General features: G+C 46.2%; 1 protein-coding gene across 1 annotated transcript; it reads left to right on the forward strand.

The window, feature by feature from the left end:
- The first annotated feature begins 3081 nt into the window (after positions 1-3081).
- On the forward strand, positions 3082-60623 carry LOC137545065 (omega-hydroxyceramide transacylase-like). The gene is made up of 5 exons (XM_068266171.1): positions 3082-3492; positions 14750-14982; positions 54045-54110; positions 57258-57467; positions 60462-60623. Exons 1-5 carry the CDS (start codon positions 3294-3296, stop codon positions 60621-60623), a joined length of 870 nt encoding a protein of 289 aa, XP_068122272.1. The 5' UTR covers positions 3082-3293.
- The last annotated feature ends 325 nt before the right edge of the window (positions 60624-60948 follow it).

Genomic DNA, 60948 nt, shown 5'->3' on the forward strand with positions numbered 1-60948 from the left:
GCGCTTTATAAATAAGTTTCATGATAAATCATAATAACAATAATAAAGGGTGTGCAACAGAGTTTCCATCACAGAAGCCAAAGGACTTCTAAAAAGGACTTGTGTAACTGAACTTTGGTGAACTACACCAAGGCAAAAAAAGAAACCTAATTATTTCATTTGTATACTGTAAACTACTTCATTTACTTGCTAAGTGTTTTAGCTGTCTCTTTCTTTTTTTAATAATAGATTCAAAAACATTTAGCCATTCCAGCATGCTCTGCATGAGGGTGGGGGATGTAACCTGCATTTTTATGTATGTCATCCAGAAACACATGGTAGCCAGTGCATTACAAAAGCCCAATCAGTTGCAAAGCAGAGATGTTAATGTTCCCTTTGAGATGTGTGATCTGCGTGTCAGCTCTCTTTTGTGGTTTAAGGTATTCAATGCCAGCAGATTTATATATTGAGTCAGTCAAGCACTCTATACTTAGCCTATTCCTATTGGTGAGCATCTTGGATATTCCTCTGAAATCATGGCAACCTATTTCCTCGCTTAAAGATAACAGGAAGTTCATCTGCAGCCATGCTGACTGCTGGTACTATTCCTTTTCTTTCTTTTTTTTTTTTGCATCCATCAAAAGGATCATTACCCGGTATGTAGCACAATAAGATCAATGATTCCCCCTAGATGCACAGGCAGCCTGCTAAGCATCATAGACGCACAGGATAAGATGTCCCCTATACTGCTCTGCTAGGTGGCTGGATGGTGTATTGGTTAAGGATTCTGCCTCTGACACAGGAGACCAGGGTTTGAATATTGGCTCTGCCTGTTCAGTAAGCCAGCATCTATTCAGTGGGAGACCTTAGGCAAGTCTCCCTAACACTGCTACTGCCTATAGAGCGCGTCCTAGTGGCTGCAGCTCTGGCGCTTTGAGTCCGCCAGGAGAAAAGCGCGATATAAATGTTATTTGTCTTGTCTTTTCTAAGTACATTTAAGGCAATTAAACAACACAAAAATGGCTATATACAGCCTATACTGTAACATTATTGGAAAATGATTTATTACATGATTTTAATACCCTGCTAAGTAACTTACCGTAGAATAAGTGAGTTGCCAGAGGCTGTGAAAGGACAAATATTCTTAAATACAATGTGTTTTCCATCAGAAAGCATATATTTAAGCCTTTGTTTTGACTTGGATGACATTTTCACACACTTATTTAAATCTTTGCTTACAGTTGTACCTGGTTGGTGTACTGGTTAAGGGATCTGCCTGTGTTAAAGGGAACCAGAGAGGAATGGACTGAAAAAAATAGAACAAGATTTTATACATACCTGGGGCTTCTTCCAGCCCCATAAGCCTGCATCGCTCCCACGCCGCCATCCTCCGCTTCCTGGATCGGCGGTACCGGGTCCCGTCACTTCCGGCAGACGCGGACAATTGTCCGCATCACGGGGCTCCCTCCATACTCGTACGCATGAGGCTGCGCAGTAGGCAGCCTCATGCGTATGTGTATGGAGGGAGCCCCGTGTGATGCGGACATTTAGCCGCGTCTGCCGGCCGACTGGCCGACTCGTGGCAATGACGGGACCCGGTACCGGCGGATCCAGGCAGCAGAGGACGGCGGCGTAGGAGCGATCCGTGCGTATGGGGCTGGAGGAAGCCCCAGGTATGTATAAAAGCTTCCCCCCAACCTCTCTGGTTCCCTTTAAGGTGCCCATTAACGGTACAATTTTTCACTAAATGAGATCTTTTGATGCGATTTTTACGATCGAAAATAATCGGAAGGTAATTATCGATTGTTCACATTTACTGAAGGATTCTTTTTTCAAATTTGATCATAAAATCCAACTTTGGGATCTATTTTATCCTATTTAGCAATAACCAAAGAATTGTTTCTTATCGATTCCCTTCATAAACGGCAAATTTTCTATACAGTTCGATCATTAAAATCGCATCGAAAGATCGCATTTGGTGAAAAAATTACTGGGTACCTTAAGGGCTCTGCCTGTGCCAGAGGAAGAGCCCTTAACCAGTAAATTATACTCAGTCAGAGTGCCCATACTGACCCCTGTCCACTGCTAAAAGTAGCTACAACAGCCACAGAGCTTTACCATAGAACAAAGAAAGAAAGAAAGAAGGTGGTCTGGTCTGATAAATCATGATTCCCTCATTGCCCACAATCCCAGGAGGAGAGGAGATGGACTAGTCCAAAACCTGTCAGATTTGACAGGCTTTTACTACCTACTGTAAGTAACAATAACTTGGAAGTAGCAATATATAGTGCATTTTACTCTAGAAAAAAATATTCATTTTATATGCATGTGTACGTATACAATTTAATTTGTTTGCAGTAGTGGACCTTTAATAGTGGAATGTGGGTCCTGGTGTTATGGAACCTCTCTGTGTGCATGTCCCAACTGTCACTTGTGTGGAGGAAGAACTATTTTTGAAGCACATCCCTGAGTCCTCTTTTGCCCGCAATTTCTTTCAGGCTTATATAGGACTGTAAATTTAGATATTATTTAACTACTGCCAGTATTTATGCTTTATGGACAACATTTTTATTTTATTTTACAGTAAAGTGCCTTTTTTAGCATGACAATTACAGCATCTGGTATGAAAACCTAACTCCTTTGTTACAAATTCCTCATGGTCCTCCTATGGAGGGGTCACAGGTAAGTAATATTTTTTTTCTATATATTTTTGCACTAAAATGTGTCCCTCATTCCCATTTCAAGAAACTGAGCAGTGTGTTACAATTAGATATATTTTCTACTTTGGAAACTCCATTCTAGTGTAAATATTGTAGACTGTAATTAGAGAGAAAAACAAATCATTTTGCTTATTTGCAGTTCACATGGTAATAATACCAGTCACAAGACTTGCAGCCGCAGCCTTGATTCCTGTTCTTAAAGTAATTAGCATGCTGGTTATCCACAATAAAGTATTTCATTTGTGGCAGTGGCAGAACTGAAACATGATAAGAAGGGGAGGAACACAGAGCCAGGGAAAACTGTCTGTACAGTACACTGCTCATATGGAGATCTGTAGGGACAACAGGGTAGTAGCTGCAAGTGAAAGCTTATGCAAGCACATGTCAGAATGCCTGCCACAACCAGAATGACTACTACTAGTCACTCAGGTTACATAACTAGCAGAATCAGCTAACTATACCAGTGGTAAGAGACAACAAGGGCTCTTTACAAAGATATGGCTGTCCTATAACTCCTCTGTGGTGTTTTGTAAGGTGATGAAGACACAGCTTTCTAACAGAGTTCTGCAGGCTGCATACTGCTAAGGATCTACCATGGCCGATAACACCGATCCAGAAAAAAGCCCTCCATCGCTGTCCTTCTCCGGCAGTGGCTATCTGGCTCTCTATCAGATTGGAGCAGTGAAAGCTCTTCTGGATGTGGCACCTGATATACTGCACTCTGCTCCTAAGGTGTATGGCGCCTCAGCTGGATCCCTGGTCGCCGCCGCTGTGGTTTTCAACGTGAATCTCGGTATGGAATGTTTAAACGCATTGTTTTATTTGAAAGTTTATTAGCTTTTTAAAAAATTCTAACATTGTAAAAGGTGTTGCAACATATAATTCAGTTTCCCTAGTTTTGGACTTTATAGTTCTGTACTTATCGTATGATATATGAGATATACTGATCTATCTAGTATTACTATTATCTTGATTATGTATTTATACAGTGTTGACATCTTCTGCATCGCTTTACAGAGTATATTACCCTATCTCTTATGCTGACCATACACTACTTAATTATCATTCTATTATTATTTTTTTTCGATGATGTTACGATCTAAACTACAATCAATATTGCAATTGATATTATGATCAATTATATTACAGTCAACATTGCAGATCTATGTTTTGATCCATTTTAGCCTTTTTTAGCCCTCAACATCAATTGTAATATCGGTTGAAAACAAAATCAAGTGATATTTGACTAGCCCAACTGTCCCCCAGAGGAGCACACAATCTAATTCCTACCATAGTCACATTTCTAAATCCCTAGTCCAAGGCTTATTTTAGAGGGAACTAGTTAAATTATCAGGATGCTTTGGGGATTTTCTTGGGATTCAGGAGGAAACTCACAAATACTCAGCAAATACATGCAAACTCCTTGCAGACAGCATTAGATATAAATCAATATTTGTAAATGCAAAATTTCTGTAAGACTTAAAGTGACCCTAGAGAAAAAAAAATCCCTCGAATGTACCGTATATAGTCGCATTTAAACTGAATTTTTGACCCCCAAAAATGTGCTTAAAAGTTCCCCCTTCGGTTTATATGCGAGTCATATACTATTTGGGTGTGCAGACTGACTGCTGCGGGGGCCCCCCGAGTGCATACCTGGGTCATTGCCGGCATCCTAGCAGATCTGATCCAGTGGGAGATGAGTGGGGACATACCGCGCTTTCTTTAGGTGTCAGGCGGCAGTTCAGATTCCGCGGGGATGAGCGGGAACACAGCACGCCTTTAGATGTCCGGCGGGGAAGCATGTCAGACAGGAAGAGCTGGCTTTGGAGCGGCCGTTATTGGGGTGACAGTGGCCCGGAAGAAGCCGCTCTTTAGCGGTGAATAGCGAAGGCGTTGGGTGGCCTGCTCTGCTCCGTGGTCCCCCCCGGTAAGCCCTGACTCCTCGGTGACCTCTCCTTCTATTTTTCCCACCCACACAACCACACTATGTTATCTATATTGCGGTAGAAACATTGCTTCACCGCTCTTCTTTTCAGTACACATTCTCCGCATTTGTGCATCCCTTGCACTCCTTCAGCACAGCGGGTTGTGCGCTTCTGCTACTATCAACACATCACGGTATTTCTCCAGCTACGGGCACCTTTGATCAATACTGTTCACACCACTATGGTCTTTTCTGCCACTTTTTCTTCACAAGCCCGCTGTCTGGGACATTATTGTATGCAGTGTAAATACGTTTTTTTGTCACATTGACATCTATATACAATAGATACACATTGCAAATCGGCTGTATGCAGTATGCAGTACATGTGCTCACTGTAATATTAACAGTGAGCCTATGTACAAGTTCTGCATACAGCCAACTTGAAGATTGTCCTGGAGATTTACCCTGCCTAACAGATCGCCTGCCATCAGCACAGTATAGTGCACTGGTTGTCACAGATTCATACAGTATTTACTATATTTTTATTATTACCATATGTAAGATACCAGTAAATGTGGACATGTAATACAGCCTAAAACTGGAGAGGCCTAGGCAGGAGGGTAAAGATGACAGTGGCACTGAACAGCTAACACCCATTTTGCTCACTAAGATGATTGATTACAGCATTTGATTGCCGAAAGCTGTGATCAAGTGTCTTTTAGCTGTTCGGTGTCAATGTCCTCTTTACCCTCCTGCCTAGGTCTCCAGTTTTAGGCTGTATTGCATGTCCACATTTATCTTGACCATAGTAAAGGGCATGGGGCTGGCCAGTACAGCGGGAACATCTGGCTTTAAGGAGAGGAGCTGGCCACTGCTTTGGTTATTGAAACTCAGGAGCCACTGCATTACCCCGGCTTATATGCGAGTCAATCATTTTTTCCAATTTTTTTTTTTTGGGCAAAAGTTGGGGGTCGGCTTATATGCGAGTCGGCTTATATGCGAGTATATACGGTATTTAATTTGAAGGCCAGTCGTAAGGACAGTTTTAACTATGACATTTCTAACTATACTATGGGCTTGATTCACTAAAGCGTGCTAAGTGTAAGCATGCCAGTGAAAAGCCCCTTAGCACGTGCAAAGTGCATTTGCACGCGCTAAAATGCGCGCAAAAGGTCGCACCGTCCGCGTGCAAAATAGCCTGATAAGCGTACTTTGCATGTGGATGGTACGATCAGTAACAGCTTTGCCCGTGCAAACTACTTAGCACCCTAGTTTGCACGTGCAAAACTTTTAGGCATGCTAACTGTGTTAGCACGCTTTAGTGAATCAAGCCCTATGTGTAGCATAATGATGAGTTGGGTACCCAAATGTTACCCTTTTTTGTGCCAAATGAGCCTTCTTCAGCTAAAACACATATTTTAAAATTTGATCACATAACCTGAAGTAGTCCAACTGAAGGAGTTAACAACAGTTTCTGTGGGTATGGTTGTCTTTGCAGCACTAGTTTACTTTAGACGACCCAGCAGGAAACTTCATAAGGAACAGTTCTCCAATCATAGCACTTGCTACAGAACAAAGCATTTTTATTGGCTGAATAGTGTGGGCGTAGTTTACTACAACCTATCTGAAACCTAACAATTCAGGAAGGTGCAGTCCAACCCATATCGATATTACTGGCTCATTTGCTTTCCATTTGACATATACACAGTGTTCCACAGAATTCTGTACAAATGCATTTGAGCATAGGTAGTTATGTAACATTTTATTCCAGTTTCTTCCCGATTGCTTAAGAGTACCCCGACCCAGACCTTGGCCCCGATATTTTTAAAGTGAACCTCCAGACTAAAAATCGACTCAGCAGCACTGAAAAGGCCTGGTGTTTCTTTAAGGCTGCTTACACACAGGGACGTTACAGGCGCACGTTAGTGCGCCTGTAACGCTCCCCCAACGCACAGCAATGTAACTCAAGTGGGCTGTTCACACAGCCCACGTTGCGTTACAAGTAACGCTGCACGTTGCCCGGAAAGTGCAGCATGCTACGGCGTTAGAGCGGCTATAGCCGCGTTAGACTGTTTACACATGCGCAGTAGGGGGCGGAGAGGAGGCGGGGAGAGCCAGCTACAGTAGCCGCGCACATGGCTACTTAATATTCACTGCACTGGCGGCTGCTGATTGGCCGGCGGGACCACGTGATGCGGAGTGTCTCGCTCCGCGTCACGTGGTCCCGCCGGCCAATCAGCGCCACTCTTGGAGACTTTATCAGAATAGAGCCGCCTAATGCGGCTCACTCTACCGTCGGCTCTTGCAGCACCATACGTTGTGTTAGGTGCACGTTATGCGACCTTAACGTGGCACCTAACGCAACGTCTTGGTATGCAAGTAGCCTAACAGTTTCACTGCATCAGAACTTTGTTTCTCTTATACAAGCCTCATTTTTAGCTGCACAGAAGAAAACTGCCCGGGCATTTTTCCCCTGATGCTGTGCAAAGCATGATGGGATTTCTGATGTTTTTGTTCTCGTTCTGCTGTTTTGGTGCAATTTTTTTTTACATTTTGAATATGACATTTAAAGCTTAGTGCATGCAGCTGGGAGGGGTTATCAGGACACAGGACAGTTGGAACTGTGTCTTATGCTCCCTGTCACCTCCTTTCAACCAAAAAGATGGCTGCCCTCATGACAAAGATGGCAGCCCCCATGAATCACAATTTGCCTGTTCTTTTAAAACAGGGTGGGTAAGAGATTATATTACCTATCTATTCTAATTAACATAACTAAAGTAACTTAATGACAGTAGGTTTGTTTAGGCTGAAGTTCCCCTTTAATATCTGGTGCTGTGTGACTAGCACACAGCACCATCCTCCCACCTCCAGCGCCCCCTGTGGCCCCGTTCTGCCATCGAGTATGGGCAGAGAGGAAGTGGCAGCTCTTCCTTCCCTCTTCCCATCCTTAACTCCACCCCCTCCACTCGCCGATATAGTTCTCCTTATGATCCACTGCACACAGTGCACAGGGGAGCTGTGCTGTGCGCGGACTTGTGGTGATTGAGGTCAAAAGGATATCCAACGTCAATTAACACAAGCCCGCACACAGCACAGCTCTGTGGCCCGCTGTGTGCTTTGGATCATAAGGGGAAATATAGCATTGAGTGGAGGGGGATGAATTATGGACGGGCAGAGGGGAGGAAGAATTACCACTTCCTCCCCACCCATATTTGAAGTTCTACTCAGTCAAGACTACGACTGAGCAGAACGGGGGCTACAGGGGGCGCTGGAGTGGGGAGGATGGTGCTTTGTGCTAGTCGCACAGCACCAGTTACAAAATGATTTTAATAATGTCGGGGTCAGGGGTACTTTAAGAACATGCAATTACTTCTTTAGTTTGAGAGCTAGCTTTTCATTTGTGTCATTTTTTATCTCAAAACCCTCTGGTTGGTCCACATACATACAGACACAGAACATTTATATTGCGCTTTTCTCCTGGCAGACTCAAAGCGCCAGAGCAGAACTAGGGCACGCTCTATAGGCAGTAGCAGTATTAGGGAGACTTGTGTTAGGGGGTTTCCTACTGAATAGGTGCTGGCTTACTGAACAGGCAGAGCCGAGATTCAAACCCTGGTCTCCTGTGTCAGAGGCAGAGCCCTTAACCATTCCACTATTCAGCCACTATATAGCTCTTGCAATCAATTGGGGCATGCAAGTAAGCTGTTTTCACATCCATTTGATGCAGGTTCAAATCATTTTGTGCTGCCATTTGCATCAAAATGTGTATGGAAGTAAAACTAGCAGTTGGAGAAAAAGTTTCCATTTCCCTTTACTTGACTATGGCCTTTTGCTATAAACCTGGCTTTGTAAGTTTCAGTTCCATTTACGTTTCTTGTTATTACATATACCCATCTACCCTGGGGTTACAGCTCTGAGCTGCGGATTTGTGGTCCGAGCCTGACTCGGGATTACCGCTAAGGAGGTCAAGTAAACTACACACACTCAATGAGTGTTGCCCATCTAAATCTAGCTCAATCCTTATGCTGGGTACACACTATGAGATTTTCTGGCCAATTCACTGTCAGATCGATTATTTCCAACATGTCCGATCTGCTTTCCGATCGATTTCCAAGCATTTTCCGAACGATTTCCAATTGTAGTGGACAGAAACCGATCGGAAAATGTTCGGAAATCGATCAGAAAGCAGATCGGACATGTTGGTAATAATCGATCTGACAGTAAATCGGTCAGAAAATCTCATAGTGTGTACCTATCTTTAGGGTGACACTGCTTGCACGAGCAGCTACAGATGCAGCCTGCAGCTACGCCTGAGGCATGCGTTTTTTTTAGAAGGGACAACAGCCCCTTGGAAGATGGAGTGACTTCCAGCTGGTCGAGTGAGGAGAGGAACAATGGGGTCCGTTGTCGCTAAAGATGCTGCTGGATCCTCCTTATCCAACGTCAGTTGGCACCTGTCCACACACTAGAATGAGACAGCCCTGGACCACCTCCTCAGCCGAGTGTAATCTAGCACGTGTACTTAGCTTTATGCTAATTTCTCAATATCTGTGATGTGTAATTCCCGCGCTAGAGCACAGACATCACGCAATGTACACTGTGCATGTTAAAACGCACATGTTATTTTCATGTAATGCACAATTGCTATGTAAGGAGTATGTTTTCACACCCATTATCCAGAAATGCATTGTAGAGAGTACCGTACATTTGGGTGAAGGAGTACCTTAAAGGGACACTGTAGGGAGGTCAGGGGGAAATGAGTTGAAGTTACCCTGGGCTTCTAATGGTCCCCCGCAGACATCCTGTGCCCGTGCAGCCACTCCCCAATGCTCCGGCCCCGCCTCCGGCTCACTCCTGGAATTTCAGACTTTAAAGTCTGAAAACCACTACACATGCATTGCCGTGTCCTCACTCCCGCTGATGGCACCAGTATGGTCTGTGCCTGCGCCGTGCGCTCCTGGTGACATTAGGGGAAGCCAGGACATGGCAACGCAGGCGCAGTGGTTTTCAGACTTTAAAGTCTGAAATTCCAGAAGTGAACCGGAGGCGGGGCCGGAGCATCGGTGTCTGCGGGGGACCATTAGAAGCCCCGGGTAAGTTCAACTCATTTTCCCCCGACCCCCTACAGTATTCCTTTAATATACAGGGATGGTAAAATGCCCATACAATTTTATAAGCAGCCCATACAATTTTATAAGCAGCACAAAAAACATATATGCAAAGTTGCAACAAATTATATCAGGATACATTTATATTAAGCACATAATGTAACACACTGCATTAGACTGAATGAGAAACACTTTTGTCCCTGAATTTCTCAGCAGACGTGTGCTATTTTCTAGTCCTGGGACTTGTATGCTTTAATTTGTGTTTTGTGAATGTTAATAACATCTATGTTTTTCCCAAATTCTTTATCTATGATTAATGTCAGTACACAGAATACTGTAAATTTCTGTTCAGTGTAGATGACATATCCTGCTAAACTTCAAGCAAAATAAACATGTCACTGACCTAAGTAAATGAACGAATGTAAACTTGTATTTATCAGGGTAGAGAAATTTTTGTTTCTGTAGAATCCCTCCAATCGAACCCCTTATTTTCATTTCAATCTTATTTCACTTCTATTTGAAATAGGTCAGAAATGGGTCGGTTTCCCTTTATAGTTTTGTGCTTATTCACAATTAAGCAAAGTATTAACATATTAAGTTAAGACGGTCCCTTTTTATGAACAGTGTGCCTGGGATAAATGTCGGCAGTATCAACAGAATTACCTTAAATTGTAGTATAGTAAAGCAACCACAAGATGTCACTGTCTGTAGAATGATGTGAAGATCTCTACTTCCTAACAGAGTACTGCAGGCTGCATATTGCTAAGGATCTGCCAAGGCAGATAACACCATTCCAGAAAACAGCCCTCTGTTCTTCTTCGGCAGTGGCTATCTGGATAAGGCAGCCTCCTTATCACTCTCACTTTAGGTTCACTTTAAAGAGGAACTCCAGTGAAAACAATGTAATGAACAAAAGGGCTTAATTTTTACAATAATTATGTATAATTGATTTAGTCAGTGTTTGCCAATTGTAAAATCTTTCCTTTCCCTGATTTACATTCTGACATTTATCATATGGTGACATTTTTACTTCTGGCAGGTGATGTCAGTTGAAGTAGCTACTGCTTGCTTTTTTGGCAATTAGGAACAGCTGTTATTTCCCACAATGCAACAAGGCTTCCACAGTGTGATGTCAGCACCATGGTCCTGACATCACACTGTGGGAGGGGTTTCAACACAATATCAACCAGACAGAGCCCCCTGATGATCCGTTTGAGAAAAGAAAAATATTTCTCATGGGAAAGGGGGTATCAGCTACTGATTGGGATGAAGTTCAATCCTTGGTCATGGTTTCTCTTTAACAATTCCTCAAATTGCGTTCCAGGCCTGTGAGAGGTTGATAACAGTTATTGTGTTGTCTGGCACACACTAAAGGATCAAACCCATTGTCTCTAGGGGGACTGGGAGGTGCATCTGCTGGAGAAAGAGGGATGATGCCCTCTGTGCAATGTTCATTCAAAAAGAGCTGGCACATCCAATGTGAATCATTATTAGTTACATTTAAAACATGTAGCCAATGTTTCGGAGCCACGTAGGGCCCCTTTGTCAAGGCACAATTTACTCAAGGGCAAAAATCTGTCTGCCGCTGTAAAAAAAAGCTTCTGTGGGATTAAAGTGGACCTGAACTCTTGCACAGGACAGAAGGAAAACATAGCGAAAAGCACCCTGTATGTATTTAGAGATGAGTTCTGCCTGTTTAATTTCCCCTCATTTGTGTCTAATAGGAAGTTGTAATTTGATCTATCCCCTGGGTCACATGACTACCACAGCAGAGATGGCAGATAAGCTCATTTGAAAGCACAGGCTGTTAACAATATGTCTGCTTCCATTAATGAGGAAGTAGAAATAGTGCAGATTTATTTTAGGATTTGTATCAGCTGTAGCAAAGAAATGTTTTTGTTTAAAGGTTTTTATGTTGTTGTGTATCTTTTAGAGCAGAGAGGATGTTCTGAGTTCAGGTCCTTTTTAATGGGAAAAGACTCTGCTAGACACTCACGCACAGCCATGTGTACTCAGCAGGTGGCAGCAGCATCCTACAGGAGCTTGTTTACAGCGGCATACAGATTTTTGCCCTTGAGCAAATTGTGCCTTGACAAAGGGGCCCTACGTGGCTCCGAAAGTTGGCTGTTTTACATGTAACTAATAAAGATTCACCTTGGATGTGCCATCTCTTTTTGATTGATGTGCTAACAAGCCTGACATGCCTGGCATCTTTTAATGTTTGTGTGTGAACAGACCCTAAGTTACAGTAACCGTGTGTTCACATGTAGGTTTAGTTGTTGCTCCTTACAGGAAAAGGAAGTCATAGGAAAGGTGGAGGACTGGCAGTAAGAGGAGTACATAATGGGCACACAATGTCATGGGGATAAGCCCAAACTCCCATCTATTACACACGTGTGGAATGAGCAGATGAAGGGCATTTCGGAATAGGTGCTGGCAGAAAAGAAACCCTCATACACACACCTTAACTAACCATGGCCCATGTATTGTAGCCATAAATCTACACAAACTTTTCGGTAGTCACATTTTGGACCCTTTGCTACAAATCAGACGGGAGAAATGTTTGCAAGTTTTGCTTTGCATTTAATTAACAGGGCTGGAGCCTTCTACATCTAGAGAGCTCACCCGATCCCCAGTCAGCGTGGAACCATCAGCAGCATTGTCATGTCAGAATTCAGGAAATGATGACAGTTCTCTTCCAGCCACAAACAGAAGCTAAAAGCTGCTTCTATAAAATATGGTCAGGGATTTTGTGGGCTGACACAGGTCTGAAAAATAAAAATGACAAACCCATAGATTGCAAGGTCACCTAACTCACCTAGTATTCAAATAAACAATGTGGCAATGGGCACATCACTGACAAAAGTACAAACCACAGCATTCACTCTTTGACCTTAATAAAAAGCAATTAGGACCACAGAGGCAAATACTTTCTGACCAGCCTAGTTAAATGCCAGCATTCCCACCAATGCTGTGATGACTGTCCTACCACTCCTGCCTCTGACTGCCCTGCACCTTGCATCTGCCAACTCTTTCAGTCAAAAAAAATTTTATGTTGCTGCTGCAACATCCCTTTTTAACTAGTACTGAAAGGTCAGCAGACATCCAACCATCCCTCTGTCTAGCATTGGATCCAGCATGTCCATGTTTTTCTTAGTATACAGTAGATGGGAAGAATACTATAATATCTTGTGATATCTTCTCTCTCTCTAATGGACTGCTGTCTGTGAGAATTCCACACTGGCAGTGGCAGATCAAGGAATGTTCAAGATGCCTTGTTTCAGAGAGTTGCTGTCCAAACATATATTGGTCTGATCCAGGTAGCAATTGATCATCACTCTCCAATCTGAAACTGATCAGGGGTACTCAATCTACAGCATTACACCACTGCATCTTGATCAGATTTCAGTAGAAATCTGATCAAAAAGAGAAAAGAGAAGAGAATGAACCATTGTTCAACACTTTTTGAGCTGATCTTTGAAGATGCAATCCTTATTTTAAATCCTATAGCTCCATACGCACGCTAGATGATACTTGTCCAAGCATGTGTACGGCAGCTCCCGACCCCTCTCAACCACCATTGATCTGTGCTGATGGCCAAGGGCATTGTTCTGCCCATTTAGCCCGCCTGCCATGTGATGTCTCCTCCTCCTCTCCCCGTTGAGCAGAACATAAAGCTCATTTGCAAATGAATGATGCTTCTGCAAGGCCTCAGCCGGTCGAGGGATCGGTTCCCGATTCCTCATTGGGTGACGTTGATTGAACATGTGTACAGGGCTTCATACATTTTACTTGTGCTGCAATGCAATATACTGTAGCTAAACACGAGATGTTCTGTTCTCATCTAGGACTACTTTAGCTGTATTAAAGCGGACCTGAACTCAGAACTTTCTCTCTGCTCTAAAAGATACGCAGCAGCATAATAACCTTTAAAGAAAAAGCATTTCTTTGTTTCAGCTAATACAAATCCTGAAATAAATCTGCACTGTTTCTACTTCCTGATCCATGGAAGCAGACATATTATTGACATCCTGTGCTTTCAATTTAATTGCCTTATCATGACTCATGTCATGTGACACAGAGGAGAGATCAAATTACAACTTATGATTAGACACAAATGAGGGGAAATTATACAGACTAAACTCTCTAAATACATACAGGGTGCATTTCTGTATGTTTTCCTTCTGTCCTGTGCAACAGTTCAGGTCCACTTTAAAGAGAGCCCGAGGTGGGCTCAAAAAAAAAAAAAGTAGGCTACCTGATCCACAGGGCGGAGCAGATTAGGTAGCCGCAAAAACAGCGCACCCCGCCGCTCCCGTGGGCCGCAATGGCCCACTTTCACTTGCGTGACCCCTGGGTCACGATGCTGTACTGAGAGACTGTGTTGTCTCTCATAGCATGCAGGGTGGCGGGGGCGCGGCAGGAGGCGTGGCCAGGGGGAGAGACCTCCCCAATGGCAGCTCAGGAAACTCTGTAGGAACGCCCCTGGTGGGCGTTTTAAACAGGGAGTTCCACTCCCCTCTGTTTACCTCAGAGTTAGCGACAAATCTTGTTGCTAAACTTGGGGGGCTATAGTGCGGCAGTGGGGGGGCAGAGAGCGGCGCTGAGCATTGCACCAGACTTATCAGAGTTTTATGCTCCGTTTCTATTGCCTGAAGAAGCGGGAGATATCAGCGAAATGCGTTGCACTTGCACTTTATGGAGTATTGAAATACATTTTTGTTGTTCTGAATATACACAACAGTCGTGTGTGTCTGCTTGGAGGAGGTAAGTCCACCTCTGCCTCCTCTCATTTTAAACGTTTTAGAATATTTTACCCTTTTGGCGCCTCTGTCTGCTTATACAGAGAGCGGCAGTTGGGGGACACAGAACCATGTCATGAGGCAGAGAACATGGTTCTGTGTCCCATCTGCCCCACAAAGATCCACCTCGGGTTCTCTAAATATGATGCACTGGAAATCTATAATGTTTTCTGTAGAAAAAGATAATTTATTTTGCTTATTTTATTTTTTATCCAGATGAGCTACAACAAATAATTATGGATGCAGCTAATGATGCTAGGAAGACCATTCTTGGGCCATTTTCTCCAAGCTTTAATCTACTGAAATGTTTGAGGAAGGCTTTGCACAGTTTTTTGCCTGACGATGCACATGAACAGGCCAGAGGGAGGCTTAGTGTGGCTCTTACAAGACTTCCAGATGGGCAAACTACACTGGTGTCGGATTTTAACTCCAAAGAAGAAGTGATACAGGTAAAAGTCTGTTGTGGTGCTATAATGAGATCTGTGTGCTTTTTATCTTTAATATTTTCAACATGTAGTTTGATGCTGCATCTTTTCAGTTACTTAGGCTGAAAAAAAGCCAATATACAAAACAAAACAAAAAACAATTCTACACCCTAAGAAACCCCAGCTAAACAATGGGAATACTGGAAAACATGGTCCATTTCATTTCACTTTACAAGAGAAAAATAAAGCCTTTTCCAACTTCATATGGCAATTAGGCCAGACAGGTGAGTTCACTCCACTGCCACAAGTACTTGGCAGGGGAGCACTGTTATCCATGGGGGGACCTGGGGGGGCCCTCACTAGCTATATGATCTTATACAATTGCCTACTGCCTCACACCCACTCCCTTTCGAGCTAGATTTTTCATTCGGTATGATCAGTGGTGGCTGGATAGTGTAATGGTTAAGGGCTCTGCCTCTGACATGGGAGACCAGAGTTCGAATCTTGGCTCTGCCTGTTCAGTAAGCCAGCACCTAGTCAGTAGGAGACCTTAGGCAAGTCTCCCTAACACTGCTACTGCCTATAGAGTGCGTCCTAGTGGCTGCAGGTCTGGCGCTTTGCGTCCGCCAGGAGAAAAGCGCGATATAACAGTTATTTGTCTTGTCTAATATCTACGATCGGGCGGCCATGTAGTGGCTTCAATCTCACTGCTGTCTCTGCTCTTTTGTAAATACCAATGGGGTAGATTCACAAAACTTATCTCATGAATCATCTCTCCTCTCTCAACTATAAAGGTGCCTATACATCTATACATCAGGCGACTTTGACGGCCGATCGACCAACCAATTCGATTATTATTATTATCGAATTGGATTAAAATCGGTGCGGCCAAGTGCAGGCCCGATCGACGATGGTCGTCTGGTGATGTTGGGTCAAAGTTGGTTGCTTGGGTGTGCGGCGGTATGGCGGCCAATTTCGGAAAGAGCAACTCAACCCTCGCTGCTGCTGCCATAATGTATAAATGTGCCCACCCCCCAGTGTGTGCATTATATATTACCTCTCCCGGGTCAGCCTCAACGTGGTGTAGGTAACTTCCGGACGGCCTCCTTACACATCACTTGCGCATAGAGCCTAACGTTGGCGCATAGCATCTGATGTCAGAAGTATGTATTTCCTTTTAAACAATCTGCCTCTAGTACCTTTTGTTAAAGATCCTGGACAAGCATGCAGATCAGATGTTTATGACAAAAATATGACAAGATTAGCTGCATGCTTGTTGCAGGTGTTAGATTCAGACATTACTGAAGCCCGACAGATCAACAGGACTGCCAGGCAACTGGTATTGTTAAAATCAAATAACTATGGCAGCCTCCATATCCCTTTCACTTCAGGTTCCCTTCAGGTTACTGACATAAACTCTACCCTTTCCTGTGCTACATCCCTCCCCTGCCTGTTTAGATGATTGTTGAGAGAGATCTTGAACTGGACTATTTAAAAAAAATATTGTGGGTCATATTACCTTCATATTATCATCTCTTCATATTTCATTGAAGACTTTGGGTTAAGTAAAGGTGAATCTGATAATAATTTACAATCTAGGAAGATGATCCTTGTTCTTCAGGATAAGGAGGAACACTCATAAAGGTTTACAATCGAATGACAGGGCTCGATGCTGTCCTGTGTCACCCCATTACAAGGTGAAGTTCTGAACATTGCTTAGCATAAATACATTAATAGAATGGATTGTAATGAGTAAAAAAAAAACATCAGTTTGGCTATAGGTTTTCATATTGTCTGATGCTGCTATGCAGTTTTAGGGCTTTATCAATAAAATGCTGTCAACTATTATTGTATCATTTATGATAGTAAAAGTAAAGTTTACATGGTTGTTAATCCAAGCTGTTTTTAGCATTTGAAAGAGCAGTATATCTTTATACTTTATATACAATAATACTCTATCACTAAACAGACAGGTATCGGTGTTATTGTGCACACGGTTCAGGTATTTCTGAAAAAGTGCTGTAAAGGGAGGATGCTTTAAAAAAAATGCAGTTGATACCTATAAGGGTCTTCAAGTGGAATGATCATAAAGAAAAAACAACTCAAATCAGTATTTTCAATATGTAGTGTGACCACCCATAGATACTGTAAGATAAGATATACTAAGATACCTTAGTAGGTAAGCACTGTGTCCCTGGATGGCAGAACCATATGATCAGAGGCATAACAATAGGCCCTGCAAGGGATGTAGCTGCAGGGGGGCCCAGAAGCCACAGGGGGCCCATAGGGGGAGAAGTTTCTTTTCCCTGTCCTGACTGAGAGATTGACAGCTAAGGGCACGGACAGAAAAACACTTCCTGCTCTCTGCACAATTGTTCTAATGACTGCATCTGCTCACTCAGCCACTGATAAGGAATCATACAAAGTTTTGTAGACAAAGATTTGTAGACAGTCCCTATTCAGTGTTCAGCAGGGCCTTGTGTACAGCGCCCAGCCCCCAACCTCTCTATCCCTCCCCAAGTGCTGTGATGCTGGAGAAGGTCTACAGAGCCAGTTCTGCTCCATCGAAGATGGACAGAGTGAGTGTAATAAGCTGAGGCTGGGAGCTCATATGTCAGTTTTCAGTATGCGTTTTCTGCACACCATGTATGTCTGTATGTGTGAAAACATGCATGTTTTATCACAGAAGCTAATGTAATTGATAAAGAAAATGCCTGTAGTACTTCACTGCTGTCTCTTTTTTAAAACACACTTGCCATGCGATCTGTCTCTTTTTATCTGCATGAGGAAAACACATTCAAGTGTGCACTAGATAATTGAATAATATTGGTTCTCAGTTTACCTGTGCCGAAAGCGTGATGGGGTGGGGGGTTAGGGGGCCCTGTCCAAAGTTTCACAGGGGGGCCCAGTGATTTCTAGTTACGCCCCTGCATATGATGTCAGAGCTGATGATCAGCTGACAGCAGCAGCTGATCTTTGGCCATGGGAAACGCAGGCGGACTGTGATTTTACCCTGCAGACTGTTTGTTTTTCTCCTGCATCCAAGATCGCATGGCAAGTGTGCTTTAAAAAAAAATTGACTTGCATTGTCTAGCAAATTCAGGTGCGGGGAAAACCTGCACAATAGTATGTTCACTTTCTAAAGAGAGAGAAAAAAACATCTTATAGTACCATGTGACAGAATATGTACAGCAGAGAAAAGGAAGGCAACAGGGAGGACTTTGCTCTTAGGAAGTATGGAAACAGACATGTTCATTTTTACACCTATGGGCAACACTGGTCATAAGAGAAATGTGTCAGAACACGGAGTGCACCACAGCTTGCATGTAAGCGTACCATCACCAAGTGCAATGCAAAGTATCAAATGCAATGGTGTAAAGCACGCCGCCACTGGACTCTGGAGTGATAAATTATGCTTCTCTGCCTGGCAATCCAATGGACGAATCTGAGTTCCACAGACTATGTATATTGGAGGTGTCAGCACCTTTTCATTCAAAAATTGTTTGGTGCACAACAAAATAAAACATAAAGCCAATGTTTTTCTCTTTATGAAGCCACTCAACTCAAGGGTAAAGAAAAAACGGAAAATTGTATACTTACCTTTCGGTAATCTTCCTTTTCTTTCAAGATCCATGGTAGCATTACTCATGGGTTAGTCCCGCCTCTAACCCCTACAGGACATGTCACTATAAATTTCAAGGCCTGTCCATAAGCTGGTGCTTTTTTTGATAGTCCCTCACTAGGCTGTATAGTAACAGGGATCCGGTATGCTGCCATGGATCTTGAAAGGAAAGGAAAATTACTGAAAGGTAAGTATACAATTTTCCGTTTCCCTTTCATCTCCATGGCAGCATTACTCATGGGATATAAGTAGATAAAAATTAATGAGGGAGAGAATAATGCAACAGAAAACATAGCTACTGCTGAAAACAAATTTAATGTGTTCCATTGAGTTTAGACAACAAAGAAAAAGATATAAAATTAAATCACTCAACCTTGAGTAACATATTTAAATCAAGAAAGTGAACTAATTTGCATCTGTATTTACAGCAGATACCATCTCTCTACCAAACTGGAGCGTCGTCAGGGTTCCTGGATCCACTTTATAGTGTGATATGAAAGTGTTAACTGAGGCCCAATTAGCAGCGCGACAAATTACCTCTGGAGATACTTTAGCAAACGCTGCCCACGAGGCCGATATAGATCTCGTAGAATGTGCAGAAATTTCTTCCGGTGGTTCTTTGCCCATACTTTTGTAAGCCAACCTGATAGTCTTTACCAGCCACGTTGCTAGTGTTCTAGTAGTCGCTGGTTCTCCTTTCCTGTAGCCAACAGGTATTATAAATAATCTCTTTGTCTTCCAAATGTCTTTCGTGACTTCTATATATCTTTTTAAAAGTTGCGGAATATCCAGTGCTTCTGCTGCGTCCAAACTTGGATCATGGAACGTTGGGAGATTCCATTCCTGGTTAAAGTGGTAAGAACTAGCTACTTTTGGCACAAATTGGTCAATTGGTCTTAAAGAAACCCTGTCCGGAAAAAAATGCATATGAGGGGGTTCGCAGCTCAATGCTTATAATTCGCAAACTCTTCTTGCTGAAGTCACTGCCATCAAAAATACTACCTTTAGCATTAGATTAACCATTTCTGCCACCTGGACATGATCCTCACGTCCAGGCGGATGCTCTGCTGCAGTGCCGCGCTTCGGCGTGCTCCCGCATGCGATCGCGGGCGCGCCCCCGTGCCTCCATGTTGTCCCCCGGTAGCTCTGGGATCAGTGAACGGGAACATGGTTCCCGATCACCGATCTGTGTCCCCAGCAGAAAAACCGAAGCGCTCTCACTAGAGGCTTCAGTCTTTCTGCAAAAAAAGTTTCCCCGTCCACCTTGTGCTTCCGGTGATCGAGAAGCACGAGGAGAAAAAAATAAACTCAAGGTGGCTGTCACGGACGGTTGCGGGGCCGCAGGCGCGTCCTGGAACCGCCCGTGAAGAAAAAGCGATCGCACTCGATTCCCTGCATCGATTACGCTTCAAATCGATACAATCTGGGTTGAGTGTGTAGGGGCAGCTGAAGTCCTTTTCTTAGCAGAGAGAGCACCATCCTAAAGGCTGGATGGCTCTTTTGATATGCTAATGAGCCTGAGCCTAATCTGCCCCGGAGAGTCCCTGGCTTCAAGCTGTGCTGATGGCCCATCCATCAGGTATAAGGTGACAAGCACCATAGCAGAAGCAATCTAGTTGGGGGGAAGCCAGACCCACTGGCTCCCTCCCAGCAGGGGAGGTGACACCTGGCTTGCTGCTGCCAACTTCAAAGAGCCTTTGCCTGGGAATGACCTGGTATAAATCCCAGGGGTCTCTCATATTCCATAAACTGCTATATGTATCATATTTTCTGTGTTGCCAGGCGGGCAGACCCTCCAAACTAACAGAGCAGGCTTGACCCTATCTGGCGCTGGTTCTGAAGAAATTTCAGACCATCCTGAGGGAAAGACTGCCAGTTAGGCAGTTCGGAAGTGCCCTGCTGATACCACAAGGGTCCCACCCCTCATGTTTGGTATCAGGCTGCTGGGTACATCGAGGCAGACCTGAAAATATTAATAAATCTGCCCTGACCTGTACGGTTCTGTGAGATAGAGCCCATATATGGTTAAGGCATGATTTCTGGCCCCCAGGACAAGGGGAGGACTCATCTCATGTTCTAAGGGGGGGTGTGGGCACGCCCTCACTCCCTCCTACTGAATCAGGGGCATAAGAATGGCAGAGGAGCCAAACTCAGTGTCCTCCACCCTGAAAACACCTTGAACTCATCAGGTGCCAGCTTGAGGATATGCTGGCATCCACCTGGTCTGAACTCTGAACTCTGATTGAAACCCAGAACTCTGTTTTTCCCACAAAAAGGACATCTTTCCAGGAACTAAGTATTTTTCTCCCTTCTTTTATTTTTTATACTGGCTATTACTGTCTTAATAATTGTGATTTTAATAATTGTCTGTATATATTAATTATTTATATTGCGTGAATAAACGACTTTCTCCAAGTCATTCACTGTCCGCTACCCTGCTTATCAGCACACACAGAACTGATCCCGGGTCTCTGAAGATACGCTACTGTTTGTTTGTTGTTGGCTAGACAGAATACCGTGTGTTTAACCGTTTTATTCGCAGGACTAGTCAGTCAGTTAGTGGGCTCCACGGTCCCATGGTAACCGCGGTGGTGGCAGTTTACTCTGAACCAGTGGGTGACGTTGTAATTACCCGTGTCTCACAGGCTCCCTTCTGAGTTGTCTGCGGCTAATTCTTAACGGTTCCTGCGCATTGACTGCGACCAGAGTTCGCACGATCCGTGCGCTGGCACCGTTTAGAAGGCTAAGTGCGGTCAGCCACTAGGGCTCCTGTGACAGTGTTAGGCAGCGGTTGGGACCTGTGTTGTGCTGAAAGTATCTAAGATAGCGCTAGCGCTATCAAGAAACGAACTAATTTGTTGGTGTAGCTGGAAGGCAATATATTTTTTATATATACAGAGAGACTGTGTAGCCAGTACCCCTCCCCAAAAGTTTTTTTTTATTTGGCATGGAAATGTCCGGGAACTACCAGAACATGTGCCTGTCGGACCTGCAAAATCTTTGCCAAGCGAGAGGCATTGACGTCGGCCGCAGGAAACAACAGGACCTGATAGCAGACTTGTCCAGATGGGATACCCAGCAACTGCGGGAGCCGGGAGTGTCCGCTGAGGTGGATACCAGCCCATCTGACAATCGAGGGGAACCAGAGGCTGAAGATCCTAGGTGTACAGAGGTTGTGCATCCTGAGGGCCCTGCATCAACAGTTACGCAGGAGAATGTCAGTGTGGTCCCCAATCTTAGAGGTTCTGAAAGTACTCGCCCGGAACTGGCCAGTACTGGACTGTCCATGGGTGCTGACCCGGTAATGCAGCAGGCATTACAAAAGCTGATGGAGACTGACCTGGAAAAGTACATGCAGTACATGGAAGCACGAGAGGAACGGGAGCGCCAATCTGCAGAACGCAAAGCTGCTGCTGCTGCTGCTGAACGCCACGCGGAGAGGGATGCCGCAGAGGCGCGGGAGAGACGACAGCATGAGCTCAACATGGCAAAGGTTCAACAGGCCAGCCGGAGTTCACCGCCCAGCCTCCCTGCTGAAGGAGCTGCACCACCCGTAAGTGCAAAATTTAAATTTGCTAATATTGAAAAAGACACAGACATTGACTTGTTTTTGCGGTCTTTTGAAAAAGCATGCCGTCAGTATCGTCTGTCCCAAGACCAGTGGGCCAGACATCTGACACCTTTGCTGCGCTACAAAGCGCTTGATGCCTTCGCAGAATTGCCTGCGGAGAAGGATAATGATTATGCTGCTATAAAAGACGCTATCATTACTAAGTACCAGCTGACGCCAGAAGCCTATCGGAAAAAGTTCAGGGCCTGGCAGAAAATGCCTTCTGATTCGTACCGAGATGTGGTCAGCAGCTTGCTCACCACACTACGCCAGTGGACTCTAGGCCTCACCAAAGGGTCTTATGGCGTCCTGGAGGACTTGATAGTCCTCGAACAATTTCTGAACATTTGCCCTGCTGATGTACGACAGTTTGTGTTAGAACGCAGGCCGGCTTCAGCCACTGTCGCTGCAGACCTTGCTGAGACTTTTGCAACTACCCGGGTGGCTGATACCCGCAGAACTGTCCCATCCAGCTGGAGAGGAGGTCAGCCCAATACCTCGGCAGACCCTCCTGCCCCTGTGAGCCGTCCGCCACAGAGGCCACCCAGCGCAGCTGCTGCACCCAGGCCTGCAGCGCCTGGAGAGGTCACCTGTCACTACTGCCGCCAGCCCGGACACATGAAATTCGACTGTCCGGAGCGGAGACAGACACCACCAGCACCTGGATCATCTGCATCACCTGCACCTCACCCACAGCAGAGGCAACCCGCCAGCGAACCACAGCCTGGATCATCAGATTTTGTCCTGTTTGCCCGCGGAAAGGAAATCCGCGACCAAACCGACCAGCAGCAACTTGTTAGAGTGAACGGCAAAGTTGTCACCGGATTTCGAGACACCGGAGCTGACATCACGTTAGTTCACTCACACCTTGTGCCAAAGGAGAGCATCAGCTCCAGCCGATCCCTTGCCCTTACTGGAGTAGAGGGCACCCTTTTTCACATAGCCCACGCAAGAGTGAAGCTGGATTGGGGAGTAGGAGGAATCCAAGAAAGGGTTGTTGGGGTTATGAAGGATCTCCCAGTCCCTGTGTTGCTGGGGACTGATTTGGGCAAGCTTGTGTCCTACTATGAACCTGCCACGACCGCCTTGTCGCTCACGGAAGGGGACAGACTCTCCACCCACCACCAGGTACTTTATACACTTGGGGGAGCACCAGGGGGAGGCGGGTTGAATGTGCCCAGTTCAAGGGTACCAGGTTCAATAGTGCCTGCTTCAAAGGCACCTGAGTTTGATGTACAGACTGTCTGTTGTGATGATGCTGTAACTGTACCTGAGTTTACTGTACAACCTGTCTGTAATGAAAAAATGTCTACACCTGTCAATGTCATTACTGCATGCCATGATGATTTGAGTAATGTCCGTCTGTGCCATTCTGACAGTGTACCTGTGCTAGCAGTACCGCGCAGCTGCACTGCTCAGAACCCGAACTCAGAACAGGTGGAGGGGGTTCCGGCCTCCTCCCCCTCCTCTGACCGCAGGGATGAGACCTTTCAGCCGCTGGCCTCGTGTGACATGAGCCAGTTGGCTGAAACTGACAGCGCCGTATTCTCAGCCGCACTACAACGTGACCCAAGCCTGGAGGTGCTCAGGCAGCAAGCCGCTGAGCCCCTCGCAGACGGGGCCGCTTTCAAGGTGTACTGGGAAGGTGGGAGACTGTACAGTGAGTCTGTACAGCCCCCTACAGGTAGATCCCACGCGAATACCAAATGGCTTGTGGTCCCGAGTGCGTTCAGGGGACATGTGCTGAAATCCGCACATGGTAATCCTCTGACAGGGCACTCGGGTGTCCGCAAGACCCTTGCCGGTATTCGGAACCAGTTTTATTGGCCCCGGATGAACAGGGATGTAGCAAACTACTGCAGGGCATGTGCCGTCTGTCAGGAGCTGGGAAGGTCCAGGGATTCCCGCGGGGTTCCCTTAGGTCCACAGCCACTTAGCAGGGGAACCCTGCGTGGGCTGGCTGTTGACCTAACCAACCCACTGCCCGTTGTCAGCAGTCCCGGCAGACACCACGTCCGACTGCAGTGGCGCAAACGCCCTGTCCAGAACGGTCCATGTCGGGTCAACCCTGAGGGTAGCAGACCGCGACCGGTCCAGGGGAACCGAGCCACAGGCTCCAATAGGTTTTCCCGCCGTACCGGCAACTCGAGGCCCGTCAGCCAGGTTAGCGGCGCCGCCACACATCTTGCTGATGCATGTCTATCTGCCTTCTCCCCAGGGAGGGCTGTCACGGACGGTTGCGGGGCCGCAGGCGCGTCCTGGAACCGCCCGTGAAGAAAAAGCGATCGCACTCGATTCCCTGCATCGATTACGCTTCAAATCGATACAATCTGGGTTGAGTGTGTAGGGGCAGCTGAAGTCCTTTTCTTAGCAGAGAGAGCACCATCCTAAAGGCTGGATGGCTCTTTTGATATGCTAATGAGCCTGAGCCTAATCTGCCCCGGAGAGTCCCTGGCTTCAAGCTGTGCTGATGGCCCATCCATCAGGTATAAGGTGACAAGCACCATGGCAGAAGCAATCTAGTTGGGGGGAAGCCAGACCCACTGGCTCCCTCCCAGCAGGGGAGGTGACACCTGGCTTGTTGCTGCCAACTTCAAAGAGCCTTTGCCTGGGAATGACCTGGTATAAATCCCAGGGGTCTCTCATATTCCATAAACTGCTATATGTATCATATTTTCTGTGTTGCCAGGCGGGCAGACCCTCCAAACTAACAGAGCAGGCTTGACCCTATCTGGCGCTGGTTCTGAAGAAATTTCAGACCATCCTGAGGGAAAGACTGCCAGTTAGGCAGTTCGGAAGTGCCCTGCTGATACCACAAGGGTCCAACCCCTCATGTTTGGTATCAGGCTGCTGGGTACATCGAGGCAGACCTGAAAATATTAATAAATCTGCCCTGACCTGTACGGTTCTGTGAGATAGAGCCCATATATGGTTAAGGCATGATTTCTGGCCCCCAGGACAAGGGGAGGACTCATCTCATGTTCTAAGGGGGGGTGTGGGCCCGCCCTCACTCCCTCCTACTGAATCAGGGGCATAAGAATGGCAGAGGAGCCAAACTCAGTGTCCTCCACCCTGAAAACACCTTGAACTCATCAGGTGCCAGCTTGAGGATATGCTGGCATCCACCTGGTCTGAACTCTGAACTCTGATTGAAACCCAGAACTCTGTTTTTCCCACAAAAAGGACATCTTTCCAGGAACTAAGTATTTTTCTCCCTTCTTTTATTTTTTATACTGGCTATTACTGTCTTAATAATTGTGATTTTAATAATTGTCTGTATATATTAATTATTTATATTGCGTGAATAAACGACTTTCTCCAAGTCATTCACTGTCCGCTACCCTGCTTATCGGCACACACAGAACTGATCCCGGGTCTCTGAAGATACGCTACTGTTTGTTTGTTGTTGGCTAGACAGAATACCGTGTGTTTAACCGTTTTATTCGCAGGACTAGTCAGTCAGTTAGTGGGCTCCACGGTCCCATGGTAACCGCGGTGGTGGCAGTTTACTCTGAACCAGTGGGTGACGTTGTAATTACCCGTGTCTCACAGGCTCCCTTCTGAGTTGTCTGCGGCTAATTCTTAACGGTTCCTGCGCATTGACTGCGACCAGAGTTCGCACGATCCGTGCGCTGGCACCGTTTAGAAGGCTAAGTGCGGTCAGCCACTAGGGCTCCTGTGACAGTGTTAGGCAGCGGTTGGGACCTGTGTTGTGCTGAAAGTATCTAAGATAGCGCTAGCGCTATCAAGAAACGAACTAATTTGTTGGTGTAGCTGGAAGGCAATATATTTTTTATATATACAGAGAGACTGTGTAGCCAGTACCCCTCCCCAAAAGTTTTTTTTTATTTGGCATGGAAATGTCCGGGAACTACCAGAACATGTGCCTGTCGGACCTGCAAAATCTTTGCCAAGCGAGAGGCATTGACGTCGGCCGCAGGAAACAACAGGACCTGATAGCAGACTTGTCCAGATGGGATACCCAGCAACTGCGGGAGCCGGGAGTGTCCGCTGAGGTGGATACCAGCCCATCTGACAATCGAGGGGAACCAGAGGCTGAAGATCCTAGGCGTACAGAGGTTGTGCATCCTGAGGGCCCTGCATCAACAGTTACGCAGGAGAATGTCAGTGTGGTCCCCAATCTTAGAGGTTCTGAAAGTACTTGCCCGGAACTGGCCAGTACTGGACTGTCCATGGGTGCTTACCCGGTAATGCAGCAGGCATTACAAAAGCTGATGGAGACTGACCTGGAAAAGTACATGCAGTACATGGAAGCACGAGAGGAACGGGAGCGCCAATCTGCAGAACGCAAAGCTGCTGCTGCTGCTGCTGAACGCCACGCGGAGAGGGATGCCGCAGAGGCGCGGGAGAGACGACAGCATGAGCTCAACATGGCAAAGGTTCAACAGGCCAGCCGGAGTTCACCGCCCAGCCTCCCTGCTGAAGGAGCTGCACCACCCGTAAGTGCAAAATTTAAATTTGCTAATATTGAAAAAGACACAGACATTGACTTGTTTTTGCGGTCTTTTGAAAAAGCATGCCGTCAGTATCGTCTGTCCCAAGACCAGTGGGCCAGACATCTGACACCTTTGCTGCGCTACAAAGCGCTTGATGCCTTCGCAGAATTGCCTGCGGAGAAGGATAATGATTATGCTGCTATAAAAGACGCTATCATTACTAAGTACCAGCTGACGCCAGAAGCCTATCGGAAAAAGTTCAGGGCCTGGCAGAAAATGCCTTCTGATTCGTACCGAGATGTGGTCAGCAGCTTGCTCACCACACTACGCCAGTGGACTCTAGGCCTCACCAAAGGGTCTTATGGCGTCCTGGAGGACTTGATAGTCCTCGAACAATTTCTGAACATTTGCCCTGCTGATGTACGACAGTTTGTGTTAGAACGCAGGCCGGCTTCAGCCACTGTCGCTGCAGACCTTGCTGAGACTTTTGCAACTACCCGGGTGGCTGATACCCGCAGAACTGTCCCATCCAGCTGGAGAGGAGGTCAGCCCAATACCTCGGCAGACCCTCCTGCCCCTGTGAGCCGTCCGCCACAGAGGCCACCCAGCGCAGCTGCTGCACCCAGGCCTGCAGCGCCTGGAGAGGTCACCTGTCACTACTGCCGCCAGCCCGGACACATGAAATTCGACTGTCCGGAGCGGAGACAGACACCACCAGCACCTGGATCATCTGCATCACCTGCACCTCACCCACAGCAGAGGCAACCCGCCAGCGAACCACAGCCTGGATCATCAGATTTTGTCCTGTTTGCCCGCGGAAAGGAAATCCGCGACCAAACCGACCAGCAGCAACTTGTTAGAGTGAACGGCAAAGTTGTCACCGGATTTCGAGACACCGGAGCTGACATCACGTTAGTTCACTCACACCTTGTGCCAAAGGAGAGCATCAGCTCCAGCCGATCCCTTGCCCTTACTGGAGTAGAGGGCACCCTTTTTCACATAGCCCACGCAAGAGTGAAGCTGGATTGGGGAGTAGGAGGAATCCAAGAAAGGGTTGTTGGGGTTATGAAGGATCTCCCAGTCCCTGTGTTGCTGGGGACTGATTTGGGCAAGCTTGTGTCCTACTATGAACCTGCCACGACCGCCTTGTCGCTCACGGAAGGGGACGGACTCTCCACCCACCACCAGGTACTTTATACACTTGGGGGAGCACCAGGGGGAGGCGGGTTGAATGTGCCCAGTTCAAGGGTACCAGGTTCAATAGTGCCTGCTTCAAAGGCACCTGAGTTTGATGTACAGACTGTCTGTTGTGATGATGCTGTAACTGTACCTGAGTTTACTGTACAACCTGTCTGTAATGAAAAAATGTCTACACCTGTCAATGTCATTACTGCATGCCATGATGATTTGAGTAATGTCCGTCTGTGCCATTCTGACAGTGTACCTGTGCTAGCAGTACCGCGCAGCTGCACTGCTCAGAACCCGAACTCAGAACAGGTGGAGGGGGTTCCGGCCTCCTCCCCCTCCTCTGACCGCAGGGATGAGACCTTTCAGCCGCTGGCCTCGTGTGACATGAGCCAGTTGGCTGAAACTGACAGCGCCGTATTCTCAGCCGCACTACAAAGTGACCCAAGCCTGGAGGTGCTCAGGCAGCAAGCCGCTGAGCCCCTCGCAGACGGGGCCGCTTTCAAGGTGTACTGGGAAGGTGGGAGACTGTACAGTGAGTCTGTACAGCCCCCTACAGGTAGATCCCACGCGAATACCAAATGGCTTGTGGTCCCGAGTGCGTTCAGGGGACATGTGCTGAAATCCGCACATGGTAATCCTCTGACAGGGCACTCGGGTGTCCGCAAGACCCTTGCCGGTATTCGGAACCAGTTTTATTGGCCCCGGATGAACAGGGATGTAGCAAACTACTGCAGGGCATGTGCCGTCTGTCAGGAGCTGGGAAGGTCCAGGGATTCCCGCGGGGTTCCCTTAGGTCCACAGCCACTTAGCAGGGGAACCCTGCGTGGGCTGGCTGTTGACCTAACCAACCCACTGCCCGTTGTCAGCAGTCCCGGCAGACACCACGTCCGACTGCAGTGGCGCAAACGCCCTGTCCAGAACGGTCCATGTCGGGTCAACCCTGAGGGTAGCAGACCGCGACCGGTCCAGGGGAACCGAGCCACAGGCTCCAATAGGTTTTCCCGCCGTACCGGCAACTCGAGGCCCGTCAGCCAGGTTAGCGGCGCCGCCACACATCTTGCTGATGCATGTCTATCTGCCTTCTCCCCAGGGAGGGCTGTCACGGACGGTTGCGGGGCCGCAGGCGCGTCCTGGAACCGCCCGTGAAGAAAAAGCGATCGCACTCGATTCCCTGCATCGATTACGCTTCAAATCGATACAATCTGGGTTGAGTGTGTAGGGGCAGCTGAAGTCCTTTTCTTAGCAGAGAGAGCACCATCCTAAAGGCTGGATGGCTCTTTTGATATGCTAATGAGCCTGAGCCTAATCTGCCCCGGAGAGTCCCTGGCTTCAAGCTGTGCTGATGGCCCATCCATCAGGTATAAGGTGACAAGCACCATGGCAGAAGCAATCTAGTTGGGGGGAAGCCAGACCCACTGGCTCCCTCCCAGCAGGGGAGGTGACACCTGGCTTGTTGCTGCCAACTTCAAAGAGCCTTTGCCTGGGAATGACCTGGTATAAATCCCAGGGGTCTCTCATATTCCATAAACTGCTATATGTATCATATTTTCTGTGTTGCCAGGCGGGCAGACCCTCCAAACTAACAGAGCAGGCTTGACCCTATCTGGCGCTGGTTCTGAAGAAATTTCAGACCATCCTGAGGGAAAGACTGCCAGTTAGGCAGTTCGGAAGTGCCCTGCTGATACCACAAGGGTCCAACCCCTCATGTTTGGTATCAGGCTGCTGGGTACATCGAGGCAGACCTGAAAATATTAATAAATCTGCCCTGACCTGTACGGTTCTGTGAGATAGAGCCCATATATGGTTAAGGCATGATTTCTGGCCCCCAGGACAAGGGGAGGACTCATCTCATGTTCTAAGGGGGGGGTGTGGGCCCGCCCTCACTCCCTCCTACTGAATCAGGGGCATAAGAATGGCAGAGGAGCCAAACTCAGTGTCCTCCACCCTGAAAACACCTTGAACTCATCAGGTGCCAGCTTGAGGATATGCTGGCATCCACCTGGTCTGAACTCTGAACTCTGATTGAAACCCAGAACTCTGTTTTTCCCACAAAAAGGACATCTTTCCAGGAACTAAGTATTTTTCTCCCTTCTTTTATTTTTTATACTGGCTATTACTGTCTTAATAATTGTGATTTTAATAATTGTCTGTATATATTAATTATTTATATTGCGTGAATAAACGACTTTCTCCAAGTCATTCACTGTCCGCTACCCTGCTTATCAGCACACACAGAACTGATCCCGGGTCTCTGAAGATACGCTACTGTTTGTTTGTTGTTGGCTAGACAGAATACCGTGTGTTTAACCGTTTTATTCGCAGGACTAGTCAGTCAGTTAGTGGGCTCCACGGTCCCATGGTAACCGCGGTGGTGGCAGTTTACTCTGAACCAGTGGGTGACGTTGTAATTACCCGTGTCTCACAGGCTCCCTTCTGAGTTGTCTGCGGCTAATTCTTAACGGTTCCTGCGCATTGACTGCGACCAGAGTTCGCACGATCCGTGCGCTGGCACCGTTTAGAAGGCTAAGTGCGGTCAGCCACTAGGGCTCCTGTGACAGTGGCCAAATAGTAAAACTACATCTACATATTTTTTACATTACAATTTACACATATAATAACATTAAAAATTAACTGTTTATTTCCCACACCAAAATATTACCCAAATACAATTTTTAATGGAAAAAAAAAATTACAATAAAAAAAACAAAACATAAATAGTTACCTGAGGGTCTGAACTTTTTAAATATGCATTTGAAGGGGGTATACTACAAACATTTTTTAAATTTTAGGCTTCTAAATAGTGCTGGACGCAATACGGAAAAAATGCACCTTTATTTCCAAATAAAATATTGGCGCCATACATTGTGATAGGGACAAAATTGAAATGGTGTCATAACCGAGACAAATGGGCAAATAAAGTACATAGTAGGGCTGCACGGTTTTTCGGTTTAAAACCGAAACCGCGGTTCGTGGCAAGACGATCTGCTGATCGTCAGTACCATCGGTTTTTTTGGTCTGCTGTTTAATACTTTGCTTCTGGCCCCGCTGTGCGCGGATTGGCCAGAAGCAGTGAATATGTATGAGAGTTAATGAGCGGGGGGGCGGATCCACTCCAGCGAGCGGCCGGGCACATACAGCATTACCAATCACTGGCTAGCATGGAATGACGGCAGCGGTAGGCGGAGCTGTATGCTCTGTACAGCTCCGCCTACCACTGCCGTCATTCCATCGCTAGCCAGTGATAGGTAATGCTGTATTATGTGCCTGGCCGCTCGCTCTAGTGGATCCGCCCCCCGCTCATTAACGCTTATACATATTCACTGCTTCTGGCCCCGCTGTGCGCGGATTGGCCAGAAGCAGTGAATATGTATGAGTGTTAATGAGCGGGGGGCGGATCCACTAGAGCGAGCGGCCAGGCACATCATACAGCATTACCTATCACTGGCTAGCGATGGAATGACGGCAGTGGTAGGCGGAGCTGTACAGAGCATACAGCTCCGCCTACCGCTGCCGTCATTTAATCGCTAGCCAGTGATTGGTAATGCTGCATGTGCCCGGCCGCTTGCTGGATTGGATCCGCCCCCCCTTCCCCGCTCATTAACTCTCATACATATTCACTGCTTCTGGCCAATCCGCGCACAGCGGGGCCAGAAGCAAAGTATTACGGACAGGACCGGGCAGTGCGGACCAACCTCCCCCCCCCCAGCATTTGAAAAAAAATCGGGGAAAAATCGAAATTGCAATTTCTGAGAGAAAAATCGCAATTTCGATTTTTCCCTAAAATCGTGCAGCCCTAGTACATAGGTTTTAATTATGGTAGCGTGGATTATTTTAAAGCTATAATGGACGAAAACTGAGAAATAATGATTTTTTTCCATTTTTTTCATATTAATCCTGTTAAAATGCATTTATAAAAAAAAAATAATTCTTAGCAAAATGTACCACCCAAAGAAAGCCTAATTAGTGGCGGAAAAAACAAGATATAGATCAATAATTTGTGTTAAATAGTGATAAAGTTATTAGCGAATGAATGGGAGGTGAAAATTGCTCTAATGCATAAGGTGAAAAATCCCCACGGGCTGAAATGGTTAAACAAATTACACTGTAATAGAGGATGAAAAGGTTCCTTACATAATCCCTTTAGTACTAATGGGAGCTCCCACTGACGATACCAGTTCTTCTTGGGGGGTCTCAGTTTGGTAATGGCTTGCATATACTGCATCACTAGAGGCTCCGTAGCCCATCTCTTGTGAGTCAAGGTAGAAATTGCTGATACCTGTGTCTTTAAGGTACTAAGACTGAGTCCTAGATCCAACCCTGTCTGCAAAAACTGTAGAATCGTATTAACTTGCACAGAATTGATGTCCATCTGCTTCCCCTGCAGAAACATAAGAAACCGGTTCCATGTTCTGTGATATGTACGGTTAGTAGAAACTTTCCGGGCTTACAGCAATGTTTGGACCACCTCCCTTGAACAACCTAATGTTAACAACCTGACCCTCTCAATTTCCATGCCATCAAATTCAGGAGATGCTGGTATGGAAGTAGTACTCCGTTCTGTGATAACACATCTGGCGGACATGGAAGAGGAATTGGAGGTGCTACTGATAACTTTTGCAGTAGTGGGATCCACGGCCTGCGCGGCCAGTAAGGGAGGACCGCTAGTACTAACACTGCTTCCTGTTGAATCTTTTTCAATACCCTGTATATAATTTGTGTCGGTGGGAAAGCATATGATATCTTGAATTTCCAAGGATTCGACAGGGCATCCCAGCCTGCCGCCTGCGGGTACCTGTATCTTGAGAATAAAAGTGGGCACTTCGTGTTCGTGGGTGTTGCCATTAGGTCCACCTGAGGTTCCCCCCCAAGTGTCACAAATGGTCCGAAACACTTCCTGCTTCAAGCTCCATTCCTTGCTGTCCACGCACTGCCGGCTCAAAGAGTCTGCAACCATATGCTTTATTCCCGGTAAATGCACCGCATGAAGGTAAGTTAGATTGTTCTGCACCCAAGTCATAATTGGCTCCACTTCTAGTAGAAGAGAACGGCTGCGAGTGCCGCCCTGATTTTGAACATACACTACCGACATAGTATTGTTCATTTTCAGCAATACTCCTGCTCCCCTGATTTTCCTGGAAAAGTGTCTCAGTGCCCTGTGTGCCACTTGCAACTCTAGAATATTTGCTGGCAGAAAATTGTAGTCTGTTTTCCACCTGCCCTGGGCATAATGTACACCCATATGTGCCCCCCCCCCCCCCCAGCCCCACTGGCTTGCGTCTGTTGTTATTATCAGCGGCTTGTCGATCACTAGCTTGTAATGATTGAGAAGGTTTGTTCTGTTCCTCCACCAATTGAGTTCCTCTTTCATTCTGGGAGAGAGCTGGATCTGTTGCTGATAATCCAGTCCCTCCCACTGATCCAGAAAGGCCTCTGAAAGATGCGTATGTTCCATCTGGCCCAACACACCATCGGGATGGTTGCCGTGAACGTTCCAATTATTTCCAGACCCTCCCTCGCTGAGAGATGCGATCTTTGTTGTATATCCATGGTCCTGCAGAGAATTGAATCCACCTTCTGTGTTGGTAATCTTACCGCATTCTTGAGTGTATTTAATTCTGCTACCAGGAATTTGATCTTCTGTGTGGATTGGAGCTTGCTCTTCTCCAAATTGACCAGCCAGCCGAACCTCCTCAGTGTGTCGAGTAAGATATTCTTGTGCTCTTGAAGTGACCTCTGTGTGGAAGATATCAGCAGTAAGTCTTCCAAATAGTGGTGGACGTGCAACCCCTTGCGTCTGAGTAGTGCCACTAGCATGACCAGTATTTTCGTAAAAGTCCAGGGGGCTGTGCAAATGGCAAAGGGCAATACTTGAAATTGGTAGTGAGCATCGCCCACGGCAAACCTTAGGTATCTTTGGAACTCCCTGTGGATCGGGATGTGTAAATAAGCGTCTGCGAGATCCACCGATATTAACCAGTCTCCTAGCTGTATGCTCGGAAGTATAGTTTGCAGGGATTCCATCTTGAATTTGTCTTGTAGGATGTGCTTGTTGAGAAAATGCAAGTCGAGAACAGGTCTTAGTTGACCCGACTTCTTTGTTACGAAAAAAAGCGGGGAGTAGATTGCGTTGAATCTTTCCGAAGGCTCTACCTGTATAATTGCGTGCTTCTGAAGGAGTTCCTGGGTGTACTTGTGAAGTATCTCCAGCTTTTGAGGTGACTTTGGAACTGTTGTAACCTTGAAATAATTCTGTGGAGGTTCTTTTTCGAAGACCCATGAGTGTCCCCATCTCAGTGTATTTGTGACCCAAGGGTCCTGTATTTCTTTTGCCCACAGCTGTACAAATCTCTGGAGATGACCCCCCACCGTCTCTAGGTGGGCAGGCGTCTTCTCAGAAGGTCTTAGATGATTGGTTGGCTGTATTAGAACTTCTCTGTTTATTAAACTTTGCCAATGAGGCTTGGGTTCCTTGCCATCCCTTACGAAAGGATTGGTTACCCCTGGGCGTTCTGAAATCCCTGGACTTATTAAGAAAGGGTTTCCTCTCCTGGACATTGTCTTCTCTGGCGACGGTCCTGGGGGAGCAACCTAGACTTTCCCCCTGTTACCCTGGATATAGCTTTATCCATCTTGGAACCAAAGAGATTACTCCCGTCGTAAGGGATCTTGCACCAGGATGACTTTGAATTTGTGTCCGCGGACCAAGGTCTAAGCCATAGGGCACGCTTTGCTGTTATATCGATGGCTGCTTCGCTGATAAAGTCAGCTGACAGCCAAAACTTCTCCAGAGCACGAACCAGGGATTTACGATCGACATTAGACTGGATTGCTCCCTCAAGATTATCTGTCCAGACTCTTAGGGCTCTGGACACGGCAGTAAGAGCAATGGCTGGCTTGGCTGCTCTGCCCATTGCACAGTAAGCCTTTCTCATATCCATATCCACCTTCCTTTCTAGTGGTTCCTTAAACGACACTGCGTCTTCCAATGGAAGAGTTACGTGTTTGGCCAGACGTATTACAGAAGCATCAACCGTAGGGGGAGTGTCCATCTGAGAGATAACTTCACCCTCCAAAGGGTATAGTTTGGACATCCGATTACTCATTGAAACCTTTCTGGCCGGTTTAGACCATTCATCTGCAATAAGTTCTGAAATCTCTTCCATAAGCGGAAAAGTTAACAGCTTTTTCTTTAGGTGCGGAAAAAAAGTATTTTGTTAGCGGGAGGTTCTTCAGACTTCTCCCACTGTAGTGCTTCCCTTACTGATTTTACAAACGGGGTGACTAAAGCAAAGTCAAACCCTATCGCAAGACCCTCCTCATCTTCAAGTTGGTCAGTTTCCATCCCCGTCCCTGGCATGCACTGCTGACCACAGGCCCAGCAGGTCTTTGGTTTTACATGTTGAGATTTAGGCTGCGGGTCCTTCCCGGGAGATTTGTTTGATCTTGAGGAGGATCCTTGTCTAGATGTAGACGGATTCTCTTCAGGTCGTGAAAGACTGTATAAAAAGAAACAGAAATAATTATTTCTGTTGCTCTTAAAATTCCTCCCAGCAACCAACAGAATTATGTCCTTCAGCGTGGACAAGCCTGTAGAAAAAACATGCCAGACTCAGGCAAATACATTCAGAGACTATGCAAAGTTTCCACATTCAGAATACATTCGTATATAAAATGTAATCCCCTAGTTACCTCTCAGACGCAATCACTCAGGGCCGGGCCGAGGCAGAGGCTGGAGAGGCTCCAGCCTCAGGGCGCAGTGTAGGAGGGGGCGCACAATTCATTCAGTTGTCATTACCAATTGTGTTTGAAGCAAAAAGAAATAGGAAAAGGGGATACATAGCAGTGACTGCAAGTCAGATAACTAGAGATTAAGGTATTGGGGGGTTGTGGGCCCTGTGGCGCCTCTTAGTCTAATAGCAATCAGTGTGTGACAGCTGGGGTGGCAGGGATGGAGGGGCGCACTTTGGTGTCTCAGCCTTGGGTGCTGGAGGACCTTGTCCCGGATCACTGTCCTGCAATCGAGCACCGGACTGGGCAGAACGGCCAACAGCAGACGCTGGTTAGCGTCCCTAGCCGGCATTTGAAGAGCTTTGCCCCGCCGCCGGGAAATCGTCCGTCTGACGTCATCTCCGCCGGAATTGCCCTGTACGATTTTCCCCAGAAAGACCAGCCAAGAAAGAGGGGATTCCTTCGCTTTAGTCTATTTAAGACAAAATAGCGAGGACCTCACGCTCGGAGGAGCAGCATGGCGAAGCTGTCAGGAGAAAAGCAGGTAGGACGAAAAATAGAAACGCAAAATAACAATGAAAACTTACTAAAATAAAATTAAAAACTCCATCTAAAGCAAATGTGACAGTTCTGTAGGAGGAAAAAAAAGCACCGGCTTATGGGCAGGCCTTGAAATTTATAGTGATATGTCCTGTAGGGGTTAGAGGGCGGGACTAACCCGTGAGTAATGCAAATGCAATCAAACTTTTTAAAAGCGCTAGTGTAATGAAACCCTATGGGCCCGTTCTTACTTGGGCGATTTGCGCTAATTGCCGCAAATCGCCCAAAAACGCTAAACACAAACGCATAGCCTGCACCATTTTCAGGCGAGTTCCCGGCGATCGCGTTTCAGTGCTATAGAAGCGCTAAAAATCACTGCAGTGCATAAAATCGCAGAAAACTCACTCCTGCAAAACGCCAGCAAAAATCGACGGCGTTTTGCGTTTCTAAGGGCTTGATTCACTAAAGGGTGCTAACACAGTTGGCACGCCTAAAAGCTTTGCACGTGCAAACTAGGGTGCTAAGTAGTTTGCACGGCAAAGCTGTTACTGTTCGCGTGCTATTTTAGCGCGCGTAAAAGTTTGCGCACGTAAAGTTTTACGCGCACTACTTCACATGCAAAATCAGCTGCTTTGCGTGCAAAGTATGCTTATCACACTACTTAGCACACGAAGTGGCTGATTTTGCACGCAAAGTAGTGCGCATAAAACTTTATGCGCGCTAAGCTTTAGCATTAGCGCGCGGAGAGGCAGTTTGCACGTATTAAGCGGCTTTTCACTGCCGTGCTAACACTTAGCACGCTTTTGTGAATCAAGCCCTAAGGGTGCGTCTCCAGTAGTGCGGTGGGGAATCGCAGCGGATTCTCAGCGGACGAATTAGCATGCAGGAGCGAAATCACATGCGGTTGTATGTAAATTTTACCGCGAATTCGCATACGATTTCGCAAGGATGATGCTGTGTGGGAATTTAACCATGTCAGTGCCTGTGTGCTTTTTCATTGATTTCATGCGAAATTCGTATGCGAATTCGCATGAAAATTCGCATACAAAACCGCCATGCGAATTCCCTATTAAATACATTGTATGCAAATCGCATGCGGTATGTGCGGTGTCCGAATTCGGATGGCACTGCTGTGCAGATTTTTCCTGCACAAGAAAACGCTCCATTTTCCTGACAAGTGGACACAGGCTCATTTACTTTTATTGGTTATGCAAATTTGCATGCGGGGAACGCATGCGAATTCGTGTTAGTGGAAACGCACCCTAAGTGTGAATGGGCCCTTAATGTGAACCCTGCCCAATGTTACTGTGAATAGTGCTGACATCACCATCTAGATTGTAGTTCCCAAGCAAGCAACAAAACCAGGCAGCATAAATCAACTATACATAAGGATTAACATCAAACACGTGGCCTCAATTCTGGTAGGGTTATCAAACAAATTACCTCATGTGAGGTAATTTACCTCATAAGGTAATCATATTTAGCAATTCTGGTAGGTTTTAGTCATGTTTTACCTCATGAGGTAAATTATGAGGTCATTCAAGAGGTAATTTACCAAAATTAGCTATTCTCATGTAAATTAGGGGGCATGTTAGCACATAATTTACCGATCAGTCAGGGCAGTTTCTAGGCTAAATTTCACCCAGTTCGAGAATCAAAAAATATGCGCCCCCCCAGGGCAAAAAGAGCGCCCCCCCCCCTACCCCCAGCCAGGGAGTCACACTGTTAGACCATCACCATGGTGGGTTCTGACCACCAGCCCAGGGCAAAAAGAGCGCCCCCCTCCTCCTCCCCCAGCAGCCACGTCAGAAAGAGAGAGGCAGTGCAGTACATAGACTGCCTGCCTTACTGCCTACTTAACATGAGGTCCATCTCATGGCAGGTGGAACTGGAAGAAGGCGCCGGGCCAGGATCGGTGGGGGTCCGGGCGGTGGACCATGGAGGTGCTAGCGGGCAGCGGCAGCCAGGGCCAAGGCACACACTAGCAGCAGTGGCAGCGAGGAGCCCGAGTCCAACTGGCCACAAAGACTCCACCTTCTGAGGCTGGGCTCCGCCGCACACTGCTGCTGCACAGTAGGAGGAAACATCTGTGACAGGATCTATGTCATTGCGCGGCCGCTCCTGTCACGTGACGTCAACACGCAGGAGCGCCCAGAAGGATCTAGGAAGCCAGTGATCGCTCTGGTGCACAGCTCCTCCTGCCTCTCGCTGCACTGCGTCCGCGTCACCGGCTCCTAGGGTTGCCACCTTTTTGACTGAGAAAATACCGGCTTTGGGGTGTGGCCTAAAAGTGGGAGGGATTTGTTACGGCCCTTTTTTAAAGAGAACCCGAGGTGGGATTTCATTACGTTACTGGGGCACAGAGGCTGGTTGTGCACACTAAGACCAGCCTCCGTTGCCCCATCGTGTGCCTCCAGGACCCCCCTGCGCGCCGCTATACCCCCCGCAGTGCTGGCGACACGCAGCGTGTTGCCAGCACAATGTTTACCTATGCGCTGTCTGTCAGCGCCGCTACCCCGCCTCCTCCGCATCGGCGCTACCCGCCCGTGTCCCGTCCCTCCCGCTGATGGGAGGGAAGTGACGCGGGCAGGTAGTGCCGATGCAGGGGAGCGGCGCTGACAGACAGCGCATTGGTAAACATTGTGCTGGCAACACGCTGCGTGTCGCCAGCACTGCGGGGGGTATAGCGGCACGCAGGGGGGTCCTGGAGGCACACCATGGGGCAACGGAGGCTGGTCTTAGTGTGCACAACCAGCCTCTGTGCCCCAGTAACATAATGAAATCCCACCTCGGGTTCTCTTTAAAAAGTAAACTAGAAAATTACAAAAATAAACATTAATGTTAAATAGTTTAAAGAACACCATTAAGGGAAAAAATCTCCCCTGGTTGGTACTTACCTGGGGAAGGGGAAGCCTCTGACTCCTAATGAGGCTTCCTCCATCCTCCTTGGTAAGCCCGATACTATGCTGGGACCCCCGTTGTCGCTGCGCGCCGTATCAGCTTTCCACTTGGGCTGTGGCGAAAATAGCCGAGCCCGATCAGGTCTGCTCTACTGCGCAGGCGCCTGCAAAGTAGGCCAGACCCAATCGGGCTCAGCTATTTCTGCCAGAACCTGAGCGGGAAGCCACTAGTGCACATGCCAACAAGCAGCCACAAGGAGATCTTGGTGGGTCCCAGTGCTGGATCCCCTCTACTGCGGAGGATAGGGGGAAGTCTCTTGAACATCCAGAGGCTTTTCCCTCCCAAGGTAAGTTCCCCTTAGGGGCACTTCTTCCACGATCGATAGATAATTTCCAATCACTGCGGTAATCGATCGGATGCAACTGGTCCTGCCCCGTTAATGACCAAATAACTGGTAGCCAAGTCGATCAGATTACCGGAATTGACCTATATTTCGTATCGATCCCATCGAATTGGCTAGCAGGAATTGGGCCATTAATCGGTATGACTGATTGTTTCTGCCTGATTACCACAGAAATGATCAGCTGCAGAATTGTATCATTAATGGGCACCTTAAAGGTAGCTATACATCAGCAGATTATGGGCAGATTCGACAAAGAGACAAATGTATCTCTATTCGAATCTGATTAGAGATAACTTTGTCTCTAGTTGTAGCTGTCCATATACTGCAGGCCGATTCCCGGCCGATTTCCGCATGAAATCTTCAGGGAATCGGCTGAGCTGCCGAGTCTACCCTGCCGCTGCCCCCCAATGTATAAATGTGACCTCCCCGTGTGTGTTTGTGTGTGCATTTATATTGCCTATCCTGTAGCAGCCTCTGCGTGGTGTCTGTCCATCTCTCCTGAGTCTATCAGCCGCATACACACTGGCGGTGCAGTGTGTAATGTCAGACGCTATGCACCGCCGGCGTGTATGTAACTGTTAGAACCCGAAGAGATGGGCGGACACCACACGGAAGGTTTCTACAGGATTGTATAAATGCACACACTACATTACGCCGGCAGGGGTTTCGTCCATTCTGAAATCAGCCGCCGTACCACTGCACACTTGACAAACCAATTTCGGCCCGAGATCTTGCGCGATCATCGATGCGACCAATTTTAGCCCCCAAATTGGTCGCTTTGTCGGTCAGGCATGCACTTGGTGGGACAGATTTTCATCCAATTTGATTATAATAATCGAATTGGATGGTCAATTGGCCACCAAGTCGCCTGAAGTATAGCCCCCTTAAGAGTCTGAAAGGGAGGATATGGGCTGATAGAGGGTTGGGGTCGGCAAAGAGGGGGGGGGAAGAAAGAGAGGGGGGGGGGGGGAGAGAAAGACTCACTGTGTGTGAACTGTGTGACTCTGGTTCCTGCTTCCTTGCTGTAACACAGCACTTCAGTTGTGACAAGTGGTCTGGGGGACCTCTCTCAACTCTTATCACTGCTGCTTATCAGGGTTAATAATTCACTGGGATTATTCAAATCGAATGGATTTTTGCATTTGTGTAAAGAGCTGACACCATGCTTGATTTTTTTCAATGTGACCACAGACTGTTCCGATTCTGCTGCCTGGGGGGCTAGGCTGGCTCATTGCACTGCACGCATCGCACAGAAATGACGGCAGACACATTCCAGCTCACACAGAAGCACAGTAATTAGTGCTGGCTCTGCTCAAGTCTCTGTACCTCTGTCATTTCTTTACCTCCACACACAGACTGTGAGCCGGTGACTAGCTGAGCAGCTCACTGCAAACAATCGGACCAGGAAGACAATTCACAGGATGCATCAGTTCACAGGATGCATTGCACGGAACGCTGCTCAGGGAAGGCTCACAGATTCTCAGTCTGCTCGGCTCATCCCTCCCCGAGAATCCTTACTGGTGATTGGCTGGCAGTGACTGGCCAGCCAATCCAAGAACAGAGGAGGGAGAACTGTCTCCAAATACTCAGCAGCAAGGAGCCTGGGCTAATTTTCTGGCAGATAACGTGCCAGTGAAACTTTTATTCCGGCGCCCCCAATCTGTCACACTCATGGGCGCCCCGTTCAGCAGAACCGGCTGAACGGGGCAAGAAATGGCCCTGCAATCAGTTTAAGACCTGCCTGTACATGGCATACAAGGTCAATTTGTATGCATTTTGCAGTTTTTAGTGGAGTTCCTATTGCTGTTTTAGGCTGCTTTCACAGTGGGACGTTACAGGCACACGTTAGAGCAGCCTGTAACGCAGCCCAACTCACAGTAATGAAAAATCAATGGGCTGTTCACAGTGCCCACGTTGTGTTACAGTGTAACGCTGCACGTTCAAAGAAAGTGCAGCATGCTGTGCGTTATACACGGTTTTAGCCACGTTAGACTGTTTGCACATGCTCAGTGCAGAAGGAGGAGGAGGGGAGAGTCTGCATTTGTCCCTAGCCACATGGCTAATTAATATTCACTGCACTGTGTGACGTGCAGTGTTTACTTCCTGGAGTGGCCGCTTTGTGCGGCGATTGGCTGGCGGGACCACATGATGCGGAGTGTTCCGATCACGTGGTCTCCACGGTCTTTGGACGCATGCGCCATTTTAGTTCTACCAGTATCGAACGAAAACGGCGCACCAAGAGAAGCATAACTATCTATGTAACGTCCGAGTTTAGCACCACCATTCGTTGCGTTAGGGGAACGTTATGCAACCTTAACATCCCCTGTAACGCAACGTCTCTGTGTGAAAGAGGCCTTAGTGTTGTAGCTATTCAGGCTGTGTAATAGAAAAGAATAGTAGAAATAAAACTCCAAATATTTACTGGATTTTTTTTTATAAGGGATGCCTATAAATATACTTTTCACAGGGAGAGCTGTCGTGAACGGTTCCCGAACCATTCGCCGGCGAACATCTCTGCATCACTGGGACTTCTACTACTTCCGGGTCGCTATGACCCGGAGTAGTACGCCTGCGCTGCCAGGCGGAGCGCGTCCTAGATCGCGCTCCTGTTGCCGGGCACTTTCTGCGCATGTGCGTGACGTCATGAACGACTGGCAACAGGAGCGCAACCTAGGACGCGCTCCGCCGGCAGCGCAGGCGTACTACTCCGGGTCATAGCTACCCGGAAGTGGTAGAAGGCCCAGAGATGTTCGCCCGGCGAACGGTTCGGGCCATCTCTATTCACAGGTTGCTACATAATCAAATGCACCTTCCCCCCTCACAAAAAAACATCTTCCAAAGACTATCCTAACTTATGGAAGACAATTAAAGACTACTACTATTTATTTACTGAATGCTTACCACTGAAATACCTCATGTTTTACATCACTTTATGCATTTACCTCATGTTTTACCTCATGTTCGGAAATGGAGAAAAATCTTTCAGAATTGCTAAAAAAAAAGAAAAAAATACTGCATGAGGTATTTTACCTACAAAAAAATATTTACCTCACATAGCTACCAGAATTGAGGCCATTCTGTGGTATGCATGTCTATTATAGATAATGGGCTTGATTCATTAAAGGAGTTATCAAGGAAAATACTTGAAATGAGCTTTACTCACCTGGGGCTTTCTCTAGCCCCTTGCAGCAGACTGTCCCACGCCGACCGCTCTTCTCCCCACTGATGTCCCGGTCTCTGTGCTCGGTATTCAGGCCGACCGCGGGGTCGGCCTTACTGCGGCTGCGCGACAACGGAAAATTGTATACTCACCTAACGGTAATTTTCCTTTCCTGATGCATCCATGGCAGCACATTGGGTAGTGGCCCTGCCCCTGCTACCCCATAGGACCAGTGAATATTTAAATAGAATTGTGAGGAGGTGCTCGCTGTCTTTGTAACTATTGACTCACCGAGTAACGGGTGGGTCCTATGTGCTGCCATGGATGCATCAGGAAAGGAAAATTACCGTTAGGTGAGTATACAATTTTCCGTTTTCCTTATGCCTCCATGGCAGCACATTGGGATCTAACTAGTAATAAAATAAAGGGAGGGAGACATAATATATGCTTTGAAAATAACAGAAAATTTTATTTCAAACTAGAAATAGATGAGGAGATCACTGCTCTCCCAAACTCCACAGATGATGAGGCTGAAACATCTACTTTGTAATGTGTGATAAAAGTGTTTATAGTAGACCAATTTGCTGCTTGGCAGATTTTTGAGGCTGATACATTGGAATACGCGGCCCAGGAGGATGAGATACTTCTCGTCGAGTGCGCCCTGATCGACCCTGATTGCGGTTGCAAATTGATAGCCCGATAGGAATTCTCAATCGTCTTTACCAACCATGAGGACAGAGTCCTGGATGATGCTGACTATAACCCGCAGGGACAATAAATAGGGGATCTGACTTTCTAATTCCTTCCGTTGCTTTGAGGTAGGTTTTCAGAATTCTAGATACATCTAGAGAATGCAAAGTGTCATTGTCAATGTTGTGAAAAGATGGTAAAGACCATTCCTGATTTATGTGATACGAGCTGGTTACCTTCGGAAGGAATGAGTCTATCGGTCTAAGCTGAACTCTGTCGTGGAAGAAAGTCAGGTATGGTTCTTTATAGCTAAGTGCACCCAGTTCAGAGACTCTACGAGCAGATGTAATTGCCACTAAGAAATAGGCTTTTAGTGTTAAATTCCAAAGAGAACATTGTTCAAATGGTGCACCCGACAGTTCAGTACTTGAGGAAGATCCCATTTGGAATAAATTGTTTTCCTGGGAGGTTTTATCTTCATTACCGCTAGCATGAACTGCTTTATTAGGGGATGAAGAGCCCAACGGTAATCAGATAAGGCTGAAATAGTTGATATCTGAACTCTAATAGCATTGTAGCTTAGTCCTTTGTTGACCCCTGTCTGCAGAAAGTGAAGGACGTGCTGAGGTTGAGGGTGTAGTGGATCAAAAGCGGACGCGGCTGCAAAACTTGAGAATTTATCCCATATTCTGTGGTATGAACGGTTTGTGGATGGTTTTCTAGCTTGTAGGAGGGTGTCAATCACGTAGGAGGGTGTCAATCACACCTACTGCACATCCTAACTGTTCCAGTTTCCGCCTCTCAACCTCCAAGCCGCTAAATTGAGTCGGGTGGGATTCGGATGTACTTTTGTTCCCTGTGTGAGAAGATTCTTCTTGATAGGGAGCGATAGTGGATCCCCCTCCGCCAGCTTTAGTAACAGTGGGTACCAAGGACGTCGATGCCAGTGTGGTATTACTGCCAGTAACGTAACTGGTTCCTGTTGCAGTCTTCTCAATATGTTGTATATCATCAGTATCGGAGGAAAGACATACCCTATCGTAAAGTTCCAGGGTGCTGACATCGCATCCACCACCTCTGCCTCCCTGAATGGGTATCTTGACAGGAATCTGCTGCATTTCGTATTCTGTTGGGATGCCATCAGATTGATTTCGGGTCTCCCCCAATGGCAACATATTAGATTGAATGAATCTTGATCCAGGGACCATTCGTTGTTGTCTAACGTTTTCCGACTCAGGAAATCCGCTTGCGTATTCAGGGCTCCAGGAATGTATACTGCCTTCAGAGATCGTAAGTTCTGCTCCGCAAGAGAAAATATCTGGCTCGATATCTTCAGGAGAGGATGACTGCGAGTCCCGCCTTGACGTTGTATGTAAGCCACAGCAGTTTTGTTGTCGATTCTTAATAGACAGTTTCTGTTGGCTACAACACTCAAGAAATTTTGAAGAGCATGAAGGACCGCCCTGAGTTCCAATGAGTTCGATGACTCCTGCGAAATTTGCTGATTCCACTGTCCCTGGGCTGTCAGACCCTGGCAGGTAGCACCCCAGCCCTTCTTGCTGGCGTCTGTGGTTATTATTGTTGGGGGTTCGGGAGACAGCTGAAGATGTCGCTGAATGTTCCGATCTGATAACCACCAGGTCAGGCCGTCCCTCATGGACTTTGATATGCATATCTTCTGATTCAGATTCGATTTGTTCCACCGGGAAAGGAACCCCATTTGGAAATCGCGTATGTGCCAGTGGGCCCAGGGTAGCATAACTATGGTCGCCGACAGGGTGCCTAAAAGTTTCAGGCAATTTCTTGCAGATGATGTCTTGGCAACCATTGTGTTCAGAACTCTCTCCTGGATAATGGGAATTGATATGGAGTTGTGACGAGTCTGGAAATGAGCTCCTAGGAATATTAAATCCTGTGATGAGGTTAGTTGACTTTTTTCCTCGTTGACTAGCCAACCGAATGTCGATAGAGTTTCGAGGAGAATATCCCTGTGTTTTAAGATTGTTACTAAATTCTCTCCTAATAGTAGTAGATCATCTAGGTAGTGATAAAGACGAAGTCCTTTCAGTCTCAGGATAGCCACTACGGATATAAGGACCTTTGTAAAGGTCCTGGGAGCGGTGGAGATGCCGAAGGGTAAGCATACGAATTGGAAGTGACTCTGGTCTACCGAGAACCTCAGATACTTCTGTAAATCTTGTCTTATTGGAATGTGGAGATATGCATCTTGTGAGTCCACTGACAACATCCAATCGTTCACGTTGATGGCCTTGCTGATGGATTGGAGAGACTCCATTTTGAAGGTGCTTAGTGAGATGTACCGATTCAGTTTCTTTAGATCTAGGACGGGACGTAACTTTCCCGACTTTTTCTTGACTAAGAAGAGTGGGGAATAAAATCCTGTGCCTCGTTGATCTGAAGGTACCTCTAATATGGCCTGTTTCTTTAACAACTCTTCCAGATAACAAAACAAGATGGCTCTCTTTACTTTTGATACTGGAATCTTCATGGGTATGGAGCTGTCTTGAGGTTTCTTTTTGAAAGTCCAAGAATGACCCAGGGCAACGGTTCTGTTCACCCAGTCTGAATTGACTTGTGAGCTCCAAATCTTGCTGAAGGCTTTTAGTCTTGCCCCAACCGGTATATCCTGGACTGGCATACTGTCAAAAGGACTTTTTCTGTGTAGAGCCACCTTCTGTTGATCTCTGCTTCGTTAACTTGTTTAGAGAACCCTGTGTACTGCGCCAATTTCTCTTAAAGTTTCTTCCAGGACGGTAGGATCTTGCATTCCTCAGCCTATTCTGTTGTTGAGAATTAGAATAGTTCTGTCTTGGAGGACGTTTGTCTTGAGGAAGTAAACCGGATTTTCCCCCGGTAACTCTGCTGATGGCCGTATCCATCTTGTCTCCAAACAGCGATTTTCCATCGTACGGCATTTTACACCACGACTGCTGAGAGTTGCAGTCAGGGGACCAAGATCTTAGCCATAAGACTCTCTTAGCCGTGACCGAGTATAGCATAGCCTGCAAGGAACACCTCACGACATCGAAGGCCGCCTCCCCTATGAAGTCTGATGAAAGCTTTAAGTCTTCTAAGGCAGAAACTATTGCGTCCTTATCTACCTCGGCCTTGATTGCGGCTTCTATATTGTCAGTCCAGACTCTGACCGCTTTCCCCACCGTGGCTAACGCAATAGCTGGTTTGCAAGCGCCTCCCGCAGCTGTATATACTTTCTTGAGATCCAAATCTGCTTTGCGATGTAGTGCGTCTCTGAAAGAGATGCAATCTTCTAAAGGTAGGGTCATATGTTTAGCAAGTCTTATGACCGAAGCATCTACAATTGGGGCATTGTCCAAGGATTTTGATTTTCATTCTGGCAGAGGGTACAATTTTGACAGTCTGTTTGATAGAGGTGGTTTCTTCTCCAGCTTTTACCATTCTTCTGCGATGACATCCTGTATTTCCGCCATGTAGGGAAATGTGTCTCCTGATTTTTTCAGTTGAGTATAGTAAACCTTTTTGGGTTTACTCTTCGTACTTTGTTCCTCTGTTTCTTCGTCCGACTTCCATTCTATGACCTCTCTTACAGCTTTGACATATGGCTGTACCAAGGAAAAATCGAAACCCACGTCCAAATCACTTTCGAGATCGGGCTCTGAGGTTGCAGAGAGGGTAGCGGCGAGCGACGCTGCCAAGTGTATCTAAATACACTTCCTAATGGGGAGGAGCGGGAGAAGGACGTTCACTTCCGCCCCGAGACTGCAACGTAGTGTGCGCTGCCAGTCAATCGTAGGTGGTCAAGAGTGAGAGGCGGCCAGCCGCGATGTCATCACACAAGCCACGCCCCCCGCTGAACGCTCCGAGAGGAGCAGAACAGTCCTAGCCGCCCATCATCACGAAGGAGGCAGAAGGGAGGGACGGACCAGCGCTGACATCAGCTAGTAAGCCACGCCCCCCCCCGCCGAACGCCATAATGGCTCCAATGCGGTCCAGGAATCAAACAAATAGGTGGAACGCACACCGAAGGAGGAAGACAGTGATGAAAAATAGGACACTGGCCACAATAAAGGCTCTATTAGAGCCAAAAGACAAGACAGAGCTCGATCCGGTGAGTGTGCAATTTAGCCCCACAAGTATATTTGCTCTGTAATAAGCCCCTAAGACCAGCAGAACGCCCACCATAGACCTAATTTATAGGACAGACAGGGGGCCTTCACACAAGGGAGGCAGGTGTGTGGGGACTGCAAGATACAGTCAGGTAGGTGTAAAAAAAATTTCTGCATGAAAAGCAGAGGGTCCATATGAGGTGAGGACTGGAAAAAAAGACAGCGAGCACCTCCTCACAATTCTGTTTAAATATTCACTGGTCCTATGGGGTAGCGGGGGCGGGGCCACTACCCAATGTGCTGCCATGGAGGCATAAGGAAAGTCTGCTGTAAGGGGCTGGAGAAAGCCCCAGGTGAGTAAAGCTCATTTCGAGTATTTTCCCTGATAACCTGATAAGCAGCGAGTGCTGCTATGTAAGGCATGCTTAGTGGCCGCTCCTTTCCATTAAGGTATGCTGCTTAATAGTGCAGCTTAATAAATCAAGCCCAATATCACTTATATAGTATGCTATTTATATAAGGGTATGCTTTATGTTAAAAAAAGAACAGCAATAGGAACATCCACTAGATGGAGCTTCCCACTCACAGATAAGTACTATATGCAGTTACAGAACTGTGTGGAGTAATATTCCCTTATTCTGGGGAATTACAGCTACCATGCTTATCTTTGAATGTAAAAACAGTGACAGGTATCACATGGACAAATGCTGTTTTTGAGTCTTTGGGCTCAATTCTGGTAGCGTTTAGTAAATAATTACCTCATGGAATTGGGTTTACCTCATGAGAGAAATCAACTTTTGAATTCTGGTAGTTTAAGTAAAGTTTTACCTCATGTAATTTCATGAGGTAATTCATGTGGTAATTTTCTACTAAAAATGTGTGGTATTTAGTAGTCAAATACCTCACACTTAAATTCTGAAGTGAAATAAGGTGCGTGTTTGCATGACTTTTACCTCACATAATTAGACCTACCTCTACCACACGATAAATGTAGTGCTGTGACAGAATTGTGATATCTGGAGGCTTTTCAGCTTGTTCTGTGTTCAGGGCCCCCATATTTTGCTGAAATAAGTAAAAGTGATCTGACCAACGAATCCCCCCCCCCCCCCCAGCTTCCATTTTGTTTTAAAAAAGAAAAAGTGCTCCAAACCCTGTACAATCCTTCATCTGCCGCGCCCCCCTCAACATTGTCATTCCCCAACCTCTGGTTGGAAATTTTTTTTTTAAAACTGCGGCAAACACCGATCCCCCCCCCCCCTACTCTGGTGGTTAAAAGTGCTCCGAGGCCCCCCCGCCCCCCAGCAGCCTCTAAAGCTACATACACACGGGGCACAATTGTCCCCCGTTGCATGGCTACAAGAGACCAGGGAGCGATAGCTCCCAGGCGGCGACAGCTATCTACAAGTCTCGCCAGAAAGGCAGAGACACGGCGGAAGCTGTCTGTGAATGGAGCATCCGGCTGTGAATGGAGCATCCCCCAGCCGGATGCTCCATTCACTTGCATTGGGTCTCCTGTCGCTAGTCCGCATACACACGCGGACTAGTGACAGTTGCGGCGAAGTTGCGGCGACAGCTGTTGCCAGCGATTGAACAAGTCAATCGCTTGGCGACAGCTCGGAGTAGCGACGGTTCGGGGCGCGCGCATCATACACACGGGCGACCTGTCGCCACAACACGCGCGTGCCACGTGGTTGCAGCGACAGCCGTACCCCGTGTGTATGAGCCATTAGAGTAAAAGTGCTGTAACCCCCCGCCCCTCCAGATCCCCAGCCTCTAAAACTAAAACTACTCGCACCCCCAGTCTCTAAAAGTGCTGACCCCTCCCCCAGCCTCTAAAAGTGCTCCGACCCCCTCCCCCCAGCCTCTAAAAGTGCTCCTACCCCCCTCCCCCCAGCCTCTAAAGGTAAATGAACTGGATTTTTTTTTTATATAATGGATGCCTATAAATTTATTTTTCATAGGTTGCTACATAATCAAATACACCTTCCCTCCTCAAAAAAAAAACCAACATCTTCCAAAGACTATCCTAACTTATGGAAGAAAGACTATTACTTATTTGCTGCAGGCTTACCACTAAAATACCTCGTGTTTTACCTCACTCTATGCATTTACCTCATGTTTTACATCATGTTCGGAAATGGAGAAAAATCTTCCAGAATTGATAAAAGAATAGGAAAATACCTCATGAGGTATTTTACCTACAAAAAAAATTTACCTCACATAGCTACCAGAATTGAGCCTATTATCTACCATGACTGCGGTTGCTAGTACACATTCAGTGACAGCTTTGTGTTCTTTCATGTGCACTTCAGACGCGAGAGACACTGAATTATGTGTTTTTTCCAGCATGGAGTGACAACCGTAACACAACAGACATTGCTGAGCTCTACCTGTGACATACATTAACCACATAAGGACCACAGTCTTTTTGCCCCTTAATAACCTTCCTGGCGGTAAGCTCGGGCTATGCCGCGCAGGAGGATTTCTCAAGCCCTGCTGGGCCGATTTGCATAATTTTTTTTTTTGGTACACGCAGCTAGCACTTTGCTAGCTGCGTGTACTGCCTGATCGCCGCCGCTTTGCGCCGCTACCCGCCGCGGCACGCCGCCCCCCCCCCCCCCAGACCCCATGCGCTGCCTGGCCAATCAGTGCCAGGCAGCGCTGAGGGGTGGATCGGGACTCCGGCTTTTGACGTCATGACAGCATGGGTATGTGTAAAAATACACCCCAAAACACATTATACTACTTCTCCTGAGTACGGCGATACCACATGTGTAACACTTTTTTGCAGCCTAGGTGCGCTAAGGGGCCCAACGTACTATGAGTACCTTTAGGATTTCACAGGTCATTTTGAGGCATTTGGTTTCTAGACTACTCCTCACGCTTTAGGGCCCCTAAAATGCCAGGGCAGTATAGGAACCCCACAAATGACCCCATTTTAGAAAGAAGATACCCCAAGGTATTCCGTTAGGTGTATGGTGGGTTCATAGAAGATTTTATTTTTGTCAAAAGTTAGCGGAAATTGATTTTTATTGTTTTTTTTTTCACAAAGTGTCATTTTCCGCTAACTTGTGACAAACATAAAATCTTCTGTGAACTCACCATACTCCTAACGGAATACCTTGGGGTGTCTTCTTTCTAAAATGATGGGTGATTGACAGGTGATTAGTGGGTGATTACAGGGGAGAATGGATGTATACAGTACACAGGGGGGGGGGGGGGGTCTGAGGGTGTGGGCGGATAATTGGGTGCCCAAGGGGCACATTAGGGTCTGATCTGATGGGTAGCAGTTACAGGTGATGACAGGGGGTGATGGGGTGATTGATGGGTGATCAGTGGGTGATTTAGAGGGGAGAACAGATGTAAATATTGCACTTTGGAGGTGATCTGAGGGTGGGTCTGCAGGCGATCTGATGGTGTGGGTGGGTAATTGGTTGCCCGTAAGAGACAGGTTAGGGTCTGATCTGATGGGTGGCAGTGACAGGTGGTGACAGGGGGTGATTGATGGGTGATTGACAGGTGATCAGTGGGTGAGTACAGGGGAGGATAGATGTATACAGTATACAGGGGGATGGGTCTGGGGGGGGGGTCTGGGGAGGATGTGAGGGTGTGGGGAGTGATCAGGAGCCCCCAGGGGGCAGTTTAGGACCTAAGCTATAACATAGCGCTGATAGATAGTGACAAGGAGTGATTGATGGGTGATTAGGGGGTGATTGGGTGCAAGCAGGGGTCTGGGGGGTGGGCAGGGGGGGGGTCTGAGGGGTGCTGTGGGCGATCAGAGGGCAGGGGGGGCAGGATCAGTGTGTTTGGGTGCAGACATGGAGGGCTGCAGCCTGCCCTGGTGGTCCCTCGATCACAGCCTGTATAATACGATTTGTATATTTGTATACATTACAAAGCGTATTATACATTTGTATGCGGCGATCGAGGAGTTAATTACCCGCCGCCACTTCCGTACGGGCAGCGGGTAAGAGCGCCAGGTGGGCGGAGCCAGTCACCAGCGGCAGATCGCGTCACACGTAACGTGATCGACGCATAACCCCTCCCCCCCTCCGCCGCCAATGGGCGTATTGCAGTCGTTTGGGCCCAGCCTTTGCCGCCGCCCACCGGCTTAAGGTGGTCTGCAAATGGTTAAGGGCCCTTCCACACTGCATGATCCAATTTTGAAAATGCATGCATTTAGCCAGTCACAAGGGAATGGTGATTAAAGAGACACTGAAGCGAAAAAAAAAATGATGATATTATGATTTGTATGTGTAGTACAGCTAAGAAAAAAAACATTATGATCAGATACATCAGTCTAATGGTTTCAAGTGCAGGAAAAGTTGAGAAACTCCAGTTGTTATCTCTATGCAAAAAAGCTATTAAGCTCTCCGACTAATGCTGGGAATACACGGTTCGTTTTTGCCTTCGTTTAAACCTTCGTTTCGATTGTACCTTTTGTCCTTTTCGATCCCGAAATAATCGGTCATACGGTTAATATCACCACCCACGGTTTCGTTTTTTTTTTCGATTCTGATGGTTTCGTTTTTCCAATGATCGAAGGCTGCAAAGAAACGAAACGAAAATCCCTTTTTACAGGGACGGACTAGCATAAACGAATATATAATCGATCTGAACAGCCATCAAGCCTACCAATGGCTCGATTAGATGGATAAAGAGAGATAATATCAAACATGTTCGATCACTAGTCGTTCGTTTTTGGGGTCTATTAATCGAAACTATAATGAGATTATGACTATTTTCACATACGTTTTCAACACTCGATTCGTTTACCGAACGAATCGAAGGTTTAAACGAAGGCAAAAACGAACCGTGTATTCCCAGCATAACTTAGTCCTGGAGAGGGCTGTTATCTGACTTTTATTATCTCAACTGTAATTGAACAGTTTACTTTTCCTCTGCTAGAGGAGAGTTCATTACTTCACAGACTGCTCTGAAAGACTCATTTTGAATGCTGAGTGTTGTGTAATCTGCACATATTATAGAGTGATGCAATGTTAGAAAAAACACTATATACGGTACCTGAAAATAAAAATATGAGAATATTTTCTGTGCTGCTAATCTTCTAGTAATTATTCATAGTACACAACCAATTCATTATATCATATATTTTTTTTCGCTTCAGTGTCTCTTTAAGTAATCACAGTGCCCTGTATAGAGTGATGTGATACATTTTAACCCACACACACATTTAGTGCATACTACAGTTTGCCTGCATTTTTTATTAGGTTAAGTGGATCGGAGCGCATGCAAATCTCATTGCAAATACGGTGCTATGCGATTTGCTATGCGATCTCCCTTTTAAAAAAAAAAGTCCAGTTGCTTTTTTTCCACGTCAGGAAACTAAATTAAGCCCTCCAATCACGCCGAAAGAATGTGAAAATGTCACTTCGCACCATGATTGTGCTTGCAATTTTCAGGCCTCTTTCACACCAAGACGTTGCGTTTTAGGAGACGTTAAGGTCGCATAACGTGCCCCTAACGCAATGCATGGTGGTGTTGAAGTAGGACGTCAAATTGAGCCGCGTTATGCGGCTCTTGGTGCTCCGTTTACATTCTATCCTGGGAAGTCCGGATCTTTTAAATGATTCTTATAAGATCATTGAAAAGATCCGGATCTTTGAACCGAATCTTTGAATGATTTTACTAGGGAAGCAGGAAGCAGGGGTGCAGCAGAGTGAGAGATGCAGGAGAATGAAGGCACATTGAGGGTGCTAATGGGGAAGGGAGAGATGCAGCAGGAAGATTGTGCTTGTGCACAGAAGCTGCAGTTCCTGTTTCTTCCAGACATCCACTGTGAACCGAATCCTTCATTGTGATGATCCGGATGATTCCACTCACAAAAAAAGATCAGAATCAAAGATCAGAATAGTTCATGATCTGGACAACACTACAGTGTAGTGAATATTAATTAGCCATGTGGCTAGGAAAGAGGGGGACTCTCCCCTTACTGAGCATGTGCAAACAGTCTAACGCGGCTAAAACCACCTATAATGCACAGCATGCTGCGCCTTCATTGAACGTGCAGCATTACACTGTAACGCAACGTGGGCACTGTGAACAGCTCATTGATTTTTTATTGCTGTGCGGTGGGCTGCGTTACAGGCTGCTCTAACGTGCGCCTGTAACGTCCCACTGTGAAAGCAGCCTCAATGTGGAAGGGATCTTAGAACAATGCATGTCAGTGCATATACTGTATAAATGACAGTGTCTATATATTTTTCTTTCAGAAGCAAAGGGTTTGACTAAATGTTATATAGTATGCAAGGCCCTAGATGTTCAGAGTTCTAATTGCAGCTCAATGACAGCTGAATAATTGTTTCAGAGGCTGTCAAAGCAGTTGTATTAATTCCTCATGTATTAAATGTTTACAAACCAATCATTAAAAAAAAACAATGTAAAATATTTATCTTAGAACTGTCTAATAAACAAGCCTTTAACAACGCAGCCATGTTTGTATGCAAAGCATTTTGGGTGTTCAGATAGCAAGCATAGCAGCACCAAGCACAATGCTGCGAGCAAGTACAGCATGTACTTGATACCAAGGGGGCAGGTGTCATGGAGCAGGTACTGGTGGCCATTCCAAGAGTGTAAAGGGGAGTGGACTGGTCATTTAGTATAAAAAAAACGTATATGTATGCATATTGCTGGAAAAAAAAATATATTTTGTCATTTCAGGCCCTGATCTGCAGCTGTTTTGTTCCTTTTTACTGTGGTTTGGTCCCACCTTTGTTCCGAGGAGTGGTAAGTCATGCTGATGATGATGTTGCTATTAGTATTCCATGTACAAGAAAGAAAATGTGCAAATACAATTTCTGAATACTCTGTAAACTATAAACTCTGTTCCGCAAGTAGATACAGTACATGCAAGCTGCTGGCACTTGATATGTCATGCAACAGTACACATAGAGCCAATTCACCTGTGGTCACGGTTGAAGATACCTTTAAGCAATATTGCATGATACTGGGCACTCTGTTATCTTCGGCCAGTTATCTTCAGACACTGTTGACCTTTCCACTGATGGAAGAGGGGCTACCCAGTAGTGGGATCGTAGTGACTACGGGTCTTCACCCACACCTCCCTTGAGGGGAGTGCAGAACTTCGCTGCCTAGTGCCCACCAGGTCACTACTGGGATAACCTCAGCTAGTGGTTGGGAGAACAGTGACGCTAATGTGTGAGAAGGAGAAGAAGTCAGACAGTAGCCAGACGTCCAGGACAGGTGGCGATCAACGTAGTCGGGTCACAAGCCGGGGGTCGGGCAGGCAGAAATCAACGAAGGTCGGGGTCATAAGCCAAGGGTCAAATCAGAAGTCAATCAGAGTAGCAAACAGGATTGGTAGAATCACCACGGGACTTACGCCAAGCTGTCAGAATGAGCAGCACTGTCACAGAGGGCAGTGCTGCTTATATACTGTGGGGAACCAATCAGCGCATTGGAATTTTGCGCTAGTTTTCCACGCATGCGCCGATGTGACCTTTTCGGCGCATGCGTTGATGCGACAGTGGATATACAGATCTTGCAGCCTTACAGTCTTTTCACGGACTTCCGCTTCCGAGACCCAAATGCAGAGTGACACGCTGCATTTGGGTATCTGAGGATGCAGAAGTCCACGAAACAGACAATCCAGGGTCTTTCCTACTTAGGGCTGGACTTCTTTTGCAGATAAGGTTCTCACCACCACAAGTTTAGTGGTCTAAAGACTCCAGGGCCCATTTGAAATTCACTTATTCCTAGTAGATAATTTTTACATCTTCGATTTAGAATAACTTTTCAGCACTTTGCAATTGAAAAAGTACCAAAAAGTACCAGTAGGTAAAAAAAAGTACTTTCAAAATTATTTGGAGTATTTGTTTGCTTGCTTGTGGTATGAAAGGCATTTTATTGATGAGTTTGAAAATACCACCAGGAGAAAATGTAGGAGAAAAAGTAAATTGCATATGGGCCCAGGACCCAATTCATTTCCATTCAATTCAATTCATTTTTTCTTCTAAGTTTTCTCCTAGAAGATAATTTTTCATCTTCTGTTTAAAATAACTTTTTAGCACTTTGCAACTAATAAGTAGGTGAAAAAGTGCTGTCAAAATTATTCTGGGTATTGTCTTGCTTGCTGGTGACGTCAAATGCATTTTTATAATAAGGTGTGAAAACGTCACCTTGGAGAAATCTGGCGCAGTAGTGAGAATCTCATACTGATAAAAGCAGCTTTCCAGTCACAGCACAGAATGCCTAGATGCACTAGTCCTAGTGCATACTTGTGAGAGGCACCCATCTAATGCTACTTTAGGCAAGATGTCTTGTGTTGTCATATGACTTCCATTGGCTGCTCTGCATGCAGGGGTTACTGATGTGCTGGTACTTTTCTGCACAGGGAGGATAAGGTGAGCAGAGGGATCATTTACAAGTGGGGAGAGGAGAGGTAACATTATAGACGTAAACATCTTACACTCTTACCTTACCTTATCTTACACGCGTTTTTCTTATATTTCTCCATTCACTTCTATGAGAAATCGAGCGGTAAAATGATTGAGAGTAATATCGGACATTACAGAATTTATCAATCAAACGCATCTTTAGAGCGGAAAAACATGAAAGAGTTAATATTCTACTATATTCTACTATGCAACTGACAGTTTTTCTCCAGTCAGGACCCAGTCAGACTACTGATAAATTAAAATCATAAAATACTTTGCTTTAGGAAGCCTGGTTCTCTGCCATGAGAGGATAGATAAAAAGGTCAAAAGTTCATATATTTGAGCACTCAGAAACACAGAGATAGGGTCCTGACACACCGGAGAGCATGTTGCGGGTCCACTGACTTGCATTACAGTCACAATAAAATTGCAGCAAAATTGCCATGACCTCGATTTTTTGAAAAATTGCAATCGCAGCAATTTGCAGCGATTTTACAGCGATTTGAATGTAAGTCGAAATAAGCAATTTTTTTTAAAACGACCCGCAAAACGCTCTCTGGTGTGTCAGGGCCCATAGACCGTTACATTCAGCTGAGACAAAACAATAAATCTGTTTTTTTAGGTTTTTAAACATAATATAAAACTGGGTGATATCTAAAAGTCATTTTTAGAAGTGTAAGGATAGATAACAATTGTTTATCTCTTCACTTTTTTCACTTTAAATACGGTATAAGGGCCATAGCTGACCTCCTTCTGACAATACATACTTCTTAGAAGTCATGTCTGTTGTTTCACTCCTTTCTCTTTCGCTGATCCAGAACATGTTTACAAGCCTACCTCAGCAAGTGGAGTGCACTGCTCTGCATTGCAGCCACTGTGAACAAACCATTATGATATTTTCTAAAAATTCTACACAACGGGCCTGATCCAATCTACTTTTTCTCCTAAGTTTTCTCCTAGGTCATATATTGACATTATAAATAAAATGGTTTTTAACCCACCTCCCAGCAAGAAAATACTCGGAATAATGTTGACAGTACGTTTTCAACTACATTTTGGTACTTTTTTCATGGCAGAGTGCTGAAAAGTTATTTTGAACAAAAGGTGAAAAATATCTCCTAGGAGAAAACTTCGGAGAAAAAGTGATTTGGATTGGGCCCTACGATTGGCAAGCAAATTTAGTACATGCTCATGCACGCGTTGGAGCCAAATATGTGGACTTTTTTCAGGTGGAATTTGTTTGGTCCATTTTCAAGCTGCATAAATTTGCATGCTTGCCATCTTTTTCTTCTTTGGCACGGATGGGGGTTATTGCGCCAGGTGCAACATACATATCGGCAGGTTATACATGCATAACTTGGGGACCACCTGTATTTAGTACTTGCTTTGTTGTGCCTTTGAGGGATTAGTTGTTGTGTACCCAGATGTCTCCTTTCTGTATTCTGTATCATATTTATCATACTATTTTTTCCCACAGAGGTATATAGACGGTGGACTTTCAAACTTTCATCCTCTGTACTATCTGCAGTCAGTGATAACCGTGTCACCGTTCACTGGAGAAATTGACATTTGTCCCCGAGATTGTCCTGTCAGCCACTTATGTCTTCACGTGGGTAATGCCAGTTTCCAGCTGTCAATCCATAATATCTGCAGAGTGGTCTATTCCTTATTTCCACCCTCACCCTGTGTAAGTACAGTAACTTAGTAACAGTAACAGCTCCTATACAATACAATAATACAATACAATAACATTTGTAAAGCGCTTTTCTCCCATAGGACTCAAAGCGCATTGCTTGAGAGAGCTGCAGCCCAGCTTGTGCGCGCTCAGTATTCTAGCTACATGATTTAAAAAAAAAATTGAAAAAAAAGTGCTGCGCTGCCCCCTGGCAGATTTATTGTACCGCCAGGGAGGTTAAGGTTAAACATAGGGGGTTAAAGAAGATCTGTGATGAATTTACAGCACATTAAAATAAACATTCTCCTACTGCGTTAACCATTTTGACAGAGAATATTCTAAGAAGACACTAGCATGGAAGCAGAAAATTTCACACTATTGCCGCTATTTACACAGGCGGCAATGACGGCGCATGAAAATGTACCTTTTTTGGACGGATAGGGGTGGGCGGGTTGGTTAAGGTTATGCATGGGGGATAAAGTTAGCCATGTGAGTTAAGGTTACGCAGCCAGGGAGAGGGGAGGTTTAAGGTTAGGGAGAGTTAAGGTTAGGTGTCCGAAGGGGTGGGGAGGAGGTTAAGGTTAGGCATCTGGTGGGGATGGGGGGCTAAAGTTAGGCATGGAGGTTAAGGTTAAGGGTCTGGAAGGGGGGTTAAGGTTAGACATGAGGGGAGGTTAAGGTTAGGCATCCAAAGGGGGAAGTTAAAGGGGTTCTGTGGTATTCTAAAAATCAAACAAGCTGACACTTACCTGGGGCTTCTATCGGCCCCCTGCAGCGGTAATGTCCCGCGGCGTCCTCCTCCTCGCTCCCGCTCGCGTCATCGGGAGCTTACTGCGCAGGCGCAGTACAAAGTTTCCTTGTACTGCGCCTGTGCAGTAAGCTCCCAATGACGCGCGTGGGAGCAAGCATACACGCAGCCGTGCAGCCGCAGTGTAATCACTCGCGTGATTACACTGGGACCGGCTGCGGGGAACAGAGCATCGGAAGAGGACGACGCATGACATTACTGCTGGAGGCGGCCGATAGAAGCCCCAGGTGTCAGCTTGCTTGATTTTTAGAATACCACAAAACACCTTTAACCTCCTTGGCGGTAAACCTGTGGTAAGCCGCCGGAGGGTGCCGCTCAGGCCCTGCTGGGCCGATATACATAATTTTTATTTTGCTTCACGCAGCTAGCACTTTGCTAGCTGCGTGTGCATAATGATCGCCGCCGCAACCTGCCGATCCGCCGCTATCTGCTGCGCCGCTCCACCCCCCCAAAACCCTTTCGCTGCCTGGCCAATCAGTGCCAGGCAGTGCTGAGAGGTGGATCTGAGCACCTGCTGACGTCACGACGTCGATGACATCAGTGACGTCATCGCGATCATCGCCATGGCGACGGGGAAGCCCATACAGGGAAACCCGTTCAGAACGGGATTCCCTGCAGGGTAAAAGCGCCGGCGGCGATCGGAGGGATGGGAGGGATAGCGAAGGGAGGGAGGAAACATGTAGCTAGCGCTAGGCTAGCTACATGATTTTTAAAAAAAAAGGAAAAAAAAGTGCTGCGCTGCCCCCTGGCAGATTTATTGTACCGCCAGGGAGGTTAAGGTTAAACATAGGGGGTTAAAGAAGATGTGTGATGAATTTACAGCACATTAAAATAAACATATTACTGTTCCCCCCGTTATTCCCCCTCTTCATTTCTCCTATTTCACCGCTCCCCGCTGCCAATAAATAACTTAATTAATAAAATATAACTTTTAAACCTTTGGGCAAGATGGCTGCAATGAAAAGTGCTTCCGGATCAGTACACAGTCTCCCTGTACTGCTGTGCACGAGAGCTGAGCTGAAGCAACAAGAGGCAGATCTCCTCCTGCTGTCAGCCTCACTGGAGCGAGGCAGATATTCTCCCTGCTAGCGGGAGCACACAGAAAGGTCTGGGATGACTCTTCAGATGATGTGCAGTGGGGGAGGGAGAGGCAGATAGCAGGGAGGAACAGCTGCTGTATTGTCTGCCTCTTCCTGCAGCACAATATTCATCAAACTAGACAAATAATTAGAAAGGAGCAGGAGAGGGACAGCACAGCCGTTTCTAAAGAAGACAAGGGAAAAAAGATTTGTACTTATGAAAGGAACATATCTCTTCATTTAAATTGCATTTTGGAAAAGGGCCACAGAACCCCTTTAAAGTAATGCATCTGCGGGGAGTAGTTAAAGTTAGACATAGGAGGAGGTTAAGGTTAGTCAAGGGGGAGGTAGTTAAGGTTAGGCATCGTAGAGGGAGTGTTCTGTGTGAGAATTGGTTTAGGTTTTGCTGCAGTAAAATATCGGTAACATTTACCAATATTTTACTAATGAGAAATACTACTGTAAAATATTAGAATATGAGTAAAATACTGATATTCTACTATTGGCTATTCCCGAGCACCCAAATTTCCCCGCACCTCTATTTCATGCACACCACTAGCATACTTTCCTTATGCTGGTCCTACATGTATAGATTTTAACACAATCTCAAGCTATTGGTTTTCCAACTCTTCCATTTTATAAAATGATCACAGTTTACTGCACTTGTTTGATCGAATGGAACCTGCCATCGAATAATTAAAAATGAAAATGTGTGGCCAGCATACACCGTACAACAGGCAAAAAAATAAATTGATTTGAGTTTCCAAAATATAAAGCAAAGTTTTAAATAGGAGGTTATTTTTTGGCCCCAAAATGTTCCCATTATATTTGAGCATATGCACTAATACAATTTTTACTTTGTGTCAAAATTGATAGCTAGCAGTAAACTGAAAAGGAAATATTTTAATAATATTAATTTGCAAAGTGACTTGTGTAGTACTTATATTTAAAAAAATTTTTTTTTTTGAAAAATGGAATTCCTATTTAATAATTATCTGCTGGGGTTTGAGTACAAATGAATATATATTATTTTCTGTAGTGGCAACAAATTGTAAAATAGGACTGACAGTGAAAAATGCTTCAGTGAGTGAGTCATGTATCTTTCCTCTCCCCTTATAGGTACTTAACGGATTTTATCACCAAGGCTATCAAGATGCTATTAATTTTCTCAGCAAGAATAATATATATCATCTTCCTCTTGAAGATCCACATTGTCTTCAAGTGAGCTCAAAAAATGAAATCATGAAAAAGAGAAAACACATAAACGGGTCTTTAAAATGAGCTGTGGGTATGCGTTGATGATTATTTTAAGAGTGTATAAAAACTTAAGGATTACACTTGTGTTGGAGGTCAGTATGGTTTGCCAAGACATGACGCTTCTGTTCCAGTAAATTCATATATCACAGTATTCAACCCCAAAGATGTTTTCCACCATTTGAAAAAAATTGAGAAGACTTTCTTTCTGAGCTGGTACATATTTATATGCGTGCAGTTTTTATCCAAACTGAGAAGAAGATATTACCGGTAATACAATTTTTTTGTACACACTGGTACCTGGAAGTACTTGTGTATATAACGAGGGAAGGTCATTTTTTTATAACGGCAC

The sequence above is a fragment of the Hyperolius riggenbachi genome, chromosome 2 (genome assembly GCF_040937935.1).
Source record: "Hyperolius riggenbachi isolate aHypRig1 chromosome 2, aHypRig1.pri, whole genome shotgun sequence".
Taxonomy (NCBI): domain Eukaryota; kingdom Metazoa; phylum Chordata; class Amphibia; order Anura; family Hyperoliidae; genus Hyperolius; species Hyperolius riggenbachi.

Excerpts from the sequence above, each read along its gene's own strand:
- LOC137545065 (XM_068266171.1), top strand. The coding sequence starts at position 3,294 with ATGGCCGATAACACCGATCCAGAAAAAAGCCCTCCATCGCTGTCCTTC. Across the intron at positions 54,111-57,257 it reads CACCTTTGTTCCGAGGAGTG|AGGTATATAGACGGTGGACT; the intron begins GTAAGTCATGCT and ends TTTTTCCCACAG. Across the intron at positions 57,468-60,461 it reads TATTTCCACCCTCACCCTGT|GTACTTAACGGATTTTATCA; the intron begins GTAAGTACAGTA and ends CTCCCCTTATAG.